This window comes from Meles meles, chromosome X (genome assembly GCF_922984935.1).
Source record: "Meles meles chromosome X, mMelMel3.1 paternal haplotype, whole genome shotgun sequence".
NCBI lineage: Eukaryota > Metazoa > Chordata > Mammalia > Carnivora > Mustelidae > Meles > Meles meles.
In genome coordinates, this window is record NC_060087.1 from 129,126,698 (window position 1) to 129,198,786 (window position 72,089).

Here is a 72,089-nt window from a genome sequence, read left to right on the forward strand (position 1 = left end):
TAGTTAGATGAGAGCAATTTGGTTGGGGTCATAAACACTTCACTGGTCCTTGCTGTTCCAGCACAGCTCATAGATCACTCTCAGGTTTGCTGTTACTTCTTGTATCAATACGGGACAATTGTACTAACATCAGCCATTGCCTACAGGTGCACCTCGTTCGTTTCTCACTAGTTCTCACAAGAAACCAGAGGGTCTGCAATTAGACCTTGAGAAGTAGGTAATGGGGAAGTCCGGAGGTTTTTGTGCATGTAGCAAATTCTTTTGTGACCAGCTGAAGATAGTTCCTGTTCCTATAGAATGCCTTACTGCCCTGAATACAGTCGACACTGTTGGACATCCTCCTCAGTGCTCCTCCTGCCCCCATCTCTTTGTCTCGGAACTTCTTTTCACCATCCTCTTACCCTCACGTTCCTGGTCGGTTTGTCGCTGGCCGCGACACTTAACCATTCTGATAGAGTAAGTTAGACAGGAGCTGGAGACAAAGGTGGTGACAGACACATGACACATTACAAGCCTGACGGCACAACATCCTGACTTTGTGACTTTTAACATCCTGGTCTTAAGTCTTCGAATACCCTTGGGCTGACAGGACAAGAGCCACAGGTAGAGAACTTGCACTCTTCTCTCCAGCCTCGACCCCCAGGGTAACCTATAGTTTTACACCTTGGTTTCAATCCCCACCCCTGTGGAGGAAAATGGCCCTGACAGTTTCAGCAAGAACCTTGTAGGGCCAGAAGACTCCCCCTCCCAACTGGTAGGAGGAGTTACTGAGGTTTTACAAAACAACTTCAGTTGGATACTCGCCCCTGGTTAGGACCTACAACCTATGCAGACACAAAAAGAAGAGACCCCTAGCTCCAGTGCAGTTGCCGCTTCTGGGCCCAACCGCCCTCCAAACTTAAGAATGCACTGTCCCTAAAAAACTGCTTTGTGCTAGCTACTTTCCTTCTGGTTATCTTTATTTGTGCACGGATCCTTTGTGGGGGATCCAAGAGACCTCTCTGCACACAATGCAGACTCTCTCCCACCAGTAACAATTCGATTTGCAGTTCATTGTTAAGGTAGCCCCAGCAAGCTAATACTACTGTATCAGTGGCTTGCAGTCTTTTCACTACCAAGAACCTTTTTGCTCTTTGATCTCCTGTGGACCCAGTTCATTTATATAACAAATATTTATTGAGCACCTACTATATACCAGGCCCTTAATGTAGGCATTGGAGATACACAAAGTCACAAAGCGAAGTTCCCTCCTCTTGAGCTCATTCTGTATGTTTTAGTATATGTGCTGCCGAAGCGAGCACCATTCTGTATGTTTTAAAAGATTTAGTCGGCAAAGTATATTACGGCTTAGTTTAGTAATAATTTGTATATTTTCTCATGAGATAACAAGTATTACCTCATCAATGTGATATAATTAGTGCCTAAAATCAAAGAAAGGTCATATTCTAAGTAGCTATTGATCTCCTATGGCAAGTAAACGGAATTTTTTAGGGTTTTTTTTAAACATATTGAAAATTATTCTCAGAAACTCCAAGTATGGATCCCTAGGGGTACAAGAACTTCATTATAGGGTGATTAGCTAGAGCAGGGGTGGCAAATTTTTCCTGTGAAGGGCCAGATATTATGGACTATACGTCTCTGTTACAAGTACATAATATTGCTATTGTAGTTTGAAAGCAGCTATAGATGATACAAACTAATGAGTATGGTGGAATTCCAATAAAATTGTATTTATGGACACTGAAATTTGAATTTCATACCATTTTCACGTGTGGCAAAATATTAACTCTTCTTTTGATTTTTTTCATCCATTGAAAACGGAAAACCCTTTCTTAATTCACAAGCTGTAGGAAAACAATTTGCAGGCGGGCTGTATGTATTCACCCAGATGGCCACAGTTTGCCAACCCCACAGTTAAATTTTAATTTTGCCCTAGTTCTGGAATTAGATGATTCTTAACCCCCTAAGGTTCTAGATGAGGACCATAGAGGAAATCAGTTTGAGCTCAAACCCAGGCTACTTGCAGCCCAGCCCACAGTGCTTATCGCTGTTTTAAGCTGCCCTGTTTGGTTATGATTTCATATGCGGTCTTTGTATCCATGTGGTGCAGAAAATAGATGTGTGGTCAGCGGCCCATTTCCAGGCGTTGACCATGTAAGGGTTGTCCTCTTACTAGCTGCCAGTGGCAACCTTATTTTGTCAAGCCTGACCCTATGCTTACCGCACTGTTTTCGTTTATACGTCTCTCGGGTTGCGCGGGCCCGGGAGGCCCATCTGTCCCTTACTATTTGAGTCCCTGTTGTCTCATTGGCAGCTTTCTGAGAAGCTGCAAAATGTTTTTAACCTGAAGTGGAAGTTGGGGTCACTGGCATCGTCAGGCCCGGACAGTCACGCTCAGCAAGGGCTCTTTCAGCTCTGACATGGACTAGCTTGCGGACTCCCGTGAGTGTTAAACTAACTCCTCCCACTTTCCCAGGGCTGGACTTTCACTGCTGGTAATAATAATGAGGCGTTTCTCAAGGGCTGGGAAATAGTGAGCACTTCTTTTTTTGTGTTGTCTTCAGAAATTGCTTGGTTGCCTAGGACCACAGTCTTCTGCCTGCTCGTCCCTCTTCGCGGCTCATCTGCTCCGGTAGCCTCGACACCGCAGCTTGGCGACGCGGTTCGGAGGGGGACCAGAGGTGCTCCCGCGCGCTCAGGGGGCGGCGGCAGCGCCGTCCACCTCGGAGGATCATGCTGCGAGGCAAGTCCCGGCTCAACGTGGGGTGGCTGGGCTACTCGCCCGGCCTGCTCCTCGAACACAGACAGCTCTTCACAGAGCGCACGCCTCGGAGCCCTAGCCGGTAAGTCACGTGAACGCCGGCGTCGCTCAACGTCACCATGGCGCGCCGCACTTGCGCACTGCGTCCCGCCTCCCGGCTCTGGCCGGCACTTCCGGCGCGGCACTCCTCTACCGGTCGCCTACCGAGCGGAGTGAGTGCGGTCCTAGAGCCCAGCCCGCCTCCCAGCACCTGCTGCGGGCGCGGCTACACCATGGAGCGCCTTGATAAAGTGGCGCTAAATGCGCTGCAGCCACCCGACTTCAGGTAGTCCCGAGCGGGCCCCAGACCGGGTAGGGGTCCTGACCGCAAGGCGACCTGGCCCTGGCCTGGAGTGGGGTGTAAAGGAAGGCCTGAACAGAGCGGGCTGGCCTGCAGTGGGTGTGAGGTCTGGACCCTCGGGGCCGGGCTGCGGGATGGGGGAGGACGGAGGCAGGTTGGGGTCTGCATCGTCTACACGCACGGAAGCTGGGGCTCGGGGTCATAGGGGAGAGGTCGGCGGGCCTTCAGCTGGCGCTCCTGTTCTAGCCTTTCCTTTCGCTGTCGTCTATTTTGCGATCTTGCTCTCTGCAATCTCTCCCCACTGCAGGGTGAGCTCCCTGAGGACAGGAACCCGACCTTCTCCATCTACGTGTTCCCTACGGGGCCTGCATCGTTGGGGTTTAAATGTTTGCTGTATGAATGAACGAGGGGAAGAGAGTAGGGCTTCCCCTGGTTTAAGACTTCACTTGGGGGAATTAGTAGGATGAGGGTTGGTGGCTAAATAGAACGGCTGTTCTGGCCCACTGTGGCCCACTAGCCTAGCCAATGATACCTGGGTAGGCAAAAGGGTGGAGAAGGATTTAGCTGCCATTTGATGATGACCTACTGTGTGCCAGACTCAACTTAGGCTCTTTATTACATACTTTAGTAAAATTAAGAAAGTGTTGTTCCCCCTTAAAAAAAAAAAGAAGATAAAGTTACTCAGGACAAGTGACTTGCCCAAGATCACACAGTTAGGACACACAATTAGTAAGTGTTGAAGCTGGTATTTGACCAATCCCGCTGATTCCAAAACCTGTAATCTTTGAAGCCCCATGATCCTTTTCTCTCTCTTATGATGTCAGTATAGATGTTTTTTAAATTATTTTTTACTAGTGAGGATACCAACATAATTTTGTCAGGTACACTTATAATAATACAGTGTAGCCCTCCTACATCTGATTCTAGTATTTCATAATGGAATTTGCAGTGAAACCTACTTGCAGAGGAAGTCTTGATTGCCACAGAAGGGAAGTAGTAAGCTGTATCTGCCTACTGCTTGCTGCAGAAGTTCATATCAAGTGGGTAAACTATAGGTGGTTTAGAGTGGTAGAACAGTAAGGTTCATCCTAAGTTATTTCTTTGTTAGAGGCCCACTTTAATTCTGGATTTTTCTCGTTCTTTATTTCTTTTTTTTTTTTTAAAGATTTTATTTATTTATTTGACAGAGATCACAAGTGGGCAGAGAGGCAGGCAGAGAGAGAGGAGGAAGCAGGCTCCCTGAGGAACAGAGAGCCCGATGCGGGGCTCGATCCCAGGACCCTGAGATCATGACCTGAGCCGAAGGCAGAGGCTTAACCCACTGAGCCACCCAGGCGCCCCTCTCGTTCTTTATTTCTAACAAGTCTCTGTAACACCCAGTGAGAGAGTCGTAGAAGAAATCAGTTGAATGATACCAGTTACTTTGTTTTAGAATGATTCACCTGTTAGACCCAAGCTGGCTTGTGCCTGCAGAACTGCCAGCTGTGGTGGGGATGTGGCTGGAAGCCAAAGAGAAGATGTCCTGTAAACATTAGAGGAAGTTTGCTAGTTTTCAAAAGTCTGTGTGCTTAACTTGATACTTAGTCCCATATTTGTGAGGTCATAACCCAGAATCAAAATTTTGGAGCGTAGGGTAAAAAAAGTGAAAAAGAGTTGAAAATAAACTGCAAATTGTTAAGCTGAGCCCATGCCTGGTATAAGAGTGTGGGGCTAGAAATTAACATGTAGAAAAGAGAAGACTAGGTTTAAGCGGTGGGGTTGTAAATGCTTTTGTTTGCCTTAACACATTTTTGTATGGTTATTACAGCATCTTTTCAATAATGATGTGTTCTGAAGGCCAGGTGAGATATTACATATTTAAGAGAGATGATCTGAAGAACAAAAGAACCAGTTAACACTCCCTTTCTCTAGATTCTCAAGCTTTGTTTCTTCATCAGGTTAGATTATTTTAACTTTGCATGCCTAAAACACATACTTGAACTCACCATAGAAACACCCAGGTCATGTTTTTTGTTGGGATTCATGAAAGAAGTGGTCAAGGGGCGCCTGGGTGGCTCAGTGGTTAAGCCGCTGCCTTCGGCTCAGGTCATGATCTCAGGGTCCTGGGATCTAGCCCCGCATCGGGCTCTCTGCTCAGCGGGGAGCCTGCTTCCTTCCCCTCTCTCTGCCTGCCTCTCTGCCTACTTGTGATCTCTCTCTGTCAAATAAATAAATCTTTAAAAAAAAAAAGAAAGAAAGAAGTGGTCAAATACTTACGTTGAATTTTTATAGACCTACCGTAGAGCTACTCATATTCTTCATGAGGATTACACAATAAATTTCCCGAAAAGTTTACTACCAGGAAACAGTTTAAGGGAGCATGACTATATAGATGAGGATTGTGTAGCTCAGTGATCATTGTAGGAGGATGTGTTGAAAGATGACCCACTGAAGTAGGGAAAGAAAATATTACAACTTCTACATGAATTTATTTTAACCATATCTTTTTTAGTATCTAGTTTCGCACATGTTTTATATTTTAAGTAATGAATTGATAATATGTGTGTAGATGATCTGTTCAAAAAGATCAGTATGCCTTTATATGGGCTTTGTGCTCAAAACTTATATTTAAGATGGATTAATAGTCAAAAAAGTTTGTAGACCATTGTTTATATGCCATGAACTTGAGATGTTCCCTTCCTTTCTGGGCTTCCAGAAACAACCTTGCTAATCATTTACACAGTTAAAAGAACCCCTTTGCCTGGGTTTTCTAGGGCTCCAGAGAAATGTGCAGGACTAATAGGAAGCAAGGTGGCACGGTAAGTCCTGTAATAACAGGTATGAGCTAAGTGTGATGGCATCCCAGAGCAATGAGTCGTTTCAGGCGGAATGATCAGGAAAAGTGCCTAGAGGATAGGCTCTGTTGAGGGGGACTTTGAAGGCTTGGTTATCTCCTTCCTAAAGACACGGACAAGGGCGCCTGGGTGGCTCAGTTGGTTAAACAACTGCCTTCGGCTCAGGTCATTACCCTGGAGTCCCAGGATTGAGTCCGGCATCGGGCTCCCTGCTCTGCAGGGAGTCTGCTTCTCCCTCTGACCCTCCACCCACCCTGACTCTCTCAAATAGTAAATAAATAAAATCTTAAAAAAGATGTGGACAAAAACTGGAGCCTCTCAGGATTACCAGAAAGAGAATTAAGTTCAAGTGTTGACAATAAGCGTAAAGTGTGAAGTGTGTTAAGGTAGTCTGATGATAGATTTAAGAGACGAAAAAGGCCCTTGAGCTAAGTGATTAAAGCTATAGGGTTTACTGCGTTTGCAGTGTACGTGGTGGTATGTATCTGTATGAGGTACAAATGTGTCCAGGGTTGCTGGAAACCTACTGTCGCTTCACTTTGCAGTAGTGCTGCTCATTTGTAGCAATGTATAGGACAAATCCTGACATATATCTACTTACTGAAAAGTCAGTGAAACAACATTAAGGAACATTTTGAAAATGGGGAAATAACTTTATTTTTGTATATTAATCTGTAGTCCTTTTTTATTTGCACACATTTTTACATAATTGGAATAGTATATGTCAGGGGTTGGTGAAGTTCTTCTGTAAAGGACCAGATAGCAACTATTTGAAGTTTTGAGGGCCGTATAGTTTGGTACCACTACTCAGCTTGTCCTTTGTAGCTCCAAAGCCACCTTAGATGATACGTAAACAAATGGGTGTGTCTGTGTTCCAGTTAAACTTTATTTATAGAAATAGGCATTGGGCCCTTAGGCCTTATTTTGCAGATCCCTGATATACATAATATGATGTAGTTTGCCTTGTGTTCATTTGTCACACAAGGACTTTCTGAGTAATGGTCAGAATTTTTTTGCTGGATCCATATATTGATACACATCAATTGTGAAATCATTTTCTTATTGTGGACATTTTTATTGTATCCAGTTTCGTTTGTGGTTTTATGTTAATCTTTTTTATGTTAGTCTTTGTATTAATATTTTAAGTAGCAGATTATCAGACTTGTTTTTCTTCAAGTATAAATTTGAAAAGCTTGATTGCGTTCTTCAGAATGGTTTTCTTATATTCTGGATCAAAACTTTCTCCACTGGAATATTTCCTTGATTTTAAAATAACCTCCGGACAAATAGAATTCACTGAATAGAAGGTGTTTTGACATTAAATTTTTTTTTTTAGCTTCAGTTTTTTATTTATTTTTTATTTTTTTTATAAACATATAATGTATTTTTATCCCCAGGGGTAAGGTCTGTGAATCGCCAGGTTTACACACTTCACAGCACTCGGCATCAGGGAAATACAAATCAAAACCACAATGAGATCACCTCACACCAGTCAGAATGGCTAAAATGAACAAGTCAGGAAATGACAGATGCTGGCGAGGATGCGGAGAAAGGGGAACCCTCCTCCACTGTTGGTGGGAATGCAAGCTGGTGCAACCACTCTGGAAAACAGCATGGAGGTTCCTCAAAATGTTGAAAATAGAACTACCCTATGACCCAGCAATTGCACTACTGGGTATTTACCCTAAAGATACAAACGTAGTGATCCAAAGTGATCGTGCACCCGAATGTTTATAGCAGCAATGTCCACAATAGCCAAACTATGGAAAGAACCTAGATGTCCATCAACAGATGAATGGATAAAGAAGAAGTGGTATATATACACAATGGAATACTATGCAGCCATCAAAAGACATTAAATTTTTTAAAAAGACTTTATTTATTTATTTGACAGAGAGAGAGATTACAAGTAGGCAGAGAGGCAGGCAGAGAGAGAGAGAGATCACAAGTAGGCAGAGAGGCAGGCAGAGGGAGAGAGGGAAGCAGGCTCCCCACTGAGCAGAGAGTCCGATGTGGAGCTCGATCCCAGGACCCCGGGATCATGACCTGAGCCGAAGGCAGAGGCTTTACCCACTAAGCAACCCAGGCACCCCTTGACATTAAATTTTTAATGAGTCCATGTTGCATGAAGACTATCTAAGTTGTACTATAGCTATTTAATTACAAAGAAAGTAAGTTTCCTTCAGCTGCATCCACATTGTTCTAGACGGCTTTTTCTCTGGAGATCTCTCATGCCTTGTTTGTACTGTGTCCAGCTGGCCCTTGATAGTGTGCTTTGTGGAGGAACGTCATTAGTTGTTTTCTCTCTTCTCCTTCACTGTCTCCGTTATATATTCGGTGATTAGGGTGTGCTTGCATAGCACTCTGGATACTACAAACCCCTTTCATAGTTTGACGCTTCCTCTCACACTGGATCTGAATGGCAGTTTCTTGGGTGTTCTCTAGCTCTTCGGGATCTTCTCATTTTGAGTTCCTGACTCCTCTTCCTCTGTCCAGTGCTTCTAAGGCAGAGGCAAGGTTTCCAGCATCTTTCTGTGGACACAAAACCAGTTGGAAATGGCTGTGCAGGTTCTGATTTTCTCTTTGTTTACTTTCTTCCAGAAACGAAAGTTCATTAGCATCTACCCTGAAGACGCTCCTGTTCTTCACAGCTTTAATGATCACTGTACCTATTGGGTTATATTTCACGACTAAGTCTTACGTTTTTGAAGGTAATCCTAAATGATAAAACAAGACATTTCCGCCTTAGTATATTTAAGATTCTATGTGTTTATGATCTCTTTATATCTGTAAGCTGGGTATTCTTAATTTGCTGCTTCCATCTGTTTCTGTTTTGCTTTTCAAAAATCATGTTGTTCAAGTGAGTCTTCCTTCATGAAATTAACTTGTTCATCATTGAGTCATTTTAGCGTGACAGTGTATTTGTTGATGGTTCTGTGAAATAGCTTGCAAGTCCTTTCTCTTACTATACCTCTGACAGCAAGATTTGGCTGACATGAGAGGAGGAATTTGGGGCAATGTACCTTTGGTAGCAGACATTAGTAGAAAAAGGAAATTAAGTCCCCTTTGTATGTTGAAGTCTGTAAGTGAAGTGATAATTACATTTTTCACTCAGAATAATGTTCCTTGTGTATAGGAGGTATTCAGATCTTTAAATGAATACTTGATTTATCACCCCCCAAAGTATTCCTTTTTAATTGCCTGACTGGTTAAATAAATATATAGCTAATAAAAAGCAGTATGCTTTGTTTTTTGCACTTTGATAAATTTGGGAATAAAATCGAAACTTTTTTTCTCTTGATAGGCGCCTTTGGAATGTCCAATAGGGACAGCTATTTTTATGCTGCTATTGTTGCGGTGGTCGCCGTCCACGTGGTGTTGGCCCTCTTTGTTTATGTGGCCTGGAATGAAGGCTCCCGACAGTGGCGTGAAGGCAAACAGGATTAAATTGAACATCACCTTTTGATAGCATTAAATTGATTTTTTTAAATGGTAAATGTGTCTGGGGTATTAATGATTTCAATAAAGTTGAGAACATGTTAAAATCCATCTGAAGGAGTCACATTGGACTAGTGTAAATTTTGATCCTTCTAATGCAATGATTTGTATCATCAGTTTTAACTCTACGAGCCTGTCATTTGCAAATGAGAATTTGTAACGTTAAGTTGGTCACAAATAAGTATGTTAACTTAATTATACATTTGAGAAGAATTTGATTATCTCACAGCCAAAAATGTTTTACAGCATTTTGTCTTTTGGTTGGTTTTAAGGTTCACTTCTCTGGATTTGTTAAGATGTCCACAGTGAAGGAAATCTGAGCTGGTTTTTACTGGAGCGCTTTCCCTTACTATTACTAAACTCCTGGGTCATTGGATTCTAGGTTGTAAATTCCTGTGCAAAATTGCTTGAATTGTGGATTTTGGACTTCATCTGAATGTCACTGAAAATTTTGCTTCGAATGTAATTCCTAGTCAATAGGAATCTTTCTCATTACATTATTTCATGGGAAGACTAGGCTGGATCACACCCACACCCTTTTGCGGAAAAGGACTGGCTCATTGAAGGATCTAGGCAGCAAAGCAAAAAGATAGCTACCTGGGCACTTAGCCCTGTGCTTTTAGGCTAACTTTTTAATGATCTGCTTTGCTCTGTCATTGAATAGTGAAGTAATGCTTTCATTACAGGGTTTGTGTAAACTCCCTTTCAGTTTGTTTTTCCTACTTTTCAATAATGTATATGGTAGGGATTTACATTTGGGTGTGCCCATTTTCACATACTTCCTGAAAGTCGATTATTTTTGTCATCCAGGAAGTATTCCTGGGATTGCTAGTCAAGTCTTTTTAAATCAGAGCTGTTATACCCCAGATGTATATAGTTATATAATCCTAAGGTCCTATCTGACGGGAAAAGACCCTGCTGTTTTACTTCGGTACCCTTAGTCTGTTCTTTCCTTCTACTTGGTACTACTTGTGTGCAGTCTAAAAACACACCTGGGAAAATGTGTACTGAAACAGGAAGAGAATTTAAATTCCATGTGATGTTTCCACCTGGAGGTAAACATTATTTTGGTTTATATTCCATGTGCATTTCCTAATGCTAGTTCAGTGCACTGAACATTTGGTTTAAGTTCAAATTCTGCCTGTGTTACCTTATAGCTGTTGACGTTATTTTTCTGGGTGAATGATTATTGGCCATTTTCTTGAAAAAGCACATTCTATCCTTACTCTTTTTTACTAGTCCAATTTCCTGTTACTGGCAATTCCTAATACAGTGGCCCTTGCTGTTTTTGCCATTACCAATTTTTCTCTTCACTTCTGTTTTCATTGTGCAGCTGGACTAAAGGAATAGGGAGGTGGTTAGGCATGAAAGTAAGTAGGCATTTGTGTTTAATTGTTGAGAAAAAGTGAAAGATGACTATTGTAGGACTCTTATTTTTGCCTGTAGTTAAATATTGTCTTCAGTTTAAATATCTTTAAGCCATTATGTTAACTGTAAAGTGTTTTCGTAGAGACTACAGTTTTAGTATAAAATTGTACAAATTTAATATAAAGTTGTAGAATACCCTGGTTTAAGTTTGGGGGGTACTATGTGGTAGATTTCTAAATGGTTGTCCCTTTAGAAGCCTTGTTACACGTAGAATTGTTGTCCACCTAATTTCTTTTCTATAATGCCAAGGTTTTATACTTTTGAGGTCTCATGCTGTTTGTAAAATAAGAATGTCCAACGTTAGATTATTCTGATTTCAGATGTTTGCTGAGTAGAAAATGATATGGGTGTTTTTCTGCAAGTATTTAAACCAGGGATTCATGCAAAAGCAGCTGTAATTTACTCTTGGAAAAAATACCAAGTGTTTGGAGCACTGGGTGTGATGCCAAAACAGTGAACACTGTTATGCTGTAAATAAACAAATTAAAAAAAAAATACCAAGTGTTTGAAAGTTAGAATTGGATGCTAGAGTTGATATTTAAGATTGTTAAAGTACAGGCTTGTTTTCAAACCAGTTAATTTTTTTCCGGAGTTCTGTTAATTCACTACTTCGCTGCTGTTGAAATGACATATGGTATTTGACATACAGATTTATTTTTCAAGATGTCCCACTGACTTCCTCTTGCACAATGTACGTACTTCAGGATATATAGAAAGGAAAGCTAAATTGAGCCCTCATATGTGTTTTAAGATAGGACTATGTTCACTGTTGTTTGAAAAGGGATTGTAAGAATAACCTCAGTTAGGAAGCGTAACTTGAAGTGTCAGCAGGAGCTACTGATAAACACATTGCCTTCCTCATCTCACCTCCCATTTTGCGCTCTCCTGCCAGAATACAATCTTTTCTTTCCTGTTGTGCTAGAAAATGAAGTGTGTCGTAGAATGCATCTGATGTTATTAGCTCTTCAAGTGGATAGACACTGTTTGACGTATTAACAGCAGAATTCAGTTTTGAGCTGTTACTGAAGGAACTTAAACATCTTTTTAAAAACCTCCTATTTCCTGGAAATCTAACATATACATTGTAATAATTAGGCTATTTTCATCATAAAAATCTCATTACCTTTGCCAAAAGAGCCAGCTGATTGACATGTTTGATATTTATCTGCCATTTTCATACAAATTTTATATGTACAGCTAAGAGTACCCAAGGAGACCAGTAAAAACGATTAAATAAGGTGTACGCAAGGAAAGATGATAGCCAAAGGAACATGAAACAACTACCTAGTGTGTATTTCTCATCTCTAGACAAGTTCGTGTTTGTTTTATTTATGATCAAGTGAAGTCGTAGACCATTGCTGGCACCGAATTTGTCACTTGGCTGAGGTCAGCAGCAGATTTTCTCGGCTGTCAAGTGATGTGTGTCCTCCAACAGAGGAGTACAACTCTATTAGTTCAGACTCTACTCTTACACTGAAGATGAGTTTTGCAAGAGCTGGCTGAAGCAACACATTGATAACTTGAGAAGATTTCTTTCTTCATTTGGCAGGAGGGAAAAGGGTCACCTGAGAAGCTAAATTATTTTCAGGGGCTTTGGGAATCTAACCATAACTATTACATGTAATTTATGAATAGTCAAGTCCTTTATATATGCATTAAAATAGTCTGAAATTCCCCAATTTACCCTCATTCCTGGCCACTTTCCTGTTTCATTGCTTCATGTTCTTGAGAATGGATTCTACATTCCTTTTAAGGTATTCTGGGCGTCATATTTGTCGGTTACACATGCTAGTCGTCCTTTTTCTCAAGTTCAGTGTACTCTCACTGGACAGTAATAGCAATAGCTAACAACATCTGCACAGCACCTTACAGTTGGCAAAGAACATTCACATATTCTTGTTTGAGTTTTGCATAGTGAACGTGCTACGAGATGTCTCTTGACATCCTTGCCGAAGATGTTAGAATCTTTAACTCAGTAGAGTCGTTGAGTATGCTATAGTCTTTGAATAGTGCCCTGACTAGGGATGGGGATTAGATGCGCTATTTTGAAAGCTGTGTGCAATTATTTAAATGGGGGGCTTGAGTTCTTTAGCCACTTGAATCGGATTTACTTTTGTAAGTGATACTTTTCTAACTGTTACCTGGATGGATTTTGTATCCATTATATTCCAGCCTGTAATTTGTATAAATTTACCATCTGTTGTCATTAAAAAAGTGTTCGTAATGCGACTTTGATGTGTCCTGATTGAATGACTAGTAAGTTTATTAACATCTCTCTTTTTTAACACTTATTTGCTTCTGTTTATACCAAATAAAATCTATAGAGTTGTCAAGGGTAAGCTTTTACGCAATACTTGTAGACCAGAGGTGCTCAAACTGGTGGGGGTCTCTGAGGGGTACTGAGACAGGAAGGGCTGGTTATACCCCCTCTGTGGTGGCCCCATCAGAAGTGGTGTGGCAGTGGGGAAAGAAAGCATCTTGCCCTGTGGCTTTTTAAAGAAAATTCATTTGGGAGTGAATGGGCTTCAGATACTGCTAAAGGAGTAATATTAGTGACTAAGTAATTAAGTAAGGGGGTAGTTAATTCCTTGCCCTGTCCAGCATGCTACCCCCCTTCCTTGTGCCAGTTGCCTTTGTCTTTGGCCCTCTAACTACCTTTTGATGGTACTCCAGCTAATTTCTGTGCTTCTAAGGGCTCTAGCTAGTTCTTAAAAAATACTGTCCTCCTCTAAAAAAGATTTGAGACATCTCAGTGTCAAAACATAAAGATTATATACGATCCTATGTATATATACAAAGGTACAGACTATAAAATATCCGGGGAACTCAGGACACATAGAGTGGCATTGCAGAGACCACTGGAATCACCTTATAGGATTTACTGCCCAAACCTACCGAGTCAGAACCTCTGGGGGTGGGGCCTGGGATGGAAATAGTTGTTGGTAACAGACCGTATCTGATGAAGCCAGTTTGAGAACTGCTGCTAGAGACTGGGAATTGTTAATGTTTGTTTTTAATGCTGGGCTTGAAGATGTTTGTATAAAGCTGGCCTGAAATAGATACTTTAATAAGCAAAGGTAGAGTTCTGCATAATGCTATATATTGAAGGCTCCGCTTAAAATCAGGAGAGCTGGGGCGCCTGGGTGGCTCAGTGGGCTAAGCCTCTGCCTTCAGCTCAGGTCATGATCCCAGGGTCCTAGGATCAAGCCCCACATCCGGCTCCTGCTCAGCAGGGAGCCTGCTTCTCCCTCTCTCTCTGCCTGCCTCTCTGCCTACTTCTGCCTACTTGTGATCTCTCTCTGCGTGTCAAATAAATAAATAATCTTACAAAAAAAATCAGGAGAGCTTTCTTGGGTACCTGACCGTCATGTTGACTTTGCTTCAGTGTTTAGGAATTCTGTGAAAACTGGTGCAGTGGACAGCCCTCTTAGAAACAGCTTCAGCCTATTAGGAAATGGCCACTGCTGCTCCTGTGATGCCTTCCTCTTATTTGGAATTCTTAAACTGTTTTCTTTGAAGAGAGCGGAAACCTAGCACCGGCATTTAAGAGAGTCTGGTTTCAAAAGTAAAGGAGCTAATGGAGAAGACTGGAAGTGGTTTCGTTCCTAGGCACCTGCTCTATGAATAGTATGGTTCCCCTGCCAGCACGTACTCTTCCCGTCCCTGCTTACATCTTCCACTTCACTTCCTGTACATCCTGCTGTTCTGCCCGTGCTCACTCCCACGTCACAGCTTTCTACTGGCTGTTCCCTCTGCCCGGGACCCTCTCCCTCAGATCCTCCCAGGGCTGGCTCTTTCTCACCCTTTAGGTCTCAGCTCTCCTGCTGCCTCTCTAGAAAGGCTGCCTCCGTCCCGCTCACAACACAATATTGGATGAAATTGCCCTGTTGGCCTGCCTCCACTATGCTGTATGCTTCAGTATGTCCCCTAAATCCCCGGTGCCTCGCGCTTATTTTAGTAGGGATGTTCTTGGCCAACTGAAAGTAACAGAAACCACAGTTCAAACTGGCTTAAACAATGGAAGAGGTCAGAGATGGGGCCAATCTATTCACACAGTTTAGAGTTCCTGTTCCATTTCTCTGTGATTCTCTCTGCATGTCCTCCTCAGCGTGTTGATGACAGCCTCAGGCTTCCCTGTCTCGTGGTAACGGCCACAACCATTCCGAGGCTTCGTTCGTTTGTCCGCCACAGAGAGTCGCCAGCCACTCAGCAGCCTCCCTGGGCTTCACGTACCCACCTGTGAAACAATCACTTTGGCCGGGCAATGCCCAGCGTCGGCGGGTTCATGCTGGACAAGTGACCAGTCCCAAACCAATCACTTGGTTAACTTGGGCCACTCAGTGAGCACCCCTGAGGAAGGAGTTTGGTGCTGGTGAGGTTCCCAGCATGTTTGCTGTGGGCCTCAACAGGTTCGCGAAGTGAAAAGGCAGTATGCAGTGTGCGCACACATGCGGACATCGGTGTAGATAGGGATATAGACAGATACGAATGCAGGGATGGGAGTCATGCACTTCGGAGCATGGAACCAGTGTCATTGGCAGGACATGGCAGGACCTGGTGTGGGGTCATCCTCCAGAGGACCTTACAGCTGCATCAGGGCTGGGCACCTAGTAAGTGGCAAAATACCAGCGCAGTCCCTCTGTACCAAATTTTGTGAGTTCTGCCTCAGGAAGAAAACTGAAATAGTTGGTGAGTCATCAAAATCTTTCTGCCATCTGTATCTGTGGGTTTCCATTTCTAGGACTCTGCACTGTGCTCTGAAGCCCTAAAACATCCCTTCTCTCAACCCCTCCCCACCTTACCCCTCCCCACCACATCTGTGGTTCTTTATAAACACAGGTAGCCAGGGCGGATGCTTTGTGCCTGCATACAAGCGAAGCAGCAGTGCGGCTGGATGTGTTCTTTGTGGGTATGGCACCTGGGGGTTTCCTGTTTAACCGGGTTTCACAGAGCGTAGCAAATGCTGCCGTTACCTGGGATCCTGCTTAACACATGTCCCAGTGATGGTAGTGCAAGAGGCAGCCTAGCACCTGGGTCTGGGACCACAGGCCAGTGCTCTGCTGTGTAATTCTGCAATTATCAGCAATGTCAAGTTTCCCCCCGGCCTGTTAACGTGCGCAAAGACAACGAAAGTAGAATAGAAATAATCTGATTTTTCTCAGCTATATGTAACTATAGAAATACTTGTTTTAAAGAAAAGTGTATATTGCATAGCCTGATGTTACCGCTTTAAAAATATTCACAATAGGAAATGAACATGTTTGGGGGCTGTGAGAAATGAAGTCTGCTCACACTTCTGCATTCCATTTCTTTCCTAAAAATTGGATGTAGAACACAACAAAGGCACCATGCCACCCCCTCACCCCCCAGTATTTCTTTTCTTTTTTTAATTCTGGTTTGTTTGTTTGTTTTGTTTTGACAGTGGCATGGAGCCCATTTTGGGGCTTAAACTCACTGCCCGAGATCAAGACCTGAGCTGAGGGGCGCCTGGGTGGCTCAGTGGTTTAAGCCTCTGCCTTCGGCTCAGGTCATGATCTCAGGGTCCTGGGATTGAGCCCCACATCGGGCTCTCTGCTCAGTGGGGAGCCTATTTCTCCCTCTCTCTCTGCCTGCCTCTCTGCCTACTTGTGACCTCTCTCTCTGTCAGATAAATAAATAAAATATTCAAAAAAAAAAAGACCTGAGCTGAGATCAAGAGACACTTAACCGACTGAGCCACCAAGGTGCCCCTCCCCTAGTATTTCTACTGCTTCTACATAAATATGCAGTGCTCTGCCTCCACTCTTTGCTCAGTCCTCCCTCCCGACCCATCTTGGACCAACTAGAATTGGGACTGATAGTTGAACGGGAAATGAATAGAAAGCTCAGCAAAATGGCATAAGCAAGAGAAGTTAAACCATTTTTTCCAACTGACTTGGCAGAGGCTCTGGTGAGAATTGCCCTGTGTGGTAGGTGGGATTCTAAGTCGCCCCCAAGAATGCCCCTGCCTCGTGTACATGCCTTGTATCTTGTCCACCTCTTGACTATGCATGGAACCTGTGAATGTGATGGGATAGTAACTCTCTGGATTAGATTAGCGCACGAATTTGCTCAGGCCACCATAACCAAGTACCACAGACCGTGTGGCTTCAACAACAGAAACATATTGTCGCGCAGTTCTTCTGGAGGCCAGAAGTCCAAGATCCAGGTGTTGGCAGAACTGAGGAACCTTGGCTTATAGATGGCCATCTTCTCCCTGTGTCTTCACATGCTCTTCCCTCTGTTTGCCCGTGGCCTCATCTTTTCTCATGAGGACATGAGTCATAATGCACTAGAGCTCACCCTGATAACCTCATTTTAACTAATTGCGTCTTTAAAGACTGGATCTCCAAATACCTTCACATTCTGAAATATTGGGGGTTAGGACTTCAACATAGGGATGGCATTCAGCCCTGTAATATTTCATTATATAGTTTCCTGGACAGAATAATGACTCCCCAAATATGGTCACATCCTAACCCTGAGAAATTGTGGAAAAAGAAGTAAAGGTGCAGATAGACTGAAGTTTGCTATTTAGCCGACTTTAGGAGGAGACTATCCTGGATTATCTGGATGGGCTCAGTATTATCACAGGGGTTTTGTGGTAGACCAAAAAAATAGCATTCCAAAGATGTACTCACCGATTCCTAGATCCTGTGAATATTACTTTGTATGTCAAGAGTGATTATCACTTTACATGGAGAAAGATGTGATTAAATCAAGGATCTTGAGAAGAGGAGTTTCCCTGGGTTATTTTGGTAGGTGATCCTTGATAATCCTTCATAAACTTAATGCAGTCACATGTATCCTTACAAGATGGAGGCAGGGGGAGTTTGAAACACGCCCATGCAGAGGAGAAGGCCATGTGAAGACAGAGGCTGAGACCACAGTGATGTGACCGCAAGCTAAGGAGGCCTGGGGCCCACAGAAACAGTAAGAGATGGGAGGATCCTCCCCTAGAGCCTCCAGAGGGAGTGCGGCTGTACCCACGCCTTGATTTTGGACTACTAACTTCCACCTGAAACCCCATGATTGCAGTTCCTTGGGTAAGTCACCGGCTTCTCAAAACACCAAGAGCCCAGTGGTGACCGAGAGAGTTGGAGGGGGTGCTTCACAATTTGGTTCTCAACTGGCCTGACCCCCACTCCTAATTTGCAGCTGGGTGAGTGCATTTCCATGCAGGTAAGCATCATTTCAACCAATTTTGCTGACACTGTATGCCCAGAGCACTGCCTTGTGCCTGCCACAGAATAGGTATACAGTGGATGTGTTGAGTGAATGAATGTCATTCCATATTGTGTCCCTTTTTAGAATTCTTTCTATTGAGTTTGATATTAACATATGCTTTCTGTTTGCTTGAGTCCTTGAGGCAGCTGGAACTGCAATGGAGAGGGAGTCCACTGGGGGGACAGGAGCAGCTCTGCTCAACCCACATTAGTGACAGGGCAACCTCCAGACTTTGACCGTCTATCTACCCTTAACACAGTGTTTTCTACAGAATGCCCATTATTCATCTTTTATATCATCCAAACACATGGTTCTTTATTTAACAGAAATAGATGTGGCTTTCTTTCTAGAAGGTGTGTGTTCTTTCTGTTAATATGGTGGGTTTTAAAAGTTTAACTTGGGATGCCTGGGTGTCTCAGTCAGTTAAACATCTGCTTTCAGCTCAGGTCATGATCTCAGGGTGCTGGGATCAAGCCCTGCATCAGGCTCCCACTCAGCGTGGGAGTCTGCTTCTCCCTCTCTGCACCTCATCCCTACTCTTTCTCTCTCTCAAATAAATAAAATCTTAAAAACAAACAAAAACAAAAAAAAAGTTTAACTATAACAATTCCATAATAACAAGTGATTTTTATGTTGTTACCTGTTTCATTTAGCTTTGATTTTACTACTAATGGTCCATTTCTTTTTTTAAATTTTATTAGGTTATGCTAGTCAGCATACTTAGCAGTAATCTGTTTCTTACTTTTAATAACCTTCAGATAACTTCATGATTATCTCCAGTGCAGGAAGTGTAGCCCAGACCACTGGGGTGACTGTTTGAGCAGGATCCCTCTAACCAGAAACAACAAAATTGTCACACGGAACTCAAGGAGCAAGCTTCCTGAACTCTGATCACATGTTAAAATGCATATAATTCCTTTAACAAAATAAGCATCAGTATGTTGAATATTTAATTATTTTCATTGTTAATATGCAGTGTGGGTTTGGGTGCTTAAAGAGATCTTCTCTCTCCATTAAGCTTCAACTTCTTTGGTGTCATGTCATTACGTTTCATGTTCTGAAGAAATTTTACTGGGTTTTCTGAGAATCTGTCAGACTGTATGTGTCTTGCAAACTAGCTCAATGTGTGTGTTGAACTTCTCATTCCCAAATTTATGAGTTGTAAAAGTTCCTAAATGAGAACTACAGCACATTAAAAATTTTTAAATTGACTTTATTTTTTTAGAAAAATTTTAAGTATACAGCAAAACTGAGTGGAAAGAATAGAGAGTTCCCATGTATCCCCTTAACCCCCTCTCCCCTGAGCCTCCCCTGCCATCAACATCTCAAACCGTAGTGGTACCTTTATTATAATCCACGAGCCGACACTGACGCATCATCATCACCCAAAGTCCATAGTTCACATTCGGCTTTACTCTTGGTGGAATGCATTCTGTGGGTTTGGACAAAAGTATAACATGTATCCACTGTTGTACTATCACACAAAATAGTCTCACTGTCCTTTTTTTAAATATTCTATTTATTTATTTGACAGAGAGATCTCAAGTAGGCAGAGAGGCAGGCAGAGAGAAGAGAAGCAGGATCCCTGATGAGCAGAGCCCGATGCGGGGCTCGATCCCCAGACCCTGAAGATCATGACCTGAGCCGAAGGCAGAGGCTTAAGCCACTGAGCCACCCAGGCCCCCCAAATAGTCTCACTGTCTTAAAACGACCTCTGTACTCAACCTATTCATTCTTCCTCCATCCCAACCCCTGGCAACCACTGATCTTTTTACTGTCTCCATAGTTTTGCCTTTTCCAGGATGATACAGAGTTGAAATCATAAAGTATGTAGTAATTTCATATTGACTTACTTCACTTAATAATATATGTTGACGTTTCCTCAGTGTCCTTTCATGGCTTGATAGCTCATTTAAAAATTTTATTTGTATTTTTTTTCTCATGTTTGTTATTTATTTAATTTTTACTGAAGTATAGTTAACATACAGTGTTATATTAGTTTCAGGTGTACAATATAACGATTCATCAATTCTCTACATCTCTCAGAGCTCATCAAGATAAGTGTACTCTCGATCCCCTCATCTGTTTCACCAATTCCCCACCTACCTCCCCTCTGGCAACCACCTGTTTGTTCACTGTATTTAAGTCTATTTTGTTGTTTCTTTTTTCTTTGTTCATTTGTTTTGTTGTTTAAATTCCATACATGAGTGAAATCATATGGTATTTGTCTTTCTCTATCTGACCTATTTCACTTAGCGTTATACCCTCTAGGCCCATCCATTTTGTTGCTCGTGGCAAGATTGCATTCTTTTTTATAACTGAGTAATATTCCATTGTGGGTGTGTACGTATATGTATATGGATAGATACCACAGATACACACAGTGTACACACATACACCACCATCTTCTTTATTCATTCATCTATGGGCTGCTTCCATCTCATGGGTGTTGAAAATAATGCTGCAATAAACATAGGGGTGCATGTATCTTTTTGAATTAATGTTTTTGTTTTCTTTGGATCAGTACCCAGTGGTGGAATTACTGGATCATATGGTAATGCTATTTTTCATATTTTAAGGAAACTCCATACTGTTTCCATAGTGGCTGCACCAATTTGCATTCCCACCAACGGTGCATGAGGATTCCTTTTTCTCCACATCCTTGCCAATACTTGTTATTTCTTGTATTTATGATTCTAGCCATTCTGACAGGCATGAGTTGATATCTCACTGTGGTTTTAATTTACATTTCCCTAGTGATTAGTGATGTTGAACATCTTTTCATATGTCCGTTGGCCATCTGTAGTCCTCTTAGGAAAAAATGTCTGTTCAGGTCCTCTGCTCATTTTTTTTTTAAAGATTTTATTTATTTATTTGTTAGAGAGAGAGAGATCACAAGTAGGCAGAGAGGCAGGCAGAGGCAGAGGGAGAAGCAGGCTCCTTGCTGAGCAGAGAGCCGGATGCGGGCTCGATCCCAGGACTCTGGGATCATGACCTGAGCCGAAGGCAGAGGCTTTAACCCACTGAGCCACCCAGGCACCCCCCTCTGCTCATTTTTTAACTGGATTATTTCTTTTTCTTGGTGTTGACTTGTTTAAGTTCTTTATATGTTTTGGATACTAACCCTTAATCAGGTATTTCATTTGCAAATATCTTTTCCCATTCCGTAGGTTGCCTTTTTGTTTTGTTCATGGTTTCCTTCACTGTGTAAAAGCTTTATTTTGGTGTAGTCCCAATAGTTTAGTTTTGCTTTTGTTTCCCTTGCCGAAGGAGACCTATCTAGAAAATGTTGCTACAACTGTTGTCTTCTAGGAGTTTTATGGTTTCAGGTCTCAAATTTAGGTCTTTAATCCATTTTGAGTTTATTTTTGTATATGGCATAATAAAGTGGTCCAGTTTCATGCTTTCACATGTAATTGTCCAGTTTTCCCAACATCATTTGTTGAAGAGACTATCTTTCCCCATTGCCTCCTTTGTCATGGATTCATTGGCCATGGATGCATTTCTGTTCCACGGATCTATTCTGTTTCAGTAATCTTTGGTCTCTTTTTGTGCCAGTACCATATTGCTTTGATTACTACAGCTTTGGTATATTTTGAAGTCTGGGATTGTGATGCCTCCAGCATTGCTCTTTCTGAAGGTTGCTTTGGCTATTTGGGGTCTTTTGTGACTACATACAGATTTTAGTATTGTTTGTTTTAGTTGTGTGAAAAATGCTGTTGGTATTTTGATAGGGATTGCCCTGAATCTGTAAATTGCTTTGGGTAGTGTGGACATTTTAATGGTATTGGTTCTTCCAATCCATGGAATATCTTTGTGTCGTCTTTCATTTCTTCCATCCGTGTTTTTATAGTTTTTGAAGTGCAGGTCTTTCACCTCCTTGCTTAAGTTTATTCCTAGGTATTTTATTGCTTTTAATGTAATTACAAATGAAATTGTTTTCTTAATTTCTCTTTCTGCTACTTTATTATTAGTGTATAGATGTGCAACAGATTTCTATGTATTAAGTGTCCTGTGACTTTACTGAATTCTTTCTTCAGTTCTAGTAGTTTTTGGTGGAGTCTTTTCTATATACAGTATCACGTCACCTGCAAATAGTGAAAATTTTACTGCATCCTTACCGGTTTGGACTCCTTTTATTTCTTTTTGTGGTCTGATTGCTAGGACTTCCAGTGCTATGTTGAATAAAAGTGGTGAGAGTAGACATCCTTGTCTTGTTCTTGATCTTAGAGGAAAAGCTCTCAGTTTTTCACCATTGGGTATGATGTTAGCTGTGGGTTTCTCTTTTTTTTTCCTTTTTTTAAAATTAATGCATAATGTATTATTTGCTTCAGGGGCACAGGTCTGTGAATCGTCAGGCTTACACACTTTACAGTACTCACCATAGCACATACCCTCCCCAATGTCCATAATCCCACCACCCTCTCCCTACCTCTCCTTCCAACTCTCAGTTTGTTCTGTGATATTAAGAGTCTCTTATGGTTTGTCTCCCTCCCGATCCCATCTTGTTTGTTTTTTCCTTCCTTACCCCCCAAACCCCCCACCCTGCCTCTCAAATTCCTCCTGTCAGGGAGATCATACAATAATTGTCTTTCTCTGATTGACTTATTTCACTAAGCATAATACCCTCTAGTTCCATCCACGTCCTTGCAAATGGCAAGATTTCATTTCTTTTGATGGCTGCGTAGTATTCCATTGTATATATGAACCACTTCTTCTTTATCCATTCATCTGTTGATGGACATCTAGGTTCTTTCCATAGTTTGGCTATTGTGGACATTGCTGCTATAAACACTGGGGTGCAGGTGGCCCTTCGGATCACTACGTTTGTGTCTTTAGGGTAAATACCCAGTAGTGCCATTGCTGGGTCGTGGGGTAGCTCTATTTTCAACTTTTTGAGGAAAATCCATACTGTTTTCCAGAGTGGCTGCACCAGCTTGCATTCCCACCAAGAGTGTAGGAGGGCTCCCCTTTCTCTGCAACCTACTTTGCCAAGAGTTTTTATCATGAATGGGTGTTATACTTTGTCACATGCTTTTCCTGCATCTGTTGAAATGATCATATGTTCTTTTTAAATTAACATATAATGGATTATTTGCCCCAGGGATACAGGTCTGTGAATCATCCGGTTTACACATTTCACAGCACTCACCATAATACATACCCTCCCCAATGTCCATAACCCAGCCACCCTATCCCTACCCCCCTATCCTCCAATAACCCTCAGTGTGTTTTGTGACATTAAGAGTCTCTTATGGTTTGTCTCCCTCCCTGGTCCCATCTTGTCTCATTTTTTCCTTCCCTACCTCACCCTGCCTCTCAAATTCCTCATATCGGAGAGATCATATGATAACTGTCTTTCTCTGATTGACTTATTTTGCTCAGCATAATACCCCCTAGTTTGATCTATGTTGTTACAAATGGCAAGATTTCTTTCTTTCTTTCTTTTTTTTTTGATGGCTGCATAGTGTGGGTTTTTCATATATGGCCTTTATTATGTTGACCATGTATAAAATCCATTCATGATGAAAACTCGCAACGAAGTGGGTTTAGAGGGTTAGCTCATTTTTAAAAATGCTAAATAACATTCTATTGTCTGAATGTACCACAGTTTGTCCGTTCACATATTGCATCCAAGTTCTAGCAATTATGAATAAAGCCGCTATAAATATCCATGTGCAGGTTTTGTGTTGACAGAAGTTTTCAACTTGTTTGGGTAAATACCAAGGAATATGATTGCTGTATGGTATGGTAAGAGTATGTTTCATTTTGTAAGAAACTGCCAAACTGTCTTCCGAAGTGGCTGCACCATTTTGCATTTGCACCAGCATTCCCACCAGAGGTTCCTGTTGCTCCATATCCTTGCCAGCATTTGGTGTTCTTAGTGTTTGGCATTTGGGCCATGCTACTAGGTGTGTAAGTTGTATCTCATTGTTTTTATTTGCAGTTCTCTAATGACGTGATTTTGAGCTTCTTATTTCTTTTCCATTTGTATATCTTACTCGGTGACGTGTTAAAGCACATCTTTATAATAAACATTTTAATAAAGATAAAAAGCCTGACAAACTTTTCAAATGTTTTTTTTTTAAAGTCATCTTGTTCACTTGGCTGCTGCTTCCCCTTACCAGAAATAGGGACTATTTTGTAGAATCTAAAGTCTGTAAACTAAACATATAAATCAAGACTGCCCATTTTGGGAGAAGCACATTGGTCAAGGAGACAGAACGTCTGGTTTCTGATTTCTTCTTGCCACTAAACATGTCATCTTAGGCAAGTCACTTCCCTTTCTGAATTCTCAGTGTCTTCTATAAAATAAGGGGAATGGCTAAGATGATTTCTAAAGTTCTTGCAACTCTAACTTTCTTTTCTTTTTGTATTTTATCACTAGAGTGGCCCATGTCAGTAAGCAAACATCTGAGCCCTTTGCCTCATGGTAAATTTAATATTATCATCTTGAAAATTTTCCATATTTCTTTCTGTACTGAAATGAAGAGCTCTGAGTGAGGCTGAAACCTAGCAACCAGCTCTCCTGAAATATCTCATTGAATATGTTGTACGTAGAGTGTTATCAGGCGAGAGTATATACAGCAAAAATGGTAACCACGCTTCAGCATTAATTTCATTTGGTGACTCACCCACTCTGTCATCCGAAGATGGCATTGATCTCAATTGTGACCTTTTCTTCTAACTCGCATCATTAGAATAATGCCAGTAAAAGGGCAGTGACTCACCACTGGAGCAGATTCTTCTCGAGAAAATTAGCAGAGCTTTGTCATGGAAATCTTGGTCAAAGGGTCTTTTATTAACTTCACCTGGTGAGCAAGCCCATTTTTTTGCCCAGCCCGTTAAAGGCCTCTTCTATAATATGTTGTGTGGATTCAATCTAGCCTGACCATGTTATTTTGTTGATTCTTTCCCCTTCTGGCTGTACTTCAGGCTTTGAATGCACAAAATAATTTTTCCACTGAATCAATTGTTAATCACCATTGCCTCTATAATTTGAAAGGGCTTAGGAGGCTTGTTTTGTAGTCTGAAATAGTTTTCATACATCATTTGTGGGCCCAAATCCCCCTGTTGATATATATTGTGTAACTGCACCGTCTTATAGAAGCGGATGCTCAGAGTGACAGGTTGTTGAGATTATTGTTTCCCAGTTGCCAAAAGAACACATCAGGGAGAAGAAAAATCCAGGAGTTTTGGTATTAAAAATAAAGCCTAGTAATTAGACACAGCTTGCTTATTGATTCAACATATCCTGGTGTTATTAAATTACATGTCTCATATTTAATCCACACTTCTTTAGCCTACCAAATTCTGGAAGACCCTGGGTGTAACTGCTTGAATTCCTTCTGTAAAGTACTAACATAAAATTGCATGTGCTGGGGCACCTGGGTGGCTCAGAGGGTTAAGCCTCTGCCTTCGGCTCAGGTCATGATCTCAGGGTCCTCGGATCGAGCCCCACATCGGGCTCTCTGCTCAGCGGGAAGCCTGCTTCCCTCTCTCTCTGCCTGTCTTTCTGCCTACTTGTGATCTCTGTCAAATAAATAAAAATCTTTAAAAAAAAATAAAAAAAATTGCATGTGCTTGAGAATTTGATAAATACCTCCCAAAGCTGGAAGCAACCATCCACAGTTCTCTAGTTTAACTCTTCAGTGTTTGTTTGAGGCCCAGAAAGGGGAAGTAGCTTGCTGAAGGTCACACAACAAGTCATGGAAAAGCTGAGATAGCACCTCGGTTCTCCATTTTCCAGGTCGGTCCCCTTGGTATCTCAGTAGCCCCTTGCTGTCAGAGTTCCTGAGGATAGCGTAAGTGGTCAATAGAGTGTTAAATGATATTCTGTGCCCATTGTTTTAGAAGGATATAGTATATTTAGAAGCATTGCTTTCCCAAATGGTCCCGGCGTATAAGCTCTAGGGTTTGAAGAGAGATAAATTAAGATGTTTTTTATGGGCCATCTTGGTGTTCAGTGGACAAGATGCTTTTGGATTTATGTTGTGCTTGTAAGCCAGCAAGATTGATTTCCACAAGAGACAGGAGAAATTTAATGTTGTAACTTCATGTATGGACTTCTGCTTTGGCGTAAAGTACTGAGAGTAACAGAAATAAAAGCACTGCTAATGTGTAATTACTGGAACAGATCCTTCTGGTGAATAAGGGCCAATGATTAGCTTCTGGAGGTAATATTAGCTTAGTTAGGTCACTAGTTAATGTTTAGTCTTCATTTTTATAATTCATTTCCTAGTAGATGTGGATTTTCTTCTCTCTGAAAGTTTACTTACTTTGACCAGAAGCCTGCCTGAACTAAAAGTAAGTAACTGAGTTTATGTTTCAGAATAGCTTTAAAAGAATTTTAAGAAAACTTAGGGCAGTTCAATAATTGGCTCAATCATCAAGCTAAAGTTGAGCTTCAGAGGCTATAAATAGCAGTATTTACTGGTTTCAAATATCCATGGGGAAGAGCCAGTTGGATTGGGTTCTGTCAGTCACGTCCCAGGCTGTGTAATTCTTGGGATCAGTCATGTAGAGCCATCTTTTTATTCATTTATCCAGATATTACCCCATTAATATTTAGTGAATATTTTCTATGTGCCAAATCCAAGGAGGACAGAGAAGCATGAAGGACATGGTGCCCGGATACAAATAGACCCCAGAATGGAGAGGGGAAATGGCAAATTAAGTAGGGACACCCCCCCCTTTATGGAGGTGCTCCGATAGTTGTCAGCACACAGGAGCCACCTCCTGGCAGGGTCAGGGAAGGTCACTGAAAGTTTCTTAGATGAGGTGACACCTAGCTGTGTGAGGAAAGCAAAGGGTTTGATGGGGCCGTGGGGTAGGGCTGGGGCTGGGAGGAGGGCATGTGGGGCACTGGCCGGAGCAGCGCGTGTGATATCTGGGTGGGAAAGGATGAGAGGGTCTGGGTGAGGAGGTGGCAGGCTCAGCATAAAGAGGGCCTTGTGAGCACTGTGCTTGGCCAAAGGAAAAGCACGTGCCAAGGCCCAGAGGTGGAAGGGAGTTCAGTAGGGCCAGAGCAGAGCTGCAAAGCTTCAAAGGCAGAAAGTAGAGGCAGAAACACAGGGCTACAGGTCAGAAGACTGGGCAACAGAGGGCTAGCAAAAGATTTTCAGCAGGAGAGGGGCACAATCAAGCCTATGCTGTTAGAAAGCTCCCTTGCCAACAGTGAGAAATGACATGATACACCCTTCTATAAGTCTCTTTGGGTATAAGTGGAGCCATAAAAAATAAAACAAAAACAAAACTGACTTCCCCTTCCCAGCTGGGGAGTGGCAGGATGAATCGTGACTTATTCACACAGTGGCAAAAGTGGATGAACCAGCTTTACGTGCATCAACATGGATAATAACAGAAAACAGTAGGGCCTGTTGTTTATGGATACAGAAGTGCACGGACATACCCAGAAGAGCACACATCTGTCTCAGGGTACTTGGTGCCTCCAGCTGTTTGGTAAGGCTTCATTTATTTAGAAAACATTATTTGAAGCAAGGATGTAATATGTTAATATCAGTCATATCTGATATTAGTATAGTAGTGGGGACGTGTGTGCATATTACATTTCTGTGCATGTTTAAGTATGTTTCAAATATTTCAAAAATAAAAATTTTAAGTAAAATTTATTTCAAAAATAAAAATTTTAAGTAAAAAAAGGAAAAAGGATATTGTATCAATTCATGTACTCTTGGCTGCAAGTAAGAGAATAAGAATTAAATTAAAAAAAATAAACTAATACGTGCATCACTGTCAAAAAAAAAAAGGCCTAAAGTAGATTTTTTATTATCCCATCAAGGGTTGATAAACTACAGTCCATTGTGGGCCATATCCGGCCCATTACCTGTTTTTTTTTTTAAGATTTTATTTATTTATTTGACAGAGAGAGAGGTCACAAGTAGGCAGAGAGGCAGGCAGAAACAGGCTCCCCACTGAGCAGAGAGCCCGATGCGGGGCTCGATCCCAGGACCCTGAGATCATGATCTGAGCCGAAGGCAGCGGCTTAAACTACTGAGCCACCCAGGCGCCCCCCCATTACCTGTTTTTATATGACCTGTGAGTTGAGAATGTATTTTACATTCTTTCTTTTATTTATTTAATTTTTTGGTAACTGTAATAATAAATATTTATTATTACTATTATTATTTTTATTTTTATTCTTATGTTCAGTTAGCCAACATATAGTATGTGTTTTTTACATTTTTAAGTGGTTGAAAAAAATCAAGACTATTCCAGGGGCGCCTGGGTGGCTCAGTTGGTGAAGTGTCTGCCTTCAGCTGAGGTCTGATCTAAGGGCCTGGTATTGAGTCCCCCACATCATCGGGCTCTCTGCATCTCCCTCTCCCTCTGCCCTCCCACCTGCTTGGGCTCTCACTTGCTGTCTCTGTCTCAAATGGATAAATTAAAAATCTTTAAAAAAAGAAGAATGTTCTGGGATATTTGAAAATTACTTGAATTTCCAACTTCAGTATCTGTAAATAAAGTTTTATTGGTAGACAGCCATGTCCTTTCGTCTAAGTATTGGCTATGGCTATTCTTGCACTGCAGAGGGAGCTGAGTTGAGACAAAGATGGACCACAAAGCTTAAACCATCTACTGTCTGGCCTTTCAAGAAAGAGTTTGCTGATTCCTGCCATTTAACAGAAGAGCCCAAAGCTAAGTGCTTCCAGGATTGGTTAACTCAGTAATATGATGATTTGGGGACTCTAAGTGGTTCTCTACATGCATGGCTGCCATATCTCTGCCGCATCTATGGTTGCCGTTAGCTCCAAGCATCGGGTATCATATGACAATGTTCAAAGGCTGTGGTGGGTAAGGGGACTTGCCTCATATGTCTCTCCCTTTTTCCTTCGTGTGTGTGTGTGTGTGTGTGTGTGTGTGTGTGACTTTTTAACAGAAAGGCTATCCTTTCTGAGACAGTGTAAACTCAGAAATGAAAAAAATTGGATTGAAAGCGGCAAGAGAGGAGACGACTTAGGAGTCCAGCAGGCAGTGCATCCATTTGAGAGAGAGGTGAAGTGACAGGAGCTTGGACCAGGGGCATTGGAGGTAGTTGGATTCTGGGTATATTTCGAAAGATGACTCAATGGGCTGGATGTTGGAGGAAAGAGTTGGATCAAGCAGGACTCCAAGGTTTCTGACTTGGACAACTGGGTGTCTGTCATTCCAGGAGATGGGGCAGACAGTTTTGATGTACAGGTGGTGATCAAGTCTTAATGTCTTTGCTGTTTTGCCATACTTCTAAGTAATGAGAGGTAAGAAAATAAAGCAGAAACAGTGTTTTTACTTAAAAGATCTATAACTCAAAAGTGTTATTTTTCTACTCTGATTAAAGAGAGTTGCAAGTTTACAAAGTGTTTTTATACCCACTTTTTCATTTGACCCTCAGCTCCGGAAATCAGAGTGACAGGAACCCCCCTCATTTTACAAATGAGAAAACTGGGATGCAGAGAGGGGAAGTCAAAGGCTGCAATGGAAGGTGTGTCCTTCTCTGGGTCAGAAGAGAGTTGTTAAAATTGACCCTTGTCTTTCCTGGGTGGCGTGTTTGCTTTTGTTTACCTTTGACGTACAGCTGGCTAAGACTACACTCTGTTTTTTCCTTTTTAATGTTACACACAAACATGATTTTATATTTTAAAGTTACCTTCCTATTACGTTAGTATTTTCATAACAAAAAAACCAAACAGTAATTTGCGTTGTTTGCTTATTTTTAGATGATCTCACGTAAGTGTTTTGAATCATCTCTAAAAGCTTATTTCCACAGCACATAACAAAATTAATTAAATTTCCTTTTAAAGCAGGGCTGCTTTGTTTCCCACTGAAACGATGACTCATGAGGTCTGATTGAGTCTCATTTATATTCCTCCTTCAGCTTACCTCTTTGACAAGTTATCAGTTATCCTGGATGTGGAGTTACATAGGTGAAAGCTGCCACATTTTGTTGGTACAAGACATTGCTTTTGGAAGCACCATTGATAACTGACAGCTGTGTGTCCTGGGTTGTGTAAATGGGGCAGGGAAGGTAGAGTTTGGCCCAGTACAAGGGAGCACTTTCTGATCCGCTGAGATGCCCAGCATTGGTACCTTCTGGGTTGGGTGGCAGTGAGTTTCTTGATGCATGGATGTGAGAAGAGAAGGCTGCTTGGTGGGAGAAGTGGGGGGTAGAGGAGTTTTTATTTAACAGCCGATCTGAACCGTGGGATACTGGGAGGAGGTAGGGTTGAATAGTGTGTTGTGGCATGATGATGGAGCATATCGTGAAGTAAATGTTTATTTTGACACTTTTTATTTTATAGTTAGAAACTTTTCAGCACTTGGAAACATAGCACTTAGCACGTGACAGGCATGTGATGGACATTTGCTGAATGCTCACCTGCAGGGATCGGGAAGAGGAGCAATGGCTGAATGAATAGATACATGCATGACCGAGTATGGAGGAGTGAACGGCAACAGAAAGGATTTGAGATGCCTTTACGTGAACTTCGAAGACTGGCTTTGAACTCAGGGGAACTTGGAGCCTGCATTCTGTGTGAACACTGTGGCTTAGCCACAAACCTGTGTTCTTTGAGTTATGGGCCAAGTGAGCATTTCACCTGGTGTTTCTTCCGGTGTGGGTGGGCATTGGGAGATTGTCCAAACAGGCTTTTTGGTCTTTTTGTTTGTTTTTCCAGAAAGCCAGCAAAGTAGGCCCATTGTAATATATTGCTATTCCCCTCCTAGCTGTCCCACCACTTCAAGGGCTCCCCACCAACACACAGATTGGATTTTAATGCCAACAGCTGAAATGCAGCCAGTTAATTTTCTTGCTTTTTGTTGAGACATACTTCATTCCTTACTCCAGTAAATTTGCTAGCAATTTTGCTAATAGAAAGGGAAGGAGGACCCACAGAGAATGTGGACAGGTCGCTTATAGAGGTGGCACAGGTTTGCTCAATTTGTTTTATAAAACAACAGGCAATTACAAACTCCTACCTAGAGATGTATTTCTCCTTGATTTTCAGAAATACCGGAGTGGATAGTGCTCAGGGACTGAAGCTAGATGAAGGTGATTTGGGTCCGTTTTAATGTTTTCCATTCTCAAGAGATGTGTCTCATGGAAAAGCAATAACATTAGGGAAAGTATATTGTGAGTTTTGAGGGACGTTTTTGGTTAATTCCCATAATCACTCCATGCCTTTATGTCCTCATAAGTGAGTGGAGACAGCACCTGCCCATTGAATGGCTTTGTGCAAAGGCCAGCCAGATGAGACTTGTTTTGTGCATGCACGGTTGAATTCAAGGTGCCCTTATTTAGGTTATTACTCCTATTTGCTGATTAATGGTGGTTATTGTAAAACTGATTCTGGAAGAAGCACCCAAACAAAATAACAGTCCGCTCCCATTGTTAGCGTGGTCTGCTTTGGGAAATGACAGATTCTACTCGCAGGCTACATTCCGTAGAAAATAACTGCAATTTAAACATATGAGCCTCTAATGGAACCACCTTCCAGACTGTACCCATTTCGTCTCTCTTTCAGCCACAACATAATGACCTCCTGAGCTGTTTGCTAACAACATTTATTAACCACAAGCCTGGAGACAGACAAACCCAAGTCAGAACGCTTTACCAAGCCCAACACTCAGATGATGAGCAGAAACCTTTCTCTTATAATTTCCACTGGTTGATGAGCAGAAACCTTTCTCTTATAATTTCCACTGGTCACTGCTCAAGCAGAGTTTAAAAGAAGCCCAACATTTTCTAGACCTATAGAAAACATTTCTTGGGGCGCCTGGGTGGCTCAGTCGTTAAGCATCTGTCTTCAGCTCAGGTCATGATCCCAGGGTCCTGGGATCCAGCTTGAGTCCCTCATCAGGCTCCCGGCTTGGCAGGAAGGCTGCCTCTCTCTGTCCCACTCCCTCTGCTTGTGTTCTTTCTCTCACTGTGTCTCTGTCTGTCAAATAAATAAAATCTTTTAAAGATAATTTGTTCCCAAGAGAGTGTTCAGATATTTCCTCCCCCATCTGTGTCTCCTGGCTAACACCTCCCTCTTTGCCTTGCACATGTTTTCTTCTACACAGCTACTGAGTCCAGTGGGCTCTGCATTTGTCTTCACCTAGCAAACTTGAGCAGTGTATCTCACCACCACCGCAGGTCAAGTCAAGATCTATAACTGCCAGATATTGGGGATTAGATACCTAAGTTCCAGAGAGACCTTCTTATTGTTTAAAGTCCAACATTCTTTCTTACCAAGTTACCTACAAATGGTAAACAAAAAAATGATTCATAATATAATAACTATCCCCTCATTATTCCTTAATCTTTTATTAATTTCCCTTATTATGAATTAGGGGAATATGCTGAAAAAGAAGATATTATTGTTCTTTCTGTCTCTATAACAAACAACAATAATTATCTGGTGGAATGCATCCTACTTCTCTGCAGGGAATGACTGTTTGCTTCAGGACTGAACAAAATGAGAAATTATGACATCACTGAATCCACTTTTAAAATTAATATGAAGCACTTGTCATGAAAATATGGATCTTCCCAATGGGAAAAAATATGACTAATAACAACTGAATCAGAAATATGAAAGTGTCAGGCTGTCACTTACCTGAGCAGTTTGTCTTGGTTCTGTACAAGGGAGCCTTGGAGGCACTTGGCAATTATGAAAAGAAACACAAAGACAAGAACAAAAATCAAAACTTTGAAAACCAAAATGAAATCTTGCCATTTGCGACAACGTGGATGGAACTAGAGGGTATCATGCTTAGTGAAATAAGTCAATCGGAGAAAGACAACTATCATATGATCTCCCTGATATGAGGACGTGGAGATGCAACATGGGGGGTTAGGGGGATAGGAGAAGAATAAATGAAACAAGATGGGATTGGGAGGGAGACAAACGATAAGTGACTCTTAATCTCACAAAACAAACTGGGGGTTGCTGGGGGGAGGTGGGATTGGGAGAGGGGGAGGGGGGTTATGGACATTGGGGAGGGTATGTGCTATGGTGAGTGCTGTGAAGTGTGTAAACCTGGCGATTCACAGACCTGTACCCCTGGAGATAAAAATACATTATATGTTTATAAAAAAATAAGAAATAAATAAAAAATTAAAAAAAGAACAAAAGAGTTGCCACCCAAGTTTTTAGTAGCTATCTGTATTTTCACTGACTTCGTATCTGAGTATGGAACCAACAAAGCTGCAGAAGAGATCATAGACTCTTAGAACTCAGTGAGTCCAGAAGTTTCTTAACATTCTTTTTCTTTTTAAAAAACAACACCTTTTTCTACTAAAATTTAACGTGGAAGGTCACCATGGGAAATTTTTGTGAGCACAGCTGTCCTGGTTGAAGTGCATGAGCTCATGGCCTTGAGTTTGGAAACAAGACCAGTCCATCCTACACTCCTCTGGTGATAAAGGGCTCAGAGTCTCAGAGCTGGACCTGAGGCAGGCCTGAGGTCACCCAGGCAAACCGGAGCCATTGGAGAGCTGAGTCTGCCAAGACAGGCCTAGGCACCCCATGTGGGGAGCTTGAGCTGAGCTGTGGAAATCTCGTCACACTTACTTTTTTCTTGCCTCCTTTGCCTGAGGAAAATTTGCCTGGCTACTAAAGAATATTGCTATCATTAGCCAGCTCCGCATTACAGTTGTTAAGAAACTTCCTTGCTCTGATGTTAATGTGGATCCAGTTAGAACTGAGTTTTAGACATGAAAAATCTATGATCCTTTTGTCCTTGATGAATTTAGTGACTTTCTAGAAAGGAAGCTTAGAAGCTTGAAACATCCTTGCTCATTAATAATATACTTTTCCTTTTGGTAATATAAACATAATTCAAGACCCGATTAAAATGTCCCAATTTTTTGCCAGTAAGGAAAGAACATTCGTAACTCAACTTTGCCATATGTTCTTGTCCCAAGTGATTGTCATCTCGATTAAATTGCTCATAACTGTATACAATGTGAAAGCTTTGGCAGAGTTGAGCAGCCATATTTCAGAGCCTGATCTGATCTGTTTGCGTGAGTGTTGGTGAAGGAGTTGACTTGGATACTGGGTCATGTGCTATTTGTAGTGCATTTTGAGCATTATTCATCAGATTCAGTTGATCTCTGCTTCAACTCAAGTGCATGGCCTGCCATCATTTAATTGATGAAACCTGGGACAGAACCGAAGGCTATCAAACTGATGCTCACATTAAATCTGTGGGTCAGTCTACTGTCTTGAAACTGAACAGCAGGATTAATAACATCCCTCCAGTTCATTTCTCTTGCTAAGAGCCACTAAACAGATAATGTGAGATGGCCTCGCCTCAAGTCTGGAGCCATTCCAGAGGAAAGGGCTAGGGTGTGGGCTAGAAGCATAGCAGACTCATCCTACTCCATCCGCGGTGCTCTGGCTCCTCCCAGGAGAACCTCACAGAGTCCTAATGGTGCCCAACCTGTGCACACCAGCTTACTTGCCTTTAGGTAAGCAGTGTGTCCACTTTCATTTGGCAAATCACACTGAGTGCATGTGGTTTGCCAGGCCCTGTATGTGGCAACATAAGACACAATGTACCCTGAGCTTAGTGGGGGTGTGTGAAAGGACAGAGGCACAGACAGGTAGCCCAATACTATTTAGAAAATGCCCCAAAGGAGGGGCACCTGGGTGGCTCAGTGGGTTAAAGCCTCTGCCTTCAGCTCGGGTAGAGATCTCAGGGTCTTGGGATCGAGCCCCGCATCGGGCTCTCTGCTCCGCGGGGAGCCTGCTTCCCCCTCTCTCTCTGCCTGCCTCTCTGCCTACTTGTGATTTCTGTCTGTCAAATAAATTTAAAAGAATTTAAAAAGAAAAAGAAAATGCCCCAAAGGAGGTTTGGACAGGGTGCTTTGTGTGCATGAAAAGGAAGCAACTAACTCAGGCTGGATGGTGAGAACAGCACCGTCAAGGACTGGGGGAAGGTTCTGGGAGGAGGATGCTTGAGCTAAGTCTTATAAAAATGAAAACATCATTTTTTTCCCTATGATCAGAGGATATGTATTTGTTGTAGGAAACAATTACTACTTACAAAAACAACAATAAAAATCATTGTAGAGGCCCTTGGGTGGCTCAGTTGGTTAAGCATCTGCCTTCGGCTCAGGTCATGATCCCAGGGTCCTGGGATTGAGCCCTGCATTGGGCTTCCTGCTCAGTAGGGAATCTGCTTCTCCTTCTCCCACCCACTCATGCTCCCCCCCTCAAATAAATAAATAAAATCTTTTAAGAAATCATTTTAATACCACCACCAGAGGTGAGCACTGCTTACATTTGGAGTATATCCTTTCAGTCTCTCTATCATCTATGTCTATACACAAATGCTTTAAAACTGTTCTCAAATAGTGAGTGGCTGATTTGTTACTTCCATTTTTTAAAAAAAGCCTAACAATACACAATGAATATTTTTTCATGTCACTAAAATTCTTCTCCATAATATTGCATTGCAATTTACTTAATTCTTTATTATGGGAACTTAAGCTGCTGCAGAATTTTCACTATTATTAACTGTGGTGAAATCCTTACACTTAAATATTTTTACAGATCTATAATTAAATCAATCCCTAGAATGAAAATCACTGGGTCAGAGGTTATGCACATTTGAGGCTAAATACCAAGTGGTGTCCAAGACAACCCCAATGATCTTTGCTGCCTGATGCTCATTCACACGTCTGTGTGTCCCTTCTCATAAGAAATAGGGGTGTCCTATAAGACCAACAGGATATTGCAGAAGTGACAGGTATGTACTTCTTTTTAAAAAGTTAAATAAAATTTTGAGATGCTTTTCATTTTTTCCTTTTTGTAGCCATATTGAGGCATAATTAACAAAAACTGCATATACTTAAAGTATACAATTTGATACTTTGATATATGTATACATGATATCATTGTGTGATCACCAAAATCAAGTTGATTAACACTTCCATCACTTTACAAAGTGTGTGCATGTATGTGGGTATGTGCACACCCGCACACACATGTGTGTGTGTGTATGTGTGTGTGTGTGTGTGGTGAGTCACTTAAGATCTATCCTCTTGGCAAATTCCAATATACAATGAAGTATTGTTAAGTCTAGTCACACTGCTCATTTTGCAAAGCTGGAAATTTTTATCCTTTGACTATCACCTCCTCTTTTCTGCCAACTCAACCCCCAGCCCCTGGCAACCACCATTCTACCATCTGCTTCTATAAATTTAATGATTTTATTTTATTTTAATATTTCATTTATTTATTTGACAGAGAGAGCGTGCATAAATAGGCAGAGCATCAGGCAGAGGGAGAGAGAGAAGCAGACTTCCTAATGAACAAGGAGCCCGATGTGGACTCGATCCAGGGACCTTGGGATCATGACCTGAGCTGAAGGCATATGCTTAACTAACTGAGCCACCTAGGCACCCCTAAATTTAACTATTTTAGATTCTACATGTAAGTGAGATCATCCAGTACTTGTCTTTCTGTTTCTGTATTATTTCACTTAGTATAATGTCCTCCGGGTTCATCTATGTTGTTGCAAATGGCAGGATTTCCTTCCTCTAGAAGGTTGCATGATATTCCACTGAATATATAAGGCATGTACTTCTGAGACTAGGTCATAAACAACATCGCCACTCTGCCTTGCTCTTTTGGGTCACTTGTTCTAGGGGAAAGCCAACACTGTTTCATGAGCCCACTCAGGCAGAACTATGGGGGTTCGTATGGTATAGAACTGAGGCCTCCTGCCAACCACCACCACCAACTTGCCAGCCATGTGAGTGAATCACCTTGGAAGCAGGTCCTCCAGTCTCATTGGCCTTAAAATGGCGATAGTCCCTGCAGTCATCTCGACAAAGAAACCCTGAGCCAGAAACACCCAGGTGAGCCATTCCCAAACTCCTGACCCACAAGAACTGTGAGATAATCAGAATTATTGTTTCTGTAAACTGGTTAGGTTGGGAGGAATTTGTTATACAGCAATAGATAGCTAAGGCAGTATATATCATTTTTGCTGTACTTTTAAAATTTCTTTGATTTTCTTTTTAGTGAGGTTTATGGATTTGTTTTTTTCAAAAGCTTATTGACCATTTCATTCTATGTTGCTTCTCTAATTTATGTTCTTTGAATTGTATGTTTAGGTTGTTGGTTTTTTTTCTATTTAAGATCTATTATATTAAGAATAGTTTTTGCCTGTCATAAACCTAATATTTCCCCTCAGTGTTTATTTTCCTGAAGTGAGGTAGAAAGGCATAAGGCAAGATTGGATGATGGGGCGAGGCCATGAGATGGCAGGCAGAGGAGCATCATGGTACCTGTGGGGAAGTTACAGGAGGTAGATGAGAATAATGAGGGAGACAGGAGTGTCAGGAAACTAGACAAGTGCTTCTCAAATTGAGTGTTCATGACAGCACATGGAAATCTGCTTAAAAAGGCCAATTCAGTAGGCCTGGGATCAAGCCGGAAGTTCCCAGGTGATGCTGCTGCTGCTGATATGGAGACCACAATTTGAATAGCAAGGATTTAGAGAGATAGTTAGGAAATATTTGTGGAGGAAATCTTAGAAAATAGCAACAAGTGAAAAGGAAAAGTTAAAATCTTCTACTGAAGATTGAAGGTGACGCTAACAAGGTTTGTCCCAGCCCGACTGCGCTGAGAGTGAGGGAGTGGAGGACTCCAGGTTTCTGGTGTACGGAGCTGAAATGGTGACGACTCGGGGAGAGGCAGGTGTTTTGCAGGGATTGGGGAGAGAAGCCTGCCTGAGACCTTCACTAAACTGGAGGTACTTGCCAGGATATTGAAGGGGTGGGAAGAGGCCCAGTTTGTTGTTGGTGGGTCTGGAGCTCAGGAGACAGGGCAAGCCTAGAATATAGTAGACTTTGGAGAGATGAGCACGTGCCACGGTGGAGAGGTAAAGCCTGGGTGTTTGTGAACTGCCCAGGGTGACTGTGTAGCTTGTGGGAGAGGAAGATCCAGTAGAGAGCCTCTGAGCCCGGGCTTTACGGGGTGGGTAGAGGATGAGGAGTCCAGGAAGAAGAACAAAAGGGTTGAGAACTAGAGTGTGTGGCTTCACATAAATGTCAAAGGATGTTTCAAGAGCCACTAGGATCAGGGCTGAAAAGTGGCCATTCCTCCGCATCCAGCGGGGGTTAGGGCTAGAGGGAGAGAGACGGACATGGATGGCAGGCAGCTGGGCTGGAAGGTGGGGAGATATGAATGAGAAGCAGCAGTGGCTGGGCAATGAAAGGGGAAATTCCATGTATCTTAGAATTCAAGGATTTATTTTTCTCTGAGCTTTGGTAATGTAAACATGGCATGACATATTTCTTGGATAATAGACTAAATCCTGGGGTTTGTTTTTTGTTTTTTTTTTTTGTTTTGTTTTGTTTTTTTGCAAGATTAGCTAATAAGATTTGACACGCTGAGCTTTAACTCCGTGCCAGGTGATATGGACATAGATGCTCATTTTTACTCCCCCAATACCTTGGGAAGTATAACCTACTTTAAAATTGAAGAAACTAAGGGTCAGAGAGGAACTCGGGCAGCATGTTCAAGGTCACAAAGCAAGTCTGTGGCAGAGCTGAAGTTTGGGCCTAGTTATGGCTGATACCTAAAATCCCTGCTCAGCTTTTCAGCTCTATCCCTTCCATGAGCACTCATTGGTGAGAAAGAGCCAGGGACAACAGTAGCACAGTTGTTTTGCTTATAACACTTGAGTCAGTAGTAGCACCACCACATTTTTGCTCATTGTGAAAGATTTTTTTCCTATAATTCAGTCACATGCTCTGTTATGGTGGTGTATATTAGACAGATCTTTGAAATAAGCAGGTTGCATTTTCTTCCTTGGCTTCTGGAGCTCCAAAGTCTTCTGGCTTTCACACTGGCTGCTGCTTCTTCCTCTCCTTTGACAGTTTCTCCTCATCTACTCTTAAGGTTAGATGGTCCTCAGCATCCTCCTTTCCCTCCTTGCCACTCATTGCCTTTCTGATCTTACTCAAAATCATGGCCTTAAAAGCCATGTATGTGCTCCTTCCATATTTAAATTTCCAGCCTGGGCCTCTCCCTTGAACCCCGGACTTGAACACCCAACTGTGAACTTTGTAGCCTTTGGGGTATGCAGTAGATATTTCCACCCAAACCCCCATCTCCTTCCCCAACCTGCTCTTCTTTTTGACTCCTAAATCTCAGTAAATAGCAGTTGCTCAAGCCAAAATCATGGAGTTTAACTTGGTATTGCTTTCTTCTACCGTAAATCTAATTCATCAACAAACTCTGTCCATATTTACTACATATAGCCACTTCCCCCTATCATCATGGTTTCCACCCCAGTCCTCCTCCCCTTCCTCCTTCTTATCATCATAATTTCTTGCTGGAATCACTACAGTAGGTTCCTGTTTGCTTTTCCTGCTTCTGCCCTTGTCCCATTCAATCTATTCTCCACACAGTTGCTAAATGATGTTCTAAGAGTAAAACTTCGATCATGTCACTCTTCTGTCCAAAACTCTTACATAGAGTAAACCCAGAAGTCCTGCATAATCTTCCTCCTATCCCCATCCCCTATTCTCTACCCCCATACGTAATGAACAAGGTCGGGAGAGGGGATATAATTTGCTTCAAAAAGAAGTAAGGCCCGTGTGGTGTAACATTAGACATAAATGAGAAAAAAGACTGGTTTTGGGTATGGAGACAGGCATTGTTATACTGAGCTTGGGTGTGTTGTAATTTTTGCTTGCTTGTTTGGTATTGTTTTGAGTCTTAATCCCTTAGGATGTGCTGCAGAAAACTCTAACAATCGGGGCGCCTGGGTGGCTCAGTGGGTTAAAGCCTCTGCCTTCTGCTCAGGTCATGATCTCAGGGTCCTAGGATCGAGTCCCACAGTGGGCTCTGCTCAGCAGGGAGCCTCCTGCCTCCCTCTCTCTGCCTGCCTTTCTGCCTACTTGTGATCTCTGTCTGTCAAATAAATAAAATCTTTAAAAAAAAAAAGAAAAAGAAAACTGTAATAATCAAATACAGGCTGCGAGCACAAAAATCAGAGGGCTACTTGTCTTGATTACAATATTTTTGAACCTAATTTTAAAAAACAGTGGCAATTTTAGACTCTGATAGAATCTAGGATCAACTGGTCCAATGCCCCCTCATTTTGTAGATTGGGGAGTGACTAAGAGAAATTACATTATGCACATCACCCAGGCCACAAAGCCCCATCCTGCCTCCTTTTGAGCAGTATTGATTGGCATTTGTGATGAAGGCTCCCAGCAATTATGTTTTGGGGACACAGTAAAGTACTCTGTGAAGGATTTTCTGAATTTCAATGATCTTGAAGATGGGTTCACTGTTTTCTAATTTCACATGGAGTCGAAGTATTTATTTTAGAGGGTAAGTGCTCTAATCACCTACAGTATGCTCCATGAGAGGTTGTGATTTAAGTCTTATCAGTTGATTTCTGCCAAGGTGGTATTTTGAAATCAATACATTATTTTTAGTGCTGGTAGAACATAGGGCTCTATCTGTGTGTTCTGCTGTCATGTGAAGTATAAAAGCTCCTAGTGGATCAACAGATTTTGAATGAAATGGAAACCATTTAAAACTTTATGCAAAAATGGGTCAGAAAATAAAGTAATAATAGAAACCTGAAAGTGATTATAGATCCACAAGACTAAATGGACTAAAATGGCATGTACACATCTAATTATGGTATAGTACCTTGCAACTTTTCAAATAGAACTTTCAGTTGTTAATTTTTGAAACCCCGCTTGCATTTTGGGAAAAAATTACACCTGACTGAACCAGGTCACATTAATCCACACGTGTTAGTGAGAAGCCTGAGCTGCCATTGATTGAATCTGGATGGTGTCATGCATTTCACACCTGAGGAAAGAGTCAGACATGTGCAAGTTCATGTGACCCTTGAACAACATGGGTCCACGTATATGTGTGATTTTTCAATAAATACAGGACCGTACTGTAAATATATTTTCTCTTCCTTATAACTTTCTTAATAACATTTTCTTTTCTCTAGCTTACCTTTTTGTAATACTACAGTATAGAATACACATAATATATAAAATATGTGTTAATTGACTGTTTATGTCATTGGCAAGGCTGCCAATCAACAGTAGCCATTAACAGTTAAGTTTTGGGGTAATAAAAAGTTATACTCAAATTTTCAACTGTACAGGAGATTGAAGCCCCAACCCACATGTCGTTCAAGGGGCAACTATACAGACAAGTTCAAGAAGTATTCTGAAAGTGCCTACTGTGTGCCCTAGCACTTTTTGACAATGTGCGGGTGTCAAAGTGGAAGTCGTGCTTGGTCTGGTAGGAAGACACGAACCAGAAAGCATGACTAGGTCTACAGTCAAGTTTGAGACAAAGAGAGTATGGGCTTTGGAAGAAGAGTGCCCTGAGTTCAAAGCCTGCCTCTATCATGTCATAGCCATAAACTTGGATAATTATTCTAACCTTTTTGAGCCTTGGTTTTCTCATTTGGGATTAATAATTATGGCCACCGTAGTGAGGATGTGAGTCTCAGCACTTAGCATGACACTGAGTAAGTGTTGGTTATTTCCCTTTTCCTGTTTAGCTCCTGTGTATGGTATAGTACTGACATTCAGAATAAGGCAGTTAATGGGTATCTTTCATCTGAACCCTGAGGAGGGGTAAATCAATGTGTCTTGAATACTGGGCTGGAAATAACAAAGGAGATTGCACAGATGAGGTAGGAATAGATAAGGTTGACACAGTCAGAAGCAAAGACAACTCATAATTCAGAGCTTTCCAATTATTTTTCACAGAAAAACCTTCTTAGAAAATGATAATAACATTGACGTTGGACGAAGAAGGCTGTTCGCAGCTTCAAATGTCTTGCCCACAGGTTGGGCCCCTGCCCCAGGCTATGCCAGCCAGTGGAACAGCTGAGGGGATCACTACCCATACAAATCTGTGACTAATTTGTAGTGCACTGCGTGGGAAGCTGCAGTATAGAGAACTTAAAGGTTCAGTGATGGGGTGAATGAATGGGACCTCAATCAGTCTATCTCCCACACTTGGCTTTGCAGCAGCCAAAGGTGGCTGGTGGCAGTTTCCCGAGGTACAGTGTCAGGAAGTGAGGAGAGGAGGCCACATGTACACAAGGAGTAATGGCCAAACGGGTGGATATTTTTGGTGCCCTTTCCTTGCTTCCCTGCCTTCTGTAGGTTTGTTCATTGCACAGACCTGCTCTGCACCGCCAAAGTTCTCTCTGCATAGGTTGAGGTGCTTTGTGTATCAGCACTTAATATATGTGTGTTGAATTGGATTGACTACATCAGGCTGCTGGCCAAAGACCCTGTCCTGCAAGTTTGGGCTAGTGCCCTCAACAGATACAAGTGTCATGGCAGGGGAGCCTCTGAGCTTACCACATCTCTGTTCTTCTCTACCCTTGTCTACAAGCCTTGCTCATTGAACCCAAGATTCACTTCCAAACACAATGACTTTCTAGTTACAGTTACACTTGGTCCAAGTGGCCTCCCCCAACTAAAAACAATCCAATGGCCATGTTTTTAAAGCCAGACTATATATATATAATAGATATATTTTTTATATATATATAAAATTTATGTACTATATTATTATATTATATTATATATAGATAATATATCTATTATAGTATATAAATAGATAATATAGTTACATAAATAGATATATTTATAATATAATGTTTTATATTATATATTAAACATTTAATAATATATTATAACATAATCTTTATATATTATATATATATATATAAACGTGGATATTCTGATAATTGCTACATTGTAGATAAACATTGAGAACATTATGCTCAGGGAAATAAGCCAGTCACAAAAGGACAAAAACTGTGTGATTTCACTTAGATGAGTTGTTGCCTAGAGCAGTCAGATTCACAGAGACAGACAGTAGGATGGTGGTTGCTAGGGGCTGGGACGGGGAGGGAGTAATTATGGTCTAATGGGGACAACATTCCAGTTTGGGAAGTTACAAAAGTTCTGGAGATGGATGGGAATGATAGCCACGCAACAGTGCAAATGTACATAATGTCACTGAATGTCAAACTGAAAAATGGTTAAGATGGTAACTTGTACGTTATGTATGTACTTCACCACAATTATTTAAAAAAGAGAAAAAGGGGTAAGAGACTGATGTGCAGACCTCAGTAAGAGAAAACTTCATGAAGTTGAAGGTATAAATTTGACCTTCATTTTATTATTAAAAGAGGAAGCTCTGTGTAAGTTCAAGTTATAATTTTCAATCACATCTTTTAATGAGCTGAGTCACTTCTTTTTCCTCCTCCTGTCTTCTCTCTTTCAGTTTTGAAATGGATTTAAAAGTAACTTGGATAGGTGAGAGAACCTGTGTAAGTTGAACTCACTGCAGGCCTCATGGCCATCAGGAATGGATGAGGGCAGTATGGAGGGCAGACAACAACAGAAGGAGAAATGTGGCCAGGAGTGCCACTAACTCACCATCAGAGGAAACCCTCAGGGAGGGGCTCTTGCTCTGTGGGTTAATTCTTGGGAATGAAGTAGGGGAAATTGGGGGGGTGAACTTTGAGAGACTATGGACTCTGGGAAACAAACTGAGGGTTTGTTGGGGGGAAATGGGTGAGCCCAGTGCTGGGTTTTAAGGAGGGCATGCACTGCATATTAAGGAGGGCACATATTGCATGGAACGCTGGGTGTTATATGTAAACAATGAATCATGCAACTCTACATCAAAAACTAATGATGTACTGTATGGTGACTAACATAACAAAATAAAAAAATGTTTGGGAAGGGGTACTCCTTATGATATCTTCCCCATGGCTTCTGCCTGAGGCTTCTGGCCATTCCTAAGAACTGGGTTATGGCCTCAACTGAGCCACTGACTTTTGAATTTGAACCAGTCCCTTATGGGACTGCATGGTCTCTTGGGGCCCCTGTAGCCTGTCAGTGCACTGGTCCAAGCCTCCATGTCTCTTAACAGCAGTAGGTCTCATAATGCAGGAACAGTGCTTTCCCTGGGACCAGATTACATGTTTCATAGATATTACAGGTTGAATTCTGTCTGTTTCCATACCCCCCTCAACACCAAAAAAAAAAAAAAAAAAGATCTCAAGATCTCAACCAATTAAGGTTGAAATCCAAACCTTAGAATGTGACTTTATTTGGAGGTAGTGTTTTTATAGAGGTAATAAAGTTAAAATGAAGTCATTAGTGTGGGCTCTAATCTAATAAAATGGGAAAATTGGACACAGACATAGACATACACACAGGGAGAACACCACATAAAGACATAGAGAGAAGATGGCCATCTGCAAGTCATGGAGAGAAGCCTGGAATTCACCCTTCCCTCACAGCTCTCAGAAGGAACCAACCCTGCTGACACCTGGATCTTGGAGTTTCAGCCTCCAGACTGAGACACCCCTCCCCCAAATATATAGGTATAGATAGATATGGATATAGACATATAAATTGATAGATATCTGCTATTGAAACCATCTAGTTTGTTGGTACTTTTAAATTTTTACAACAGCTCTAGAAAATCAATACAGTAGGTAAAGAAGATTTTCCCCAGATTTCCTTCACTGGGAGCTGACAGTGTGACATACAGCTGTTCCTAGTTACTGAGGTCCTCCGAGAATTCCTTTCATCTCATCTCCCAGAGCAGGCATCAGAGGCCCAGAGAGAGGGAGCCACTGTCTCAGTGGTCACTCCTGTCTCTTCCTAACAGGCAGGTTCTAGAAGTGGAAGGAGAGAGAAGGCTGGTGCTGAAGGGTTTCCTTATCAGAAGGCTTTAAGTACCTTTCCTGGAACAGGGACTCATCAAGTGTCCTCACCTCAAGTACTCATCTCCAGAGACTACCTGGGAGAAGGAAACTTTTCTGATTTACACAGCTCCTCTTAATGCATTCTTGTCACTTAAAAGGGAAGTAAACTTTAGTGCTAAGGTGCTAGGCTTAGTCATATGTCCTCTCAACGCTCTCTAATCAGTATCACTTCACCATCGCTAAAGTTTTTCTAAGTCCATCAACAGCCTCTCACCTCCTCTCAGTTCATTATCTCATATAGTTAGAGGGCCTATTATGGGAAATACGTACTGTCATCAGCAGCTTAGTCATAAATTTATGCTCTGTATATAGTTGGTCAAAGTGCCTCTACTCAGCTCATCACAATTTTTCCGCTAGGACCAAGGAAATTGCTGTCTGATTATTCTCTCCAGCCCCATCGGTTAAGGAGCCTTTTCTAATCCAGTGTCTAAAGACTTGACCAAAATAGGTTTTTGTCTAAAAAGATTGATCCTGAAAAATGAGATGAAGAGCTGTTCAAAGTGGTTTAGGGAACAAACTTCATTTCATCACAGAACACTGTCTTCCTCAACAAATCCTTTTTGGTTTAATTTCTCTGCATTAAGTTCCACTGCCTGAATTTGTGTAAAACATATAGCAGCTGTGGTAGCAAAGATGTCGTACTGGAAATTAAATGAAATGTGTTGATTTTCCACTGAGATCCTGGCATTTTTTCTTAAAGTTTTTTGCTTTTTAAAATTATTATTATTTCAGAGAACTGTTACAGGGAAGCAGCAAGATGAACATTGAACACAGAATTACTTAATTCTGTGTTTCCTAAGTTGTTATGTCCTCATGGTCAGTCCTCTTCTGTCTTTACCCTCTCTTTTGGGCCATTTTGTCCACACCCATTTCCAAAACTTTTCTCCAGGCCAGACCTCTCTTGTGAATGCCAGATCTTAGAGCCACATGCCTCTTGGACACCTCCACTCAGTTGTCCCCCAGACTCCTCAAACTCTTCCTGTACAGGCAAGTAAAAAAAGTGGAAATCATTATCATCTTATCCCACCAACATTTGCTTCCTCTTCACTACATGGCATCTTGGGGACTGGCACCAACTGATTGGCCAAACTCTGCAACTCCTCCTTCAGTCCTATATCAGTGGCTTAATCTTGTCAACTCAATCTTCTAAATCTTTTCTACCCTTTCTAGCCTCACCAGCTCTCCAGTGATGTAGTGGTGTTCTCACTATATACGCTGCTTTATAACATTATGCCATGAAACCTCATTCCATATTTTGTTTAGAGTGCTCCTGGTTTGCAAACTGTCTTTTTCGTGTGTGCACAATAGACTTTTAGTAAGTACCTCTTCAGTGATTTGTTGGTTTTGCTTCTGTTTTTTTTTAATATTTTATTTATTTGACAGAGAGAAATCACAAGTAGGTAGAGAGGCAGGCAGAGAGAGAGGAGGAAGCAGGCTCCCCGCGGAGCAGAGAGCCCGATGCAGGGCTCGATCCCAGAACCCTGGGATCAAGACCTGAGCCGAAGGCAGAGGCTTTAACCCACTGAGCCACCCAGGCGCCCCTTGCTTCTGTTTTTATGAACTTTTGACACCTCCTTAGACTTTATGGCTTTAATGCGGTAATTGTAGATTCCCATGCAATTTTGAGAAATAATACAGGGATCTCATATTGCGGAATCTGTCCAGAAACTCTTTCTAGTTTCTCTCATATTAACGCTTTGCAAAATTACGGTATAATTTCACAGCCAGGATATTAACATGGATACAATCCACTTTTCCAGATTTTTCCAGTTTTACTTGTGCCTGTGCACATGTGCTTCTGTGTGTGGTGCATGAAACTCTATACCATGTTGTTCCCTAGCAGGCTCATGTAGCCACCACCACCCCCAAGACACTGAATGGTTCTTCCATCACCACACCCACCTCACCCCAGTATCCATATTCTGGTCCCATCTCTAACCCCTGGAAACCCCTAATCTGTTCTTCTTCTCTGTAACTTTGTCATTTCAACAATGTTACATAAATGGAATCTTACAGTATGCAGGTTAGTTCCTTCCTCGTTATTGGTCAGTAGAATCCTACATCATGACAGCTAACCTCAGTTTGTTTATCTGTTCACACACTGGAGGACATCTCAGTTGTTTCCAGTTTGGGACTATTACAAATAAAGCTTTCATAAACATTCATGCATGGGGTTTTCTATGAACACACGTTTTAAAGTCCCTGGAATAGGGGAGGAGTCAAGATGGCGGAGAAGTAGCAGCCTGAGACTACATCAGGTAGCAGGAGATCAGCTCGATAGCTTATCTAAACATTGCAAACACCTACAAATCCAACGGGAGATCAAAGAGAAGAAGAACAGCAACTCTAGAAACAGAAAATCAACCACTTTCTGAAAGGTAGGACTGGCGGAGAAGTGAATCTAAAACGACGGGAAGATAGACCGCGGGGGGAGGGGCCGGCTCCCGGCAAGCGGCGGAGCAACGGAGCACAGAATCAGGACTTTTAAAAGTCTGTTCCACTGAGGGACATTGCTCCAGAGGCTAAACCAGGGTGAAGCCCACGCGGGACCAGCATGGCCCCAGGCCCCGCAGGGTCACAGAAGGATCGGGGGTGTCGGAGTGTCGGAGAGCTCGCAGGTATTAGAACGGAGAAGCGGGCTGCAGAGACAGAGCCGAGGACTGAACTCTCAGCTCGGGGTTACCTTGAACTGGTCGCGGGCTGGGTGAGCTCAGAGCGTGGCTAGAGGCTGGGGATACGGGAGTGATTGGGTGCTGTCCTCTGGGGGCGCACTGAGGAGTGGGGCCCCAGGCTCTCGGCTCCTCTGGGCCGGAGACTGGGAGGCCGCCATTTTCATTCCCGTCCTCCGGAACTCTACGGAAAGCGCTCAGGGAACAGAAGCTCCCAAAAGCGAACCCGAGCCGATTACTTAGTCCGGCCGCCGGTAAGGGCGGTGCAATCCCGCCTCGGGCAAAGACACTTGAGAGTCACTACAACAGGCCCCTCCCCCAGAAGATCAACAAAATATCCAGCCAGAACGAATTTCATCTATCAAGGAGAAAGCAGGTTCAATTCCTAAGACAGCAGAGCAATTCCAGAGGAGGAGAAAGCAAAGCACGGAAATCATGGCTTTCTCCCCATGATTCTTTAGTCTTGCGGCTACTTCAATATTTTTTTCTTTTTTCAATTTTTTTTTATTTTTTCAATTTTTTTTTCTTTTTTCTTCTTCTGCTAAATTTTTTAAAACTTTTACCCTTTTCTTTTTTAACGTTTTTTGACTAGTTCATCTAAATATATATATTTTTTCTTTCTTTTTTATATTTTTTTATTTGTTTTATTTTTTAAATTTTTTTCTTTTTTTTTTTTTTTCCAGAACCTGTTTTTATCCCCTTTCTCTCCCCCACAATTTGGGGTCTCTTCTGATTTGGTTACAGCGCATTTTTCTGGGGTCTTTGCCACCCTTTTAGTAGTTTATTTGCTCCTTCATATCCTCTTATCTGGACAAAATGACAAGGCGGAAAAAATCACCACAAACAAAAGAACAAGAGACAGTACCGAAGGCTAGGGACCTAATCAACACAGACATTGGTAATATGTCAGATCAAGAGTTCAGAATGACGATTCTGAACATTCTAGCCGGGCTCGAAAAAGGTATGGAAGATATTAGAGAAACCCTCTCTGGAGATATTAAAGCCCTTTCTGGAGAAATTAAAGAACTAAAATCTAACCAAGTTGAAATCAAAAAAGCTATTAATGAGGTGCAATCAAAAATGGAGGCTCTCACTGCTAGGATAAATGAGGCAGAAGAAAGAATTAGTGATATAGAAGACCAAATGACAGAGAATAAGGAAGCCGAGCAAAAGAGGGACAAACAGCTACTGGACCACGAGGGGAGAATTCGAGAGATAAGTGACACCATAAGACGAAACAACATTAGAATAATTGGGATTCCAGAAGAAGAAGAAACAGAGAGGGGAGCAGAAGGTCTATTGGAGAGAATCATTGGAGAGAATTTCCCTAATATGGCAAAGGGAACAAGCATCAAAATCCAGGAGATGCAGAGAACCCCCCTCAAAGTCAACAAGAATAGGTCCACACCCCGTCACCTAATAGTAAAATTGACAAGTCTTAGTGACAAAGAGAAAATCCTGAAAGCAGCCCGAGAAAAGAAGTCTGTAACATACAATGGTAAAAATATTAGATTGGCAGCAGACTTATCCACAGAGACCTGGCAGGCCAGGAAGAGCTGGCATGATATATTCAGAGCACTAAACGAGAAAAACATGCAGCCAAGAATACTCTATCCAGCTAGGCTATCATTGAAAATAGAAGGAGAGATCAAAAGCTTCCAGGACAAACAAAAACTGAAAGAATTTGCAAACACCAAACCAGCTCTACAGGAAATATTGAAAGGGGTCCTCTAAGCAAAGAGAGAGCCTAAAAGTAGTAGATCAGAAAGGTACAGAGACAATATACAGTAACAGTCACCTTACAGGCTAATAATGGCACTAAATTCATATCTCTCAATAGTTGCCCTGAATGTTAATGGGCTAAATGCTCCAATCAAAAGACACAGGGTATCAGAATGGATAAAAAAACAAAACCCATCAGTATGTTGCCTGCAAGAAACCCATTTTAGACGTGAAGACACCTCCAGATTTAAAGTGAGGGGGTGGAAAACAATTTACCATGCTAATGGGCATCAGAAGAAAGCTGGGGTGGCAATCCTTATATCAGATCAATTAGATTTTAAGCCAAAGACTATAATAAGAGATGAGGAAGGACACTATATCCTACTCAAAGGGTCTGTCCAACAAGAAGATCTAACAATTTTAAATATCTATGCCCCTAACGTGGGAGCAGCCAACTATATCAACCAATTAATAACAAAATCAAAGAAACACATCAATAATAATACAATAATAGTAGGGGACTTTAACACTCCCCTCACTGAAATGGACAGATCATCCAAGCAAAAGATCAACAAGGAAATAAAGGCCTTAAATGACACACTGGACGAGATGGACATCACAGATATATTCAGAACATTTCATTCCAAAGCAACAGAATACACATTCTTCTCTAGTGCACATGGAACCTTCTCCAGAATAGATCACATCCTGGGTCACAAATCAGGTCTCAACCGGTATCAAAAGATTAGGATTATTCCCTGCATATTTTCAGACCACAATGCTCTGAAGCTAGAACTCAATTACAAGAGGAAATTTGGAAAGAACCCAAATACATGGAGACTAAACAGCATCCTTCTAAAGAATGAATGGGTCAACCAGGAAATTAAAGAAGAATTGAAAAAATTCATGGAAACAAATGATAATGAAAACACAACAGTTCAAAATCTGTGGGACACAGCAAAGGCAGTCCTGAGAGGAAAATATATAGCGGTACAAGCCTTTCTCAAGAAACAAGAAAGGTCTCAAGTACACAACCTAACCCTACGCATAAAGGAGCTGGAGAAAGAACAAGAAAGAAACCCTAAACCCAGCAGGAGAAGAGAAATCATAAAGATCAGAGCAGAAATCAATGAAATAGAAACCAAAAAAACAATAGAAAAAATCAATGAAACTAGGAGCTGGTTCTTTGAAAGAATCAATAAGATTGATAAACCCCTGGCCAGACTCATCCAAAAGAAAAGAGAAAGGACCCAAACAAATAAAATCATGAATGAAAGAGGAGAGATCACAACTAACACCAAAGAAATACAGACAATTATAAGAACATACTATGAGCAACTCTACGCCAACAAATTTGACAATCTGGAAGAAATGGATGCATTCCTAGAGACATATGAACTACCACAACTGAACCAGGAAGAAATAGAAAACCTGAACAGGCCCATCACCAGTAAGGAGATTGAAACAGTCATCAAAAATCTCCAAACAAACAAAAGCCCGGGGCCAGACGGCTTCCCAGGGGAATTCTACCAAACATTTAAAGAAGAACTCATTCCTATTCTCCTGAAACTGTTCCAAAAAATAGAAATGGAAGCAAAACTTCCAAACTCATTTTATGAGGCCAGCATCACCTTGATCCCCAAACCAGACAAGGATCCCACCAAAAAAGAGAACTACAGACCAATATCCTTGATGAACACAGACGCAAAAATTCTCGCCAAAATACTAGCCAATAGGATTCAACAGTACATTAAAAGGATTATTCACCACGATCAAGTGGGATTTATTCCAGGGCTGCAGGGTTGGTTCAACATCCGCAAATCAATCAATGTGATAGAACACATTAATAAAAGAAAGAACAAGAACCATATGATACTCTCAATAGATGCTGAAAAAGCATTTGACAAAGTACAGCATCCCTTCCTGATCAAAACTCTTCAAAGTGTGGGGATAGAGGGCACATACCTCAATATTATCAAAGCCATCTATGAAAAACCCACTGCAAATATCATTCTCAATGGAGAAAAACTGAAAGCTTTTCCGTTAAGGTCAGGAACACGGCAGGGATGTCCATTATCACCACTGCTATTCAACATAGTACTAGAAGTCCTAGCCTCAGCAATCAGACAACAAAAAGAAATTAAAGGCATCCAAATTGGTAAAGAAGAAGTCAAACTATCACTCTTCGCAGATGATATGATACTATATGTGGAAAACCCAAAAGACTCCACTCCAAAACTGCTAGAACTTGTACAGGAATTCAGTAAAGTGTCAGGATATAAAATCAATGCACAGAAATCTGTTGCATTTCTGTACACCAACAACAAGACTGAAGAAAGAGAAATTAAAGAGTCAATCCCATTTACAATTGTACCCAAAACTATAAGATACCTAGGAATAAACCTAACCAAAGAGACTAAGAATCTATACACAGAAAATTATAAAGTACTCATGAAAGAAATTGAGGAAGACACAAAGAAATGGAAAAATGTTCCATGCTCCTGGATTGGAAGAATAAATATTGTGAAAATGTCCATGCTACCTAAAGCAATCTACACATTTAATGCAATCCCTATCAAAATACTGTCCATTTTTTTCAAAGAAATGGAACAAATGATCCTCAAATTTATATGGAACCAGAAAAGACCTCGAATAGCCAAAGGAATATTGAAAAAGAAAGGCAAAGTTGGTGGCATCACAATTCCGGACTTCAAGCTCTATTACAAAGCTGTCATCATCAAGACAGCATGGTACTGGCACAAAAACAGACACATAGATCAGTGGAACAGAATAGAGAGCACAGAAATCGACCCTCAACTCTATGGTCAACTAATCTTCGACAAAGCAGGTAAGAATGTCCAATGGAAAAAAGACAGCCTCTTCAATAAATGGTGCTGGGAAAATTGGACAGCCACATGCAGAAAAATGAAATTGGACCACTTCCTTACACCACACACGAAAATAGACTCCAAATGGATGAAGGACCTCAATGTGAGAAAGGAATCCATCAAAATCCTTGAGGAGAATGCAGGCAGCAACCTCTTCGACCTCAGCCGTAGCAACATCTTCCTTGGAACAACGGCAAAGGCAAGGGAAGCAAGGGCAAAAATGAACTATTGGGATTTCATCAAGATCAAAAGCTTTTGCACAGCAAAGGAAACAGTTCACAAAACCAAAAGACAACTGACAGAATGGGAGAAGATATTTGCAAACGACATATCCGATAAAGGGCTAGTATCCAAAATCTATAAGGAACTTAGCAAACTCAACACCCAAAGAACAAACAATCCAATCAAGAAGTGGGCAGAGGATATGAACAGACATTTCTGCAAAGAAGACATCCAGATGGCCAACAGACACATGAAAAAGTGCTCTACGTCACTCGGCATCAGGGAAATACAAATCAAAACCACAATGAGATATCACCTCACACCAGTCAGAATGGCTAAAATTAACAAGTCAGGAAATGACAGATGCTGGCGAGGATGTGGAGAAAGGGGAACCCTCCTCCACTGTTGGTGGGAATGCAAGCTGGTGCAACCACTCTGGAAAACAGCATGGAGGTTCCTCAAAATGTTGAAAATAGAACTACCCTATGACCCAGCAATTGCACTGCTGGGTATTTACCCTAAAGATACAAACATAGTGATCCGAAGGGGCACGTGTACCCGAATGTTTATAGCAGCAATGTCTACAATAGCCAGACTATGGAAAGAACCTAGATGTCCATCAACAGATGAATGGATAAAGAAGAAGTGGTATATATACACAATGGAATACTATGCAGCCATCAAAAGAAATGAAATCTTGCCATTTGCGACGACGTGGATGGAATTAGAGTGTATCATGCTTAGTGAAATAAGTCAATCGGAGAAAGACAACTATCATATGATCTCCCTGATATGAGGACATGGAGAAGCAACATGAGGGGTTAGGGGGATAGGAGAAGAATAAATGAAACAAGATGGGATTGGGAGGGAGACAAACCATAAATGACTCTTAATCTCACAAAACAAACTGGGGGTTGCTGGGGGGAGGTGGGATTGGGAGAGGGGGAGCGGGCTATGGACATTGGGGAGGGGAGGCGAACCATAAGAGACTATGGACTCTGAAAAACAACCTGAGGGTTTTGAAGGGTCAGGGGTGGGAGGTTGGGGCAACCTGAGGGTTTTGAAGGGTCAGGGGTGGGAGGTTGGGGGAACAGGTGGTGGGTAATGGGGAGGGCACGTTTTGCATGGAGCACTGGGTGTTGTGCAAAAAGAATGAATACTGTTACGCTGAAAAAATAAATAAAATGGAAAAAAAAATAAAATAAAATCTTTAAAAAAAAAAAAAAGAAGTAAAGTCCCTGGAATAAATGTCTAAGAGTGCAGTTGCTGCAGTGTATGGAAGCTGATGTTTAGTTTTATAAGAAACTCCCAAATGGTTTTCCAGAGTGACTGTACTATTTTACATTCCTGCCAGCAAAGTGTGGGTGATCCAGTTTCTCCACATCCTCCCTGTATTTGATGGTGTCACTATTTTTATTCTAGCCATTTGGATAAGTGTGTAGTGATATCTCATTGTGGTTGTAATTTGCATTCCTTGATGGCTAATGATGTTGAGCATCTTGTGCTTTTTGCAATATGCATACCCTTTTGGGGAAATATATCCTCACATCTCTTGCCCATTTTCTAATTGGCCTGTTAGTTTTTTATTTTTTACTTTTACTATGACAGAACATGTCATATATGCTACATACAAGTCCTTTGCTAGATATGTGCTTTGCACATATTTTCTTCCAGTCTGCAGTTAGTCTTTTCATTCTCCACATGGGCTTTTGAAGACCAAGTTTTACAATTTTGCCAGGTCCAATTTATTGATTTTTCCTTTTACAGATCATCCTTCTGGTTTCAAGTCTAAGAACTCTTTGCCTATTCCTGAATCACAAAGATTTTGTCCTTTTTCCTCCTAAAACCTTTATAGTTTTATGTTTTACATTTAAATCCATGATCCATTTTCAGTTCATTTTTGTATACGGTGTGAGGCTTTGGTCTCTGTTCATTTTTTGGCCTATGAATGTCCAATTGCTCCAAAGCCATTTGTTGAAAAGTCCATCCTCCTTCCACTGGATTTATTTTGTACAGTTATCAAAATTTAGTTGAGCATATTGGTGTGCGCTTCCTTGGGTTTTTAACCTTTTTAAGGCTTTAACTGGCACCAGGTCCCAATATGCCTTGCCTTAATTTCCTCTGAGGTATATAAAAAGTGAATCATCATTTTGTAATGACACTAATATTATAATTAATAAGGATTTTGCAACAATATCAAATTAAGCATTGATCGTGCCATATGAATTATCTTGATCATTGTGATCTTCAAGGGGCTAATTCCAACAATTAAATTAGCCTGAAGCCATAGAGAATTGTGAGATGAATCAGAACTAACAGGGGAAGCTTCAAACCTATTAGATCATAGTAGCAGCTGGGAGTGACCTGGCTATGAGGTTCTGCTGGAAAATGTAACTAAAGGTCTTTTTCTATTCCATCTACTAGGTGGTCCTTTACTTATTAACGGTTTGTTGCTGTACACTGTTGTGTTCTTAGAAATGTGTGTTCTATATATATATAGAACTGTATAATGTACTAGAAAGAGCCTTCCTTAGACTGGGAGACAGTGGACCTGGCATCTAATCCCAGTGCCTCTAACCCACTATGTGACCTAAGACAATCCTTACCTGTCTAGATGTCTTTCAGCTCTATGAAGTACAGTTCAATTTAGCAATATCTTCTTTTTTTTAGATTTTATTTATTCATCTGACACAAAGAGAGAGATCACAAGCAGGGAGAGCAGCAGAGAGAGAGAGGGGGAGAAGCAGGCTCCTCTCAGCAGAGAGCCCAATGTGGGGCTTAATCCCAGGACCCTGAGATCATGACCTGGGCTGAAGGCAGAGGCCTAACCCACTGAGCCACCCAGGTGCCCCATTAGCAATATCTTCTGAGTGCCAACTCCGTGACAGGCCTTGTGAGATATACTGAGATGAACAAAATGTAAATCTTACTCTCAAGTTACTTTCTCCCCTATAGGCTATACCTGCAATTTTTTAAGCACTTACAATATTAGGTCAGCTGCTATGCTAAGCACTTTACCTGTCATACTTCCTTCAATCCTTGAATGATCTTAGAGGTAAGAGAAAATATCATCCCCATTTTACAAATGTGGAAACTACAACTTTGAGAGGTTAAGTAGCTTGTCAAAGGTCATATTGTTGATGGTGCTTTAACCACCACATCATATCAATTGATGTCTAGGGACAGAGTTCAGGTGGGCTTCACATGTTAATCCAGTAGGACTGAAGGTAGAATTTTGAGAGGGAAGAAAAATAGAAGATATATTTATTAGCACTTTACATGTTGAGAAGCTGAAGTTTAAAGAAGTGCTATGTCTTGCCTGAAGTCACAAGATAGATAGTCCAGGACTCAGACCTATACTGTTCTTTCTTATGAGAGTGGAATAAGATTCCTTCCCTAGGCAAAGGCCAGCCTTTCACCTTGTGCAGTGGATCCCATCTCTTTCTCCTTCTTGGGGATCTGTCTCTTCATCAATTACTCCCTGTCATCTATGGTAATGACCTCTTCTCGGCTATCTCTTTTGTCCCAGCAATTAAATGTGTCCAAAAATCTTCCTGCGTTAGAAATCTTTCCCCATATCCTATCTTAGTTGCCTTTCAAGCTAATGAACTCCCTCTCTCCCACTCTCACAGCCATTCTTATGGAAAGAGTTGTCTATACTCAATGTCTTAACTTCCTGTCCTCTCACTCACTCCCCACCCACTGTAATCTGGCTTCTGTCTCCAACACCTCTCCTCTACTGCTCTTAGGAAAGTCATCAATGACATCCTTGTCCCTAAGCAATACTTCCTTTCTCCTCTTGCTTGGCTTCTCTACAACAGTTAATGAACTTGGCTAATACCTCCTTACCTGAGGGTTTTAACCTTGGCTTATAAGACATGGTGTTCTTCTTCTTTTTTATCCCCCTATCTCTTTCTTTACTTCCATGTCTCCTTTATGAGTTCACTGTCTTCCCACTTAGTTATACCATATTATTCTTTTTACTGTATTTGCTAGATTCAATCTACTATTATTTTGTAAAGGACTCACGTGTTTGCTCATGAAGGATATTGGTCTATAGTTTTCTTTCCTTATAATGTTTTTCTTTGGTGTTGGTATCATGGCTTCATACAGCTAATAAGAAAGTGTTTATCCTCTTCTAATTACTGGAAAAGATTGTCTAGAATTTATGTTAATTCTCCCTTAAATGTTTGGTTAGTTTTTCTAGGTACAATATTACCTAAATATTGTAAAACCCCAGCTGTATGGGCCTGGACATTTCTTTCTTGGGAGATTTTAAATTATGGATTTATTTGATAGTTATAGGATTATTCAAATTATATATTCCATATTGAGTGAATCACAGTTTTTTTATGTTTTTCAAAGAACTGGTCCATTTGGGTCTAAATCATCAAATGTATGTGTGTAGAGTTATCCGTATGCCCTTATTATCATTTTGATGTCTTCAGGGTCTGTTATGATATCCCCAGTTTCATTCCTGATATTGGTCGTTTGTGTTTTATGTCTATATATTTTTTTGTCAGTCTTGCTAGAAGTTTGTCAGTTTTATTGATATTTAAAGAACCAGTTCCTTCTTTCATTAATTAAAACTTTTTTCTGCTTTCAATTTTATCAACTTCTGCTCTTATCTTTATTATTTCCTTCCTCTGCTTGCTTGGGATTTATTTTGCTTTTCTATTTCTAGGTTCTTGAGGTGAGAGCTTAGATTATTTATTTGAGACTTTTCCTTTTTTTGTGCATTTAATGCCATAAATTTCCCTCTTGGCACTGCTCCAGCTGTGTCCCACACATTTTGATATGTTGTATTTTCATTTACATTCAGCTCAATATATTTTTTTATTTCCCTGAGACTTCCTCTTTGAGCCATGCATTATTTAGAAGTGTGTTAACGTTTTTGTGTTCATAGCGTTCCCTATTATCTTTCTGTTATTGACATCTAGTTTGATTTCATTTTGGTCACAAAATATATCCTATATGATTATTTTTTTATTTTTATTTCTTTTCAGTGTAACAGAATTCATTGTTTTTGCACCACACCCAGTGCTCCATGCAATACGTGCCCTCCCCATTACGTATAATGTATGTGTGTATGTATGTTCTATGGGCCCTTAAAATCAAAGAATGTAAGTCTGACTTTGTTCTCTTTCCTTAATTTTTTTTGTTTTTTCTAGTTCCTTTATCTATCTATATGAACTTTACAAATTTTTTTTTTTTGACATCTACTGTATGTACTAGAAGATTTTCTGGGATTCTTACTGTGATTGCTTTGAATCTATAGATCAATTTGGGAGAGATTTGACATCTTAAGAATATTGTCTTTCAAACCATGAACATGATATATCAATACATTCTGTTAGGACTTCTCTCACTTACTTCTTTTTTCAAAAGTTCATTCATTCATTTATTTGTCCATTCAACAATTCATTCATTCAGTGTCAGCATTGTGGCAGATGCTGGGGATAGAGTAGTGACTAAAGCTGATGAGACCTCAGCCTTCTGGTGAGGCAGACAATAAACAATGACAATGGAACCAGGAGGGACACACAAAGGATGGGTACCTCATCTAGTAGGGAGCTGCAGGTGAAATTCAGGAGGAGGACACCTTGAAGACCTCCATGTGAAAGAACCATCCAAGTTGGGATCTGAGGATAAGTAGGAGTTAGCCAGGTGCAGGGGGAAGCCATTACAGACAGAGGCAGTAGGGGTTCCCAGGCTTTCTTCTAACATTCAGCCCCATTATGGGCAATCTTGTTTCATGGGACACTAGCCTTTGGGGTGGGGAGAGCTCCTAGGAACTAGTTTTTAGAGGGAAACTGAAGCCATGCAGGTATGGTTGTGCATGAGCTGTTATGAGAGTGTGGTTTCTGTCAAGTCTGGGGGTTGAATGGATGTTAGAAGCAGAAAGGAGGGATGTAAGTGTGTATATGTGTGTCCCCATCTGCCTTAGGGAGGGGGACTGGATTTTGAGTTTGAAAAAGTATACTGGAAAAGGCCTGTGAAGCCTTGAATGCCAAGATAGAAAGTTTGGACCTTAGCCTGAAGGTTGTGTGGTAGTAACCTGAAAGGATAGATATGTGTTTTAGAAAGAGCAAGCTGGCTGTAGTGTGAGAATGGTTTGAACAGTAGGCTTAACCCTTGTCTCTTCTAGAATGTAAGTTCTATGGGAGGAGGGACTTGATATGTTTTGTGATTATTGAATATTTAGCACAGTGACTAGCACATGGTAAAACCTCAATAAATACTGGTTGAATAAATGAATGAATGAAGTCACAGCAAGTGTTCAGACAAGAGATGGGTGAGGCTGAACTCTGTGGTGACAAGTTTCATGTGATATCAAGGAGATAATATCAAAAGGATTAGGTAATCTAAAAATATATAAACTACATAGCACTGGCCTTAGCATAAGGTGAGCAAGCTTAGTATCAGTGTGAAATCTAGGCTTCTTCCCAGGTTTCTGACTTGGTTGTAGGAACACCAGCAGCCACTGAGATAGAAGCAGATGTGGAAGTGGGTAAGTGTGAAAGTGTAGATAATGAATTTAGAGACACTGAATTTTGAGGAACTGTCATGAGATTATTGACAGTGATGATGACAATCCTTAGATACTCTGTACTCAGCTTTACATGAGGCAACCAGGACCCAAACAACAACAACAACAAAAACAAAAACAACAAAACAAAATGCAAAGGCCACTGTCATCCTGAAGACTTGGATCTGATTTGGGCATGGAGCAGTGTGGTTCTCAGGAGCTTATAGTTAGGAGAGGCTCTTTATGGGTCAACTAGACCAGCTTCTTGCTAATGTTTTGAGGCGCTTGAGAATTTTTTTTTTTTTGTTAGAGCTTGGATAACAGGGAATAATGTGGAGTTTGAGTAGTCAAAGTCATTGGGAAGAGGTCTACTGAAGAGGCATACCCATGGTCCAGGCTCAGAAGACTGAAGTCCTACTTCTTCCAACTCCCAGGACAAAATAAAGAACAAAAACTTGACACCTAATACTCCTTTGACTCTTCAAAACACCTGAAGATTTTTCAACAACTGCAAATATCTAGACTGGATTCCAGTCTGCTTGTGAGCAAATGATTGAGTTCAGTCTTCTTCCCTCCTAGCCAACTGGCTCCCTCTGGTCACTGTTCTACCCATTCCCAATATGTCCTTGGATACCAAGCTAGATCCCATGCCTGCCAGCCCACCTGCCCCGCTGCCCACCCACCTGGCCAGTTGGCTGTCTGGGCTCTCAAGGCCCCTTAGACTGCTTCATTTCTGGTTGACTGTGGCTGCCTACACCAGAGGAATATCCACAAAAAAGATTCCTTCTGTGGCAATTTACTTTTCAGTCTCCTGGTGAAGGGAATGAGTCATACAACAAAGAAGATCTTGTCAACTAGCCAATTCTGTTCTTCGTACTTCCTCAGGTGTTAGATTTAGACATTTTGAGAATCACTCAGCTGTTTGAGCCCAGGAGTAACAGCTTGTTCCTCTGGGACTTCTGCAAAGACCACTCTGGGCAAGAAATGAGAGAACCTGTCTCAGAATGAAGATGACCAGTCTGGATGGTGCCACCCTCCTCTCCATAGGAGATTGGTATTTTCTACCCAGAAAACATGTTACCACTACTTGCCATTGAGTGGTCAACAACAGAAAGACCTGGCCCTTCCAGGAGCCATCCAGATTGGTTGGGCTTTATGGACATCCTCCTTTGGTCCTGGACACACAAGGTAAGTACATCATTTGTGATCATGATCAAACTGAATCCTACTCTTTAAATCAAATGTTGGCCTAAGTTATTAGCTCTAATCTTTGCATTCTTTTAAAAAGATTTTATTGTTTGGCTTTTATCAAAACACCTATAGGGGAAATTTGATGTGTGACTGGTAACTCGTTGTCTATCTGGTCATACTGAATTCTGTGAATCCTTGGGCCTGGTGATATCTTAGCTCTTATTCTCAAGGAACTCATTAAATTAAATTCACATTAACTGCATTACAGTTTTTTAAGGCATTTTGACAGCCACTAAAACATTGCACAACAATCCAGTGAAGACCACACAAAGCAGGAATTATTATCCCACTTTATAGATATGGAAGCTGAAGCTGAAGGTGGTGAAACAGCCCAAAAGTGGCTGGGTTGAGACCTGAACTTAGATTATTTACTTTCTAGGTCAATACTTGTTTTATTTCCTCACACTAGAAGCTACTTTGCCTATAAGGGATCATATGAAGCCACTTGGCAAATGAAATTCATGAGTCAGGTTGGAGAAGGGTGGCAGCTGAACTGGGCTTGATGTTTTGCTTTGCTGTGTTGAAACCGCTCAAATGGTGTGGGATTGGGCTTCACTGGTTTAGAGCTTTTCAAGAGGTTAGTTCTGTCAAATATCTGTGCCTTCTACAGATCAGTTAATGTACAAGTATGTCCTCTAGTCTTGGAAATTCAAATCAGAGTAGTTTGGTTTTCACTAAGAAGACCTGCCTTCTTTTATATATGGAAATACAGAATCTGAGAGCTATAAAGTAACTTAGATTATTAATCCTTTTTTTTTTCAATCAACAGATGAGGAAATCAAGGCTCAGAAGGACTAAGAGTCAAGGTAACACAGCTAGTTAATGGCAGAAAAAAATCTGCAGGGGCCATTTCAGAAGAGCTGTCATGTGGTAGATGGAGCAGCTTTTCCCTGTGAATCTTGAAAGCTTGGGAGTAGGACCCATGGCAAATTTGGGTAGCCTCTGAGGATACTATCCACTTTGTTAATTTTTTACTCTGGGCTTCTTTAGATTAAACCCACACAGGGGAAATGGCTGCTAAGGAGTCAGAGAAGGCTATAGGATGGGGTTGGGGAACTGTGTCAAGAAAGCACATGGAAATCATATAACACTGAGCAAGAAGCCATGACCCACCACTTAGGAGCTCTATGACTCTGGACAAGTGACTTAACTAAAAGTTTTTGCCTCTGAGTCCTCACTTATCAATAAGAGGGGTAAAATAACCATTCTTGGGAATATCAAATGAGGGAACAACATACATATGAGTGTGTGTGTGTGTGTGTGTGTGTGTGTGTGTGTGTGTATGAGAGAGACATACATCTATATGTGTATATCAGAACATACAGATAGATTGATAGATAAAAGTAGATAAATTACAGATTGATGGTGGATAGATAGAGAACCCATGGAGAGATATCCCACTCCATAAATGGACAGTCCACAAGGTCCATGAGAACAGGTTCTTCTTGACAATGTTACAGCCATACTCCATTTTTCAAATGACATCAGCAACTGAGAAGCATTAGCATTAACACTGAAATGCATGTATGTTCTGGGTCTGTATATAGATGATATTATTAACTGTCAGGGCTGTTACAAGGATTTTGTGAAGAAAATAACAGATGTATTTGACACATATTTGGATAGAATTGATCTCCCAGAGTCTGGCACATAGGTTACCTTCAAAAAAACATGGAGAGCCAAAAATTTGTGGAATGAAAGGAAGCTCTGAGTGCATCAGGCAGTTCTGTCAGTGGCCAATATTGCCCATGTGCTCAGATGAGTTGAACAGTGGTATTATATTGGTATTTATGAAGAGTACCATAATTTTTTTAGATCTTATTCATTTATTTGTCAGAGAGAGAGAGAGAGAGAACACACAAACAGGGAGCGGCAGGCAGAGGGAGAAGCAGACTCCCCAGTGAGCAAGGAGCCAAATGCAGGACTTGGGTTCCAGGACCCTAGAATCATGGCCTAAGCCAAAAGCAGACACTTAACAGACTGAGCCACCCAGGCATTTCAAGAGTACCATAATATTAATAACTATAGCTCTCTGGGATCACTTGTAAGATCCTAGAATGAGTAGGTTATATGGCTAAGAGGGAAGAGCATTCAAATCAAAGACTCTGTGGTGGTAACTAGTTGAACTCAGCTGGCAATTAAATATGGGCACAGATGTGGTCTGTTTCTGTTTTTTTTTCCCCCATGACTTGGAAACTTATATGACTGAATCTAGGAGCACAGATGCCACTTGTACTAATTGAAATTTTCCCAGGCTCTGGGCCCTGAGGTTGATAGATGACTGCACTGGTAACATAATGGTAAAACAACTGGGAAATTGCAACGTTTCAGGGGTGGAAGGAAAGTAGCTTGAGGCTTCTGTGGAGTCACCTGTCTATGGAGGAATCAACCAGATTCAGGTAGAGTCACAGGGAAGGTGGAGGAGGGGGTGTTGTGTCTGTCTATGCCGTAAAGAACCCAGTCCAGAGCCTGGCACCAAGAAGGTGCTTAGCAAACATTTGGCAGATGAATCCAGTTAGAGACTCATGGGTTATTGAGGACCCCAAAGAACTTTTTTTTAATGTGGATTATAGCTAGTGCTCTTTAAAAGAAATGGAAATTAAAGCTGAGAAAATTTAAATAAACCTTTCTTCATTTAGAAATAACATTTTTATGAAAAAGAAAACCCATTATTTTCCAAAACAAAAAGCAACTTTATAAAAGTGCTGTTTTTTTATATCTTTGCAAATCTCTTTAACATCTGGATTTTCCAGATGTTATTTCTTCAATCTATTTTCATATGATATGTCATGTAGCCTCTTAAAAACTCTACTGTACATTCATGAAATAAAAAATACAACCAGTATGTTAGTGTTATATGAAAATAGTTGATTTAGTAGACCCCCTTAAAGGCTCATTGGAACCCCCAGCAGTCTGGAGAACCAAAATCTAGGGTATATATCTAACAGGATAGTTTCTGGATCATAGAGTCTGCACGTTTTTAACGTTACTCATTATTTCCAAATTGTGGTCCAAAGTGGTCATAACAGTTTATACAATCAGCCATGGTGTTTGGGAGCTCCAGTTTCTCATACCTGAATCAAAATTTTGTGTTATCAGACTAAAAATTTTACCAATCTAAGGGATGTTTTAAATTTGCATTTCCCTGATTACTAGTGAGGTTGAACTTATTTTCATGAGTTTATTCAGATTCTCTCTTCCATGAATTCCTTGTTTCTATTTTTTGCACATTTTTAAAAATTTACAATTTAACTTTATTTTTTCAGTGTTCCAGAATTCACTCTTTATGTGCTACACCCAGTGCTCCATGCATTATGTGCCCTCCTTAATACTCACCACCAGGCTCACCCAACCTCCAACCCTTCTTGCCTCCAAAACCCTCAGTTTGTTTCTCAGAGTTCACAGTTTCTCGTGGTTTGTCTTCCCCTCTGATTTCCCCTAATTCACTTTTCCTTCCCTTCTCCTAATGTCCTCCGTGTTATTCCTATGCTCCACAAGTAAGTGAAACTATATAATTGACCTTCTCTGCTTGGCTTATTTCACTCAGCATAATCTCTTCCAGTCCCGTCCATGTTGATACAAAAGTTGGGTATTCATCCTTTCTGATGGAGGCATAATACTCCATAGTATATATGGACCACATCTTCTTTATCCATTCGTCCGTTGAAGGGCAACTTGGTTCTTTCCACAGCTTAGCGACTGTGGCCATTTATTTTTTTGCAAATTTTTAAATGTATTTGTTTTTTCAGTACTGATTAATAAGAGTTTTAAATATGTCCTTTATATATTCTACTCCTGTGTTAAGGAATAAGTGTTCCAAGTAGTTCTTCCATAACATTGCTTTACATTTGTTTTTCCCCAATGACTTTTGACACACAGAAATTTTTAATTTTAATGTAATGAAAATTATCAATCTTTTTTTACAAGTTATACTTCTTGAGTCTTACTCATTTAACTCTTCCCTGCCCAGAAGTTATAAAAATGATTTTTAAAATTTTCTTCTATGGATTTTAAAGATTTTATTTTCATATTTACTTCTTTAATCTACCTGAGAATTGACAAAGATTTTTGACATGATATTGGGTAAAAATGTAGTTTTTATCATTTACTCCAGATCCTCTATTTTGCTCCATTAATCTGAGTTTATTATTCATAATAAATCTGAGTTTATTATTCATTATTATTCTTTAGAGTATTTTGCTTATTCTTAACTCTTTACCCTTAAAAATTTTAGGAAGTACATAATGCATACAAAAGAATATATAAAATTTTCATGCACAGTTAAAAAATTATAAAATTAACATCTAACTAGTACATTGGAAACCTCTTGTAAACCTCTACCTGATCACCTCATTCTTCATCCCCCAAAGACTATAGGCAAACACTGTCCTTAATGTTAAACATTCACCTGCTTTTTATTTATTTTCCAATTTTTTAATTTAATTTCTTTTCAGTGTAACAGAATTCATTGTTTATGCACCACACCCAGTGCTCCATGCAATATGTGCCTTCCATAATACCCACCACCAGGCTCCCCCATTCCCCACCGCCCTCCCCTCCAAAACCCTCAGTTTCTTAGAGTCCACAGTCTGTCATGGTTGGAAGGGGAGATGAACCTACTCTTTATTTTAATTTTACTGTTCTTGACTTCCCACTGTATGCTGTTTGGTGTTGCCTGTTCCTTACATAAATGGAATCGTATCACACGTTTTCTCCACATTTTCTCTTGTGACTTGCTTCTTTCACTTATTATGTTCCTGAGATTCAGCTTTTAAGATGCATGTAACTGTAATTTATTCTTTTTACTGCTGCATAATATCCCATTGTATGAATGTACCACAATGTATCCCACTATTAACAGATATGTGGGTGATTCTTTCAGGTTTTTGCACATTTCAGACAATACTACAATGAATATATTTTACATGCCTCTAGATGCGCAAATGAAAGAGTTTGTCCAAACCAAGGAATATGATTGCTAGGTTATAGGGTAATTGCTAGGTTATGGGATAAGGGCATGTCAATTTCAGCAGGTAATACCCAACATTTCCAAAGTAGTTGTTACATTACTACCAGTGGTATGCAAGTTCCTGTTGTCAACAAATATTCTCTAACTTTATTTACCTTTGCCAATTTGGTAGGTGTGAAATATATCTCATTTTAGTTTTAATTTACATTTTCTTTATTAAAATGATCTTAAGCATATGCTTATATGTTTATGGGTTCTGTACAGTTTGTTTCCTTCAAAATGTGTCTTTTGTCCAGTTTTTAAATTAGGTTATAATTTCTTACTGATTTTTAGAAAAAATTTTATATATTGTAGATATTAATTTTTTATTAGCTTTATATACTTAAATATTTCATTCCAGCATGTGGTTTGTCTTTGTAACTTTCCTTAGGGTTTTTTAATGAAAAGAAGTTCTTAATTTTAATGTAGCTGAGTTCATCATTTTCCTTATTGGTTTTTGCTTGCTTCTCTAATCTGAGGTCATAAAGTTGTACCTGTACCCCTGTGCGGTCTTCTAAACATGTTATAGTTTCACATTTACATTTAAGTCCAAGTACCATCTTCAATACAAGTACAAGTCATTTTCATATGGTGCAAAATAGGGATTTCTTTCTTCTTCTTTTTTTAAGATAAACTATTATCCTAGAATCATTTGTATTATATAGTCCATCCTCTTCAATAATTGGTAATTACTTCTCTGTCATCAATGAACCTACTGTGTGTGTGTGCGCATTTATTTCTAACTCCAATCTATTCTAATAAACTGTTTGTCTACCCTTGCACTAAAACCACATGGTCTTAATTATTATAGTTTTTCTCTTGAATTATTTTTATTAGGAAGATGTAATGTGAAAGACATAAAATTATTTTAGGCATCAATATAACATCAGATTGCGAATTTCTTATTCCTTAATTACTATTAATAATTAATATCTAATATTAATTATTAAATATTTTAATATTTAATAATATTAATATCTTAAAATTCCTTAATATTATCAGAGGTGAGTCATAAGCACACAGCATTTATAGCACATTATTTCTGTTGATTACTATAACTCTTGATATCTGGCCATTTATCCTCCTATCTGGATCTTTTTTTTGGAATGTCTTGGCTACTTTTGACACTTTGTTTTTTAGCATAAATTTTAGTATTTGCTTGTGTTCTACAAAAGAACCTTGAGAAATTTTTTGGAGTTGCATTTAACATACATTTACATTTAGGAGTGAATTGATATGGGACAAAATCTATAGGATATCAATTGTAATTTGATACATTTACATTTAGGAGTTTTATTGAAGTATAGGATAATGTTACATTAGTTTCAGGTGCACAACATAATGCTTTAACTAATTTATATATTATGCTGTACTCACCACAAGTGTAACTACCATCTATCACTATACAATGCTACTATAATACCATCAGCTTTATTCCTTATGCTGTGCCTTTATCCGCATGATTTATTCATTCTGTAACTAGAAGCCTGTATCTGTCACTCCCTTTCACTCATTTTGCCCATTTTCCCACCTGAGAATTGATATTTTTTAAGATAATGAATCTTCCTATCCAAGATCATGATACATTTCTCCATTATTTCCATATTTGGAGGGAGTTTTTCAATGAAATTTTTAAATTTTCTCCATAAAAGTCCTGTGCATAATGTGTTAGATTTATGACAAAAGAGTTTTGTTTTTTTTTTGTAATACTATAAGTGGTATTTTTAAAAAAATCAATAGACTTTATTTTTGGAGTAGATTTAGGATAAAAAATTTGAGTAGAAAATATAGACAGTTTATTGTCCACAATAGCCAGACTGTGGAAGCAGCCAAGATGTCCTTTAACAGATGAATGGATATAAAGAAGATGTGGTTCATATATATACAATGGAAGATGACACTCAGCCATCAGAAAAGACAAATACCCACCATTTGCATAGACATGGATGGTACTGGAAGGTATGATGCCAAGTGAAATAAATCAAGCAGAGAAAGACAATTATCATACGGTTTCACTCATATGTGGAACATAAGAAATAGAGCAGAGGACCACAGAGGAAGGGAGGGAAAACTGAATGGGAAGAGTTCAGAGCGGGAGACAAACCATGAGAAACTCTGGACTCCAGGAAACAAATTGATGGTTGCAGAAGTGGAGGAGAGGATGGGGTGTTGGGCTTTAAGGAGAGTATGTTATCTGATGAGCACTGGTTGTTATATGCAACGAATGAATCACTGAACACTAAAAAAAAAAAGAAAGTAGAGTTTCCTTAAGTGCCCTAACCACTCCCTGCCATACAGTTTCCCTATTATTTTTTTTGCAAATCTTAATTATCCCTTATCTGTCATTTATTTTAATAAATTGAACATTTTAGATATAGCTAAAGCCCCTTCTGGGCATTGCTCCTATCATATCATCCTCTCTCTTCCCCTGGAAGTAAGTAGTATCCTGAATATAATGTGTGTACACTTTTACAATATATGTATCCCTAAACAATATGTAGTTTCCCTATTATTAACATCTTGCATTAGTGTGGTACATTTTTATGATTGATGAACCAATATTGAATTATTATTATCATTAACTAAAGTTCATAGGTTACATTAAGGTTCACTGTTTGTGTTGTACATTCTATGAGTTTCTACAAAGGTATAATGATATATATTCACCACAACAGCATCATACAGAATGGTTTCACTTCCCTAAAACCCCCCTGTACTTCACCTATTAATCCCCACCCTCCATCAAGAACCTCTGGAAGCGGCTGATCTTTTACTATCTCCATTGTTTGCCCTGTCCAGGATGTATCCTTTTCAGATTGGCTTCTTTCAATTAGCATATGCACTGAAGTTTTCTCTGTGTCTTTTAATAGCTTGATAGTTTATTTCTTTTTAGCACTGAATAATATTCCATTGTGTCATTGTTGGGATGTTCCACTGTTTGTCCATTTGCCTATTGAAGAGCATATGTGTTGCTTCCACATTTTGCCTGATTATGAATAAAGCTGCTACAGACATCCATGTGATAGTTTTTGTGTGGACATAGATTTTCAGCTCCTTTGGGTAGTTACCAAGTGTGTGATTGCTGGATGATATGGTCAGAGTGTATTTAGTTTTGTAAGAAAATGCCAAACTTTCTTCCAAAGTGGCTCTACCCTTTTGCCGTCCCACCAGCAATATGAGAGTTCCTGTTGCTCCATATCCTCCCCAGCGTTTGCTGTTGTCAGTGCTCTGGATTTTGGCCATTCTAATAGGCATGTAGGGGTATCTTATTGTTTTAATTTGCAATTCTGTAATGTCATGTCTTGTGGATCATCTTTTTATATACTTATTTGCCATCTGTATATCTTCTTCAGTGAGGTGTCTGTTAAGGCCCTTGACCCATTTTTTAAAAAAATTTCAATTAATTTATTTTTTCAGCGTAACAGTATTCATTGTTTTTGCACAACACCCAGTGCTCCATGCAATACGTGCCCTCCCTATTACCCACCACCTGGTTCCCCCAACCTCCCACCCCTGCCCCTTCAAAACCCTCAGGTTGTTTTTCAGAGTCCATAGTCTCTCATGGTTTGCCTCCCCTTCCAATTTCCCTCAACTCCCTTCTCCTCTCCATCTCCCAATGTCCTCCGTGTCATTTGTTATGCTCCACAAATAAGTGAAACCATATGATACTTGACTCTCTCTGCTTGACTTATTTCACTCAGCATAATCACTTCCAGTCCCGTCCATGTTGCTACAAAAGTTGGGTATTCATCCTTTCTTCTTCTTTTTTTTAATAAACATATAATGTATTTTTATCCTCAGGGGTACAGGTCTGTGAATCACCAGGTTTACACACTTCACAGCACTCACGATAGCACATACCCTCCCTAATGTCCATGACCCCCTCCCCCTCACCGAAATTGACCCATTTTTTTAATTGGATTGTTGTTTTCTTTTCTTTTCTTTTTTAAAAATATTTTATTTATTTATTTGACAGACAGAGATCACAAGCAGGCAGAGAAACAGGTAGAGAGAGAGAGGGTGAAGCAAGCTCCCCACTGAGCAGACAGCCTGATGGGGGGCTCTATCCCAGGACCCTGGGATCATGACCTGAGCCGAAGGCAGAGGCTTTAACCGACTGAGCCACCCAGGCGCCCCGGGTTGTTGTTTTCTTATTGCTGAGTTTCAAGAGTTTTTTGGTATATTTTGAGTAATAGTCCATTATTATATATATCTTTGCAAATATTTTCTCCCAGTCTATGCCTTTTCTTCTCAGCTATTTTTTTTTGTAGATGCCCTTTATTCGGTTGATGAAGTTCCCTTTGGCTTCAAGTTTGTTGAGTGTTTTTATCATGAAAGGATGTTGGATTTTGTCCAATGTTTTTCTACATCTATTGGGATTATCATGTAATTTTTGTTTTTTATTTTATTGATATGACATATTACATTAATTGATTTTCAGATGTTGAACCAATTTTGCATTCCTGAGTTAAATCCCATTTGATCATTGTGTGTATATATATGTTTCTGGTTTGCCTGTATTTTGTTGATTGTGCTTGATATTTTTGCATTCTTCTTGAGCTTTTATGGTACGCAATTAGGTTACTTGGAATAGTTTGATCTTTTCTTATCTTTCTTTTAAACTTTAGGAGGAAACAGAGCAACATTTGTTCTATAGTTATTTTCTACCACTGAGGCAAGACCCTTTTGAATACTCTACCCTATGCCTTGTGAGTCGTGAGGTTTCTAGTGTGGCTGGTAGGAACTGGCTCTATTCCCAGCTCTATAAGAACTCCAGGAATCTGGGGGAATGCTATTTCTCTAGCTTTGGCTAGTTTTCTCATATACACGTGCTAATCAGTACTCTGCTGAACACTTGAGAGGGATCCTCAGTGAATCTCTGTAATTTTCTCTGCAGGCATTTCCTTTTGATTCTCTCTCTGTCCCAGCTAACTCTAGCTGCCTTGGTCTCCTGAGACTATCAGCATCCTTCCTCATTTTCAGAGAAATACAAAACTGTTGTGGTATAATGGAAAGAGAACTAGGTTGTGAGTCAAGAAGCCTGGTTTGTAGACCCTGCAATACCATTGCCTCATTGTGTGACTTTAATCATACATCTGTTCCCTCTATGAGCCTCAGGATCTCTGTTTAGCAAGAAGGTTGCTTTAGATTACTCTTCAGCTCTAAAATTCATACTAACATACATGTGGCCCATGCTTCACAATTTACAAATAACTCTCATATCCATTTTGTCATTTATTCCTCTTCCTGATAACTACATGGTAGTCAGGGCAAGAATCATTATGCTATTTTATAGGTAAGGAAATTGAGTCTCAAAATTTTGATACCTCAAAGCTTATTAAGTAGTAATATTTGGACTCAAATTCAGGCCTGTCTCTTCAAATCCAGTGCTATTTTCACTTCATATATTAAATTCCATGATCCTACAGTTTCATTTGTTCACTCAACTACAGAGTCTGTGCTTTTGGGGCAGCAATTTTAAGACCATCCCAATATTTATCAGAAAGTGTTACCAAAAACATGAGTCATTTTTTCTTGAAAACAACACTTTTATATTAACCAGCAGATGTTCAGGAGGATTCATTCAGTGTGGTGGAAAGTTCCTCATATTTTTTCCATCTCAACTAACATATCAGCTAGATTAGCCCAACCCAAGTGGTTATTTGGTTATTTTTGAGTTCTGAGCTCAGTGTGGTATCTCCCCTTGTCCCCTCAGGGGCACTGTACATACTAGGCAGTTTTTCTACTTTGCAATTACTACTTGGAACACATTTGATGCTGCAGTCTGAAAAAGTTGCTGGTACTAAAGATACCTGATATTTGCAGTGTGGAGACTAAACCTTGATGTAGATTGGTCAGATGTCCCAGAGGTTGGCACCATGACACTCAGAGACTTCTCTGATGTCCCCTTATATGCTTAGATTCTTGGCAGTGCCTTTCCCTAACTCTTCAAGTTGCACAAAACACTCAGGCTGCTGCAGCTCATGAGGACCTTTAAAAAGACCAGCTTGGCATTGGGTATTAGGAAACTGCACACAGAAGATTGTTCTTGTGTAAGTTCTTTCAGTCCGTCACTCAGCAAATATTTGTTGAGTGCCTATTTTGTGCCAGGCAGTGTGTTAGGTGATTGAAATATCTTAGTGATAAAACAAAGGTCCTTCCCTTTTAAAATTTACATTCTAGCAGGGGAAGGCAGATGCTAAATGTGATTCATACATGAATTTAACAATAGTATAATGGAAGGCCTTATTGAGAAAATGACATTTAAGCAAAGACTTGAAGGAGGTGAGGGAGTTAACTTTATGAAACTCCAGGAAAAGAGCATTGTAGGAAGAGGGAACCATCAGTGCAAAGACTCTGATGCAGGAGTGAGACACACATATTTGAGGAACAGCAATGAGACCAATGTGGCTAGGACAGAGAAAGAAAGGTTAGTGGCAGAAGATTGGACAGATAACAGGAAAAGGGCCTTACAGAGCTTTTTAACGATTTATAATTTTCCTCAGAGTGAAATGGAGAATAAAGGAGTGACACAATCTGACTTAACATGTTAGAAAAATTTTTTTGGCTGCTATGTTGAGACTGTACTATAGGGGTCAAGGCCCAAAGCAGAGAGGCCATTTAGAAGGCTAATGCAGTAATCCAGGGAAGAGATGACAGAGGATTGGACCAGGTGGTAGGAGTGGAGGTGGTGAAAAGTAGTAGGATTCTGGATATATTCTTAAGGTAGAGCCATCACAGTTTGCTGATGGATTGTTGTGGGATGAGAGAAGTGACAAGTTTGATGCAGTTGTTTCTGGCATGACCAGCTGGAAAGATAGAATTGCCATCTAATGAGAAAGAGAAAGTCATCACTGGGAAGGTTGGAGAAAAAGATAAATAATTTAGTTTTAGACAT

At 40.6% G+C, this 72,089-nt stretch overlaps 1 protein-coding gene across 1 annotated transcript; it reads left to right on the top strand.

Moving 5' to 3' along the window:
* The first annotated feature begins 2,918 nt into the window (after positions 1-2,918).
* Positions 2,919-13,090, top strand: VMA21 (vacuolar ATPase assembly factor VMA21). Its single transcript, XM_045996215.1, has 3 exons — positions 2,919-3,086; positions 8,537-8,646; positions 9,240-13,090. The coding sequence occupies exons 1-3, from the start codon at positions 3,034-3,036 to the stop codon at positions 9,380-9,382; spliced, it is 306 nt and encodes a 101-aa protein (XP_045852171.1). The 5' UTR covers positions 2,919-3,033; the 3' UTR covers positions 9,383-13,090.
* Positions 13,091-72,089: the final 58,999 nt, after the last annotated feature.

Bases quoted from the DNA above. Each gene is read 5' to 3' on its own strand.
- VMA21 (XM_045996215.1), top strand. From the start codon at position 3,034: ATGGAGCGCCTTGATAAAGTGGCGCTAAATGCGCTGCAGCCACCCGAC. The intron at 3,087-8,536 runs GTAGTCCCGAGC...ACTTTCTTCCAG, and splicing joins CTGCAGCCACCCGACTTCAG to AAACGAAAGTTCATTAGCAT. The intron at 8,647-9,239 runs GTAATCCTAAAT...TTCTCTTGATAG, and splicing joins TAAGTCTTACGTTTTTGAAG to GCGCCTTTGGAATGTCCAAT.